The sequence below is a fragment of the Pteropus medius genome, unplaced genomic scaffold (genome assembly GCF_902729225.1).
Source record: "Pteropus medius unplaced genomic scaffold, Ma_sr-lr_union100, whole genome shotgun sequence".
Lineage (NCBI taxonomy): Eukaryota > Metazoa > Chordata > Mammalia > Chiroptera > Pteropodidae > Pteropus > Pteropus medius.
In genome coordinates, this window is record NW_024342467.1 from 19057885 (window position 1) to 19129973 (window position 72089).

Consider the following 72089-nt stretch of genomic DNA (forward strand, 5'->3'; position numbering starts at 1 on the left):
TCTTCTTCTTTTCATATTCATCAAGTACCTGCAATAGATCATGGGTATGTTCAGTTCTGACAATATGGTGAAGAGCCAGCTGGGCGTGGTTTGTGAAGTACTGTCTGCAAGCATTGGCGATGCTTTTTCAGAGGAAGGGAACTTTGGGCTGGCCCTCGAAAGAGAAGAATGGGCAGCAGAAAATTCTGGGTGAAAAGAACATGTAAAGTCATGGAAGTATGGTAGGGAGGTGATTGGTTATGGAACGCTTAGGAACTGTGGCAGCCAGCTTCTCAGAGGGCCCAGCGATGCTCACCTCTGACATCCATGCCCTTGCGTGGTCCCCTCCTGCACTGAAGCAAGGCTGGCCTGTGTGGCTAGTAGAATACTGTGGAAGTGATGGCATGTGATCAATAAGTCTGTGAGGTTCTTAGCACTGGGTGCTATATATGAACATTCATGACATAAGACTGTCATTGTCTGTTCACTTATCTATGTTTCCCCATTAAAACATAGACTCCGGAAGGCCACATTGGTCTTCTGGATTGCTCACTCTAGGGCAGGTCAGTCGCATACTGTGAGGACCCTGTGGAGGGGCCCAGGATGGGAGGAACTAAAGCCTCCCACCAATAGCCAACACCAACTTGTCAGCCACTGAGAACAGGCCACCAAGAGCAAGAAGATCCTCCAGTCAGTCAAGGTTTCAGATGACTACAGGCCCAGGTGACCTCTGACTGCAACTTTCTAAGGGACTTGAGCCAAGTTGCTTCTGAGTTCTTGATATACAGAAACCATATGATAATAATTATTATTGTTTTAAGCCATTAAGTTCTGGGGTGCTTTGTTGCACAAAGGTAGACAGCAATACAAAATACTTCAGTGTATTTCAACCCCACTGGTAGCTCGCACCCTTCTCCCCCTTTGGTTGACCCCATATGCTAACATCATAGACTAATAAATTGTGAGCCCTTGGGCCAGTCAAGTTCATGAAGTCTAGCCTGAGACCTGCCATGCCGGGGCAAGCTCTGGGCAGCTTGAAGCCACCGGTGTGTATCGCTCCCCTCCCTCTTTTCTCCCTGCCCTGTGCCAGTCTACTTCTCAGGACTGGGCTTAAGCCTCAGTTTCCCTGACAGGCACTCTTGACCACTGCTTTGACTAGAACTTTGTCCCATACCTTGGAAGTATGCAAGGGTGCCCTGTTGTCGCTTGCCTCTCGATAACCCCTCCGTGAGGATTAGATGCTGTAACTCATCATCTCTTTCACAAAACGCCGTCTTGTACGCAGAAAGAACGCTACCTGCAACAACAATCTGGCCAACTGCCTACCTTCTTTTTATACCATGTACCACCCACCACAGTGGATTCTTCTCAGAAACAGGAATTGTCTGGGAATTCATTCAAATTTTTAGACACTAGACAAGACCATCCTCATCCTACCACATTCTCTTGCTGGCCCACAAAAACACATATTTCTTCCCTTTGTTACAAGCTTCCCAGATGTCCCAGCATGCCCTGCCCTGGCACTCCACAGGTGATACAACATCTTGATTATTCACTTCCTTTGGAAAGAAGATGATTGGATTGAAGGTCTGGTTCTTACCTCTCTTACTTACCATCTAAGGAGGGATTTATTATCAAGATCAATGGGATGGAAGGTGAAGCAAGAACAGTGGTGAGGAACTTCAGAGACGCTGGACGCGGGTGAGGGGCAGTGGAACCAGGGTCCTGAGCAGAACGAGCTCTCACTGTACGTCCTGGGAAAGACGGTTCCAGAACTCTAAAAAAACGTTAGTTCCATGGTAAGCCAAGCCCTAGGAAGGGAGAAGGGTAGATTTTATTTCCCTGTCATCTTCATTTGTACTTCTGTGCAAGTCATTCCAAACAAACAGGAAAGCCATAAAGTCAACATAAAAGTAGTGTTATGGAAGCATAACTTTGAGACAAATTCCATGGTCTCCTTTGAAAGGTCAATTTCTAGTTCTTCCACAAATCTCTCCAAGCTTCTCCTGGAGAATTCGCTGTTCCAATCCCTTTTTTCCTTCTTCAGGAATATGAGTACAGCACGTCCTCGAATAAAAGTCATAATGGTATAACGTTAATGAAAAAGAGGAAGTCAGTTCCCAGCAGGCCACTGTCCGTATGCGGTCGCGATGTCCCCCTGCCATGTCTGTGTGGGTTTCCGCTGGCACTTCGGTTTCCTCCCACATCCCAGAGATGTGCGTGCTGGGTTCACTGGGTGTCTAAGCATCCCAGTCTGAGTGAGTGTGGGTGTGATGGTGAGTGCGCCCTGTGATGGAAAGGTGTCCTGTCCAAGACTGGGCCCCATCTGGCACCCTAAGCTGCCAGGATAGGCTTCTGCCACCCATGACTTTGAACTAGAATAAGGGGTTGGAAAATAATTTACTTTACTTGTTATTATCCATGTTTCTTAAATGCATGTATAGCTCACATTTATTTCAATGTTTAATATGACAAGTGTTTTGGGTTTGTCTTTGGAAGTTCGGTGATATTTTTGTGACCAGAAATATGCATGGAACTTAACTCTTGTTTCTGTCAATTAGCCTGTGGCAAAATTAGTTTCATTATATGTTGTTTCGCTGAAATTTATGGTTTCTAAGGAACTTTCAGCAATGTTAAGTGAGGGTTTACTGTTCTCCAGTTTCAATCTGCCCAGAATCCATGACTTCTTTCCCTAGGAAAGGCTTCATCTGCCAATACCTGGCTTAAAAGTCATCTCCTTTATAAAACTGTCACTAATCTAAGTTTTCACCTCTTCCTTAGGGCTTCCACAGACTTTTGTTCACATCTCTATAATAATGCTTTCAAATTTTACTTTAATTCATTTTGCTACTACAGAATTATATTTATAAGCATATTAATTCATGAAGGTTAAGCTTCATGCCTTATCCAATATTGTAACCCCAGCATTTTGTAAGTGCCTAAGTATATAGTAGGTGCTCAGTTTTTACAATGGTCATTGATACTGAGCAGGTTAAATTAAACCAGCACTCTCGTGCCTGTTGGGAGACCATGTGAATTATTTCTGTACCCACGTGCTGCCTCTCACCTCTGTCACATGGCTCGTTCAGTCCTTGAATTTGAAATGTATCACTCCCTCCTCCTTTGCCTGGCTAACTCCTGCTCATCCTTAAGACGTGGCTTAGGTGTCACCCACCAAATGTAGAAGTCTTCCTTGACCTAGCCAGGTTGTTTTAGACAATCTTACCTAAGAATTTCCACAGAGCCCTGTGAGCATACTGCTAACACTGCCACACGTTGTCCTAGGCCTCCTGTATGTGACTGCCTTCTTCGTGAGTCTGTGAGCCTTTGTGCAGCAATTTCTAAAACACTGTTAAGTCATAACAAAATGTTTATTAAATAAATAAACAAACAAACAAACAAACAAATAAATGAGTAAGAAGTTTTTGCTGACTACCAAATTTGACTCCTGCTTTAAAAATTCTGGGAAAATCTGCCCCCTGGGAGGACCACTGCCTAGCGGCAATATGCAAGGCTCCGCTCCCAGACTGCCCCCCACACCCCATTAGAAATCACAAAGGAAGCTGAAGATGGAGACAGAATTCCTTATAGAACTGTCATTCCTGCCATTTGGCTCCTGCTTTGACAATTCTAGTCTTGAATTTTGAATGAGGTGACTGGAATGAATTGTGTCACATGCTGCCTGCTCTCAAATGTAGTTCAATTATAATTTATAGATCGCTTTGGTCGTCAGTGGCCATTATCATAATCAAATGCTGTGGCCTTATTATGGCACCCGTGCTCATCCATCTTGTATAAATGGACAGTCAGACACTAAACGACTGTTGAGAAGGCCATTCCCAAGCTTTGCAAGTTAATGCTGATCTCTGATTAGTCCCAGATTATGTCTCTGGATTGACATTATAATTTGCTTTCCCCATTTAAGGGAAAAATGACAACACAATCTTTGACAATATTGACATAATTTCTTTAACCTCCTCAGTTTGTTTCCAAGTTTCATCCTCACTTTTCTCTAAATCTAGGACAATTTCTTTTTTTTACCACATTGGTTTCTCTTCTTTTAAAAAATCTGGCTATATTTGGGTATCGATCTCTATCGTGCCCTAAAATTTATTGTCATTAAAAATGGAACCATTTGAGGCACAAATGGCATATAAAATGCCATACATAGTTAATGCATAAAACTTGATGAATTTGGGGTGAGCATACACCCATGAAATCATCACTACCATCAAAGTCGTACGTATACCCAACACCTCTCAAAGTTTCCACCACAAAAATGAGATTTATGGATTATCTACCGCACATAGATGTTATATTTCTCTAAAATACCAGTTCCGTATTGACAGAGGGAAAAAATGTCACTTAATTAAGAAATACGGTCTGAGAATTGTTTGCTCTCTGTAAATGTTAACAGATGATCTGGAGTTTACATTTTGAAAGCCGATGTTCTGTACAAAGAAACGTTGCCATCGAAAAAGCATTTCTTGTTGTGATTTTGGTTAAGATGTTGCAGTCTGGGGCTCTGCCCACAATGAGTGCTTTCCACTCACATCCAACACATTCCAGGCAGCCTTGCTGGTTGTGCGGAGTGGGGGCTAACCTCAGAATCACTCCAGTGAAGGAAGCTTTGCTTTACTTGGCAGGGAGCTCAGCATCCTTGCACCTCATGAAAACAGGCCTGGAAGCGGCTCCACTGCGCAGCCTCCCTCTCGTGGCACCTGCTCTCCCTGCACCTCCGTAAACGCTTCTCTCTCTGCCAACTGCCATCTCCTTCCTCGACTCATCTTTCTTTTGTGTTATGCACAGACTTTTTAAATTGTCAGGTCGTCAACTCAATGTTATGAGTTTGATTTACCATTTACCCCTACTTCTCACTCAAGTTCGTAAGAGCTTATGTCCAATTCCCAAGAGTAGAACCTGGGCAACCCAGCCCATCATTCAGAGCCAGACCTCACAGTGATTGGTCACTGGCCAGCCTGTACAGGCCTCTCTCTGGGTAAGATGTCCAGCCTTGCTCCAATCAGCTATGACACTAGTAGGGGTCATAAAATATAAACAGGACCTATTTAGGCAGAAGGACTGAAGGTGACGAAGTGTATTACGACAAGATATGGCTGAAGTATAGATTTAACCCCAGCATTCATTTAAGCAAGAAAACAATGTTTGCTTGGGCCTCTATATTTTTCTACATGGAAACCAGGACAAGTGTAGTCATGACTCCTCTTGGCCTTCAGGAACGTAAGACTCTCCTACTCAGTGGTCTCAACAGACTCCCTCAATAAAACACAGAACTGGAACCCCAGTGCTAACATCCCACCAATCCCAACAACTTGCTTGAAAGTGACAGGACCTCATTTCAATTAGCTTAAGCCAGAAGGAGGGTTGATGACCACATAAACAGTTACAGAAAGAAAGGGGTTAGAGCGGACCTTGGAAGTTCCTGAAACAGGGCTGGGATAGTCTCTGCCTGCCAAGATTCTCTGTCTGCATCTCTGGCCTCTGCATCTCGGCATGCGGGCTTCATTGCTCTCAAACCAACGGACCCTATGTGGACATTTGCTCAGGGCTCTACCACGTCCTTGAAGATTCTCAATCAGAGACACGGGGGTACTTTTAAAACCTTGGAGAAGGATTCTGATTGACTCAGCTTAGTCACATACTGTATTAGTCAGAGTTCTTCAGAGAAACAGAACAGGTAGGATACATATATGTGTGCATATTAAGAGTTTTATTTTAGGGAATTGGCTCACCCAACTGTGAGGACTGGCAAGTCTGAAATTCATAGGAAAGGCTGCCAGGCTGGTAACTTAAGGAGGTGTTAATATTGCAGTCTTGGGCAAGATTTCTCAAAATCCCAGATTTTGCTCTTTAGGCTTTCAACTGATTGAATGAGGTCCACCCACATTATCAAGGGCAGTCTCCTTTATTAAAAATCTTCTGATTCTAAATGTTAGTCACATCCGGCATGTAAAGCGTTTGATTAAATAACTGGGTACCATAAGCTAGCTAAATTGGCAGATAAAACTCATCATCACGCATGCTCACCCACTGGTACAATTAATGGGGCAATAGGGGAATTAGGGACTATGATTGGAATAGTTTGGATCCTTTACCCACTCATATGGCCATAGGTAGGGACTCAGTTAAGAAATAACATTAGCATAGATATGAACACGTGTAACCTCGTAAGCCACCTCATTGGTCTATCTGTGGGTGCATGAATTGGCCTAGAAGCTGGGCCAGAAGATGGCCAGAACTCTTTCCTTGTCAGTTCCTTAACTCAGCCTCGACAGTGCCACGTAGATGGGATGTGAGCCCAGGGGCATGCCTGCTTTACTCAATGTGCAAGAGCAATGCAACCTCAACACGTGTTTTCTTTTTGCAATTTTGTCTTGCCTTTTGGACAATACTCTTCTTCTCATGGTCCCCAAGGATCAACGTACAGGAGAAAAAAACAAAAAAATTCATAATGTGGGGTATTTATTATTAATAGATAACACATTCATAATCAATGAAATTAAACACAGCTGTAATTTTCAGTATTTGTGATTCATGCTATCTTCTCTGTCCCACAGAGTTGTGCATTATTAATTCATTCAAAGAGTATATTTGAGGGCTGCTGTAGGACAGATTATTTTAGGACTGGAAATAGGCAGCTAAGATCCTGCTTTCATGGATTTTGTGTTTACTGGGTTGAAGCGAGAGAGGTGAAAGAATGAGCAAATGCATCAATGCCAAGTAAGTTCTCATGGTTGCCATATTAGTACCAGTCAGTGTTCTTCAAAAGAACAGAGCCAAGAGGAGATATAGAAACAGACATAGATACAGATATATAGATATGGATGTATAGATATATAGATATATGAGGAGATTTATTATAGAAATTGACTCACATGATCATAGAGGTCAAGAAGTCCCCAAGTCCACAAGCTGGAGGACCAAGAAAGCCAGTGGAATGATCTCGTCTGGGTCTTAAGGCCTGAGAACTAGAAGCGCTCAGGACCTAGAGCAGAAGATGGATGTCCCAGCTCAAACGGAGAGAGTGAACTTGTCCTTTCGCTACCTTTTCATTCTAGTCAGGCCCTCAAGGAATTGGAGGAGGCCCACCCACATTGGCGAGGGCCAGCTTCTCGACTCATTCTACCAATTCAAACTAATCTCTTCCAGAAACACTCTCACAGACACACCCCAAAATAATATTTCACCAGCTCTCTGGGCATCCCTTAGCCTAGTCAAGATGACAGATGAAATTAACTATCACAGTAGTGATCGGTCTCATGAAGAAAATAAAACAAGGAATATGACAAAGCATGGCCAGGAAGGGTGAGGATGCTTCAGCTGTAAGTGCTCAGGGACCACCTCCCCAGGGCGGTGCTCGAGCCATGCCAGGAAAGACAGGAAAAGCTTCCCAAGGGAAGATGTACTCCACTGACAACCATGTATCTCTACTTCTGTGTATACATACGTATCTAAGCTGATGACTCACAGTTTCTGCTTCTTCATATCTTTTTCTTAGGTGTTGCCTGGACTCCCTCGGTTTTCTCATGAACATTAGATTTAGCTCCCAATACTGATAGCTCTCACTGGGTTTATTTTTAAAGTTCATACTCCTAAAGGAGACAACCCAACTAGCCTTCCTCACAGTATTCTGGTCGTCTAATGGATTGGCTGTTCAGCTATGGCAGATATGGAGAAGGTCTTACATTCACGATGGACTGTGCCCTCAACAGGGGCCATAGGTGGGCTGTTTTAGCTGGAACGTGTTGTTAGATGCAGGCACCGTAACTGAAATATCTGAATTAAGCACCCATTCTGTCCCAAATACCATATTACAGGTGAATAAGACATGGAGTTCACATCTAGTGGGAGACCCCACACAGTGTTACTTACAACACAAAACTTTCTTGACCTTTGTTGTCTCAGTGCCTTCTTCGTCTATTTCTATCCTGGCCTTTCTTCCTTTATTACTTATTTATCTACATATCTGTACCATTCAACCTGAAATTGGAACCAATAGAGTTTAAGTGAAATTCCTAAAGTCAGGGACTTCTAACTTCTAGCCCGAGGCTGTCTAAAGGATGCTTTACACACCTGCAGCATCGCCTGATAGGATGCGCGAAAAGTAAATAATCAGACTTACTAAATCAGGTTCCTCAGGTCATCAGACTTACTGATTCAGGTTCATAGGAGTGGGATCCATGAACCTGTTTTAACAGTGCCTAAGTGACTCTTATGTGCCACCAAAGTTTGAAAAGCACTGTTTTAGGCTGCTCATCTTTGCTTACTCAACATAGGCTGGGTATTTGTCTTTACCGTTTCACCGTCCTAGACCTTCTCAGAAGAACTTCATTCTAAGACCTTGAACCCCTCTATTCTGTGTTGTAAGGTATCCCATCATGCCAGTCAATTTGCATCTGCATTGCTGTGAGGCAGTGGTTCTCAACTGGGGATGATTTTGTTCCACAGGGAACATTCGTCAATGTCCATTGACATTTTTGGTTGTCATGACTTGGGTTTGGGTGATACCACTGGCATCTAATGGACCAAGGCCAGAGATGCTGCTAAGCACCTGATAACACACAGGGCAGCTCAATATCAATACACGGTTTCAGGGCTGAAGTTGAGAAACCCTTCTCTAAAGAATCCTAAGCAATTGATGACCAACATACTTCGAGATGACACTTTGACCAATCTTCTCTTTCTCCACAGGCCAAATTATTAATAGCCTCTTAGAAATGGCAAAGTTTGCTTGCTAGGTAGAGAAGAATTCAGATTTTGAACTTGATTCAGCAAAAGAAACTGCCACTTGACAGCGGAATTACAGTATATCACTCCACAGTCATCTATCATCTTCTATATTTTTTTTACATATGGAATAAGTCAACATCACCACCATTATATTTAACAAATTGCATGTCCCTTAAAAGTCATAATGTCCCCACCAAGACTTGTATATGATACCGTGTAATTTTCCTTGAAACCAGGATCTGGCTTGGAGAATGACTTCAATTTGTTTTCCAGACATATATGACATAAATCATTATTTCACTGACTCTGATCTCCAGACCATTGCTGGCCTGCAATAAATGTTTCCCAGCCTGCAAACATTTTACCATGGAAAGTTATTTTTAAAAGTTATAAGCTAAAATGGTGACCCTTTGCAGGTAGTAAAATGTACAACATTATTTGTTAAAGTTCTAATTTTTACTATATTTTAGCAATAAAGTAAATAATTGAATATAGAAAATATAATTGAAATAGTGCCTGTTACATCCTGGTGTCCCCTAAAGCAGAATCTGAGGTGAAGGTTGATGACGAGTAGTTCATTTAAGAACACAATTGCAGAGAAAGAAGCTAGGAATGGCGGGGAAGAAACGGAAAGGAGAGAAATCCTACACAAGCTTGCACCACGAGTTGGCCATCCAATGAACAACTGGTCGCTTTATACCATGAGCCTTTGGGAAACCTATGAAATATACCTCAGACTCATCAGTCTGATGGGTAAGAAAGAGGGAAACTGTCGTCTGCTAGCTGCCAGTCTCACTGGTCAGGGTTGTTAGATAGAGTGTCTGCTTCTCCAAATTTCATTAGCGCGTGCTAACATTGCCAGAGATGCCCACGGAGAGGAAACGAGGGGAGCCCCAAACAAGAAAATGTGAGGTTGCACCTGCAAGATGCTTGTGGAAGACTGTGCAGAACTCACGTAGGTCTTCTCTGAGGAGGTAGATGCAGTGAAAGGTAAGGCCAAGAGGACTTGACGAGGTGAGCAAGAGGCGTTTGAAACAGAACCCTTTAATGACATATTTAAATTAGGTTGAGTTATACTACCCATTCATCTGTAGTATCTACGATGAATATATTGATGCCTGAGGTATGCCCTCTACGTCCACACATATCTATATGTTTATCAACATATACCCCTGTAAGTATAGGCACACACATACGTACACGAACACGTGTACATATACAAATGTAATTTATAAGTATATAATTCAAATAAATATTTATGCACACGTTAAATACTTATATAATATTTGATAATGATAATAGAGATTGTCAATATTTTTCTTACCTACAGCTTTTGTTGCCTAAGAAGTATGGTTATTTTCATTTTGGCTTCACTTAAAGGGAATTATCATTAGACATTGAAGCGAATGGCGAAACTTCTTAAAAGAGGTACATGACAAAGTGTGCCTTTCCAGTGGGTATTAGCTTCTTTAGTAGTCTTTGCACAAGTTAGATATTCAATATTGACTATTTCTGGTGTTGAGACTCACACTACGACGACTTCCATTTAAATCCTGTCTGTACAGCATACTAGTTGTGTGGTCTTGGGCAAGTCATTTAATCTTTCTATGCTTCTATTTTCTTTCCAGGAAAGTATAAAAAATAACAGCACCCCTTTTGTAAGATTCTTATGGGAAAAAATGAGTTGAATGTGAAAGACACTAGTTGAGGCCACTGCAAAGTAGGAACTCCGAGTATCTTAGCTATTCCTAGCTAATAAATGTTAGCAATTAGTATTATCTTTACACATGCCTACCAAAATTGTACGAAATAGGGTGGAAAAAGAGAGAGGATAGAATTAGTTGACTTAATTTTTGGTGCGTCATTTCCTACCAATAAGCAATCTGCAATGGACTTCTACGCTGAGCAAGCACTTTACAGTGCATATCTATCGTTTGCTTTTTAAGCACTTTGCTTATCCTAAGTTTACTTCAGAGATAAACTTTTAAATGTATTTTAGAGAACGTTTAGTATGTCATTTGAGAATTGCTGAGTCAGACTAGGGAGTTAGTGAACAGAACAGAGTTATTAAAGTAAAAATCCAAGAAATGTTAAAAGCAAAATGTGAGTTAAAGGACTCCAGATGAGTGGAGTTGGAAGACACTTTTGCAACTATGTAGCCAAAAGATAGGAAAACTCGCAGATAAGACAAATCAGAAATGTTCTCTGCACACCCATCTGTGCCAAATGCTATGCTAAGACTAGATATAAAAGCTAGGTAGGAGCATCTCTAATTTAAAGAACGCATAGCCTCGTAACCCTGCTACTTAGTCTCTACACCAAAACTAGACACGTTCCACCTGTCTGAGAGGAAAACAATCAGATTCATGAGCACCTCCTATATACCAGTATGCCAACCTCTTTACAAGAAATGCATCATTTCTATTTTACATTTCCACAGTAAGATCTCTAACATTGGAGAAGTTAGCAATCTTTAAAAGATCGTAAAGAAAATGAGAGGCCAAAGCAGAATTGTCACCCCTGTCTGTCCAAAATTCACATCATCGGTTTGCCTTTCCCTGTGTGTGTGGAAGAATGGACACCAGCTCGCTGAACGCACCGTCGGCTTATCAGATCTAGCTGGTCAATGACAATGTGAGGTCATCGACAATGACTTGGTGTTAGCCATTTTTGAATTCCGGCAGTGACAGAACAATGCTCTTGATCGTTCCATGAGAGCCGTGAGTTAGACAGGACAAAATAAACAGCTGATACCAATTAGAAACATAAATTAAAATGTTCTGGTCGACTTAAAAATAAACAAATCATATGCATAGCCATCCACAAGTTGGAGTGGGAGCCATCTATGAAATCAAGTAATTTAATTGTCTCTCAGTGTCTATAGCAAGTTAACTACCTCAGGTAAATGAGACAAGACACCTTCAAGAGAGCTGTGTCTGTTTATCCTGTTAAGTAGACTCTTAACTGTAGTGTGTCTCTCCACCTAACTTCTTTGACATTTAAAGGCTGGTAATCAGTTCTATACTCATGATTCATGTTGACAATAAACAGTACGAGATAAAGGATTGATATTCTATTAATGGTAAATTCCATTCTGAAAGACATATGGTGTGGACAGGCTCTCCATATTGTCTCTGTTCCTTGCTATGTAACATCAAGGTAAGGCTACGTGATGCCTACTTTCCAGAGGTATTGGAGATGGAACAGAGAGCTTGCCTCAGAATTCTGGATCTGTCTCTGCTCTGCAGCCTTGGGGAGATTCTTAAGTTCTATGTTCCAAGTATCTTCATTCAGATGCTACTAGAATTCATAGTGTACATATGAAAGCAGCAAACAATCGTAAGCAGCAGATAATTTCCTTACTTACTATGTTCATCCTCCCACCCATCCTGCTATGACAATTATATTGTCCCTACTTTTAATGTGAAGAAACTAAGGTTTAGACAAGAAAACTCACTTGCTCCAGGTTACCATGAAGAACTGAACTCAGCCAACCCACAGATTCCATGCACTGCCCACCTGAGTGTGTTGGTTATGGCCCTCTCACTCTGGTAAAATTAGATTTGTTTCTGATTTCCAAAGAAGGAGCAATCAATCTGCCCTGAAGACTACTCAAACTTGACCTTCTGCTCAGTGAAATTCAGTCCACCAGCAACAACCCACTACTTAGATTTAACTCCTACCCTCCCCATCATATCCGGCTTCCGTGAAGGCCTTTTGAGTTTCTGCTCTAAACTTTCTTGACTCCATTTCCTTCCATTCGCCATCCTGCCACCTTAGTTCCAAGACCGTCTCTCAAGCCCATGCAAAGCTTTTCCTGGGCCCCCTGCCTCTTACCCATCTCCCCCAAACCTCCTCTTTGCACTGTTCACTGCTTGGCTCTCGAGAGAATAATTCTCTCTGTAAGAAACCCTTGAATCCTTCCTCTCTACTCTCCCAAGGGTCAGCTCTCATCTGGCCCCCATCCCCTCTCATCTCGACCCCAGTGATGAGTCAGCTGCTTTCAGCTGCCCAGACTCCTCGTGCTGCTTCGTCCTCTGTGTGATTATCTCTGCCTGGAGCCGTCTTATCCTCCCTCTCCTTCTACGCAGTTCTACTACTCACCCACAATTCTCAGCTTACAGGGATTGCGGTGAAGAGTTCCCCGAAACTGGCAAAATTGGGAAGTAAAGTGATTCTCTGAGAATTAAACCCCAAAACCAATAAGGGGTCAAGGCAAGGAAGTGCAAAGTCATCTTAGAGACAGAGTAGCTTCCAAGCTTGAAAGCTTGGGTTGTAACAAGCCTGATGCCCTTGGTGCAGGATCAGCTTTGGAATTCAGATAGTTTTCGTAATACAATGTGTATATGTTATATAATGCTCTGAAATGAAATTATGACTTTCATACTAAGAAACATCATAGTTATGAAGAGCTTCATGTTATTTCCGGTCAGATTTGCCCTAAACTTAACGGCAACTTTTGGCGTTCAGAGCTTTGGGGATGTCAGAATTGTGGATAACAGGTTGAGGCCCTGACTATCTCTAAATAAAGTCTCAATCAGAAAGTGGAGAAATCAAGGAGCAAGTGTGAGCAGTGCCTTGTCAAGCGGTCCCCAGCAAGAGGGGGCTTTACTAGGTTCTGAGTCCATTGTCGAAGGCCACCACTACGGAAAAAAAAAAAAGTGTTAGGTCCTCTCAGCTGAGACCATCGAAGAGTTTACTCATTTGTGCGGCCTTATACTCCCCAAGCCACTGGATTATCAATCTTGGCATATACGAGATACCTGCAGAAGAGAATATTCTTTCTATAACTATGAGTTCCTACTTCTATGACATGTATGTATCATAAATATAAATATACATACAAACGTGTGTATATATATACAATATATACATATATAAATATAAATAGATTTACTCTGACACTGCGGTTTTATACAACAGCCCTGCCTCGAGAGACAATCCATTCCTCTCTTCAGTTATTCATTTGTTTGGCAAGTCCATAACGAGCACCTTGATGAGCAGGTGACTCAAAGCCCAGCCTGAACCACACACAGTTAATCTGCTGACATAATGGACGTGATCACCCTGGGAGGTTTCCTAGGAGCCAGGCCTCTGGATTCACTGTAATACTTAGGGCCAGCCTTACCGGGTGCAAGGCACCTGTGCGTTTCTGAATCCTACTTACCTTTCTAAATTAATTATACTTTCTTTAATTATAACAAATATTAATCGTTGTATATAAATCAAGGTGCAAGAAATATAACTTTTTTAAAAAATGTCCTTAATTTAACTAAGAATTGGCTCGATCACCACCTGTAGCTTCCCTGGTTATCAAACAACAACAGAAAAATTACAAAACAAACACAAAAACCCAAAAGCCTTATTCCGTCCAAGGTGTCTGTTGAGGAGGTTGAGGAGATGAAGGGAGGGGTTTCGTGCTCTGACTTACACAACCAAGAGGTGAAGGTCCCTAACTGCTGTTGCCGTCATTACCAGACAATGCCACAGTTCCAAGCTGCGCCATCTCTAGTGACATCTTGGCTACCAAGGCTGTGACATCCCATAAAGGAGGTTGGGGTTCATGAGGGAGATTCTCTTTCCTCTTGTCTATGTTCCTAAGCCTGGGATACTAAGTGGCCAGTCCTTGAAGAACCCACCCACCTGCTAGCCATTTAGTCTGAAGTCAGTTATCTCGGATGTGCCACACTCAAGTGCTTCAGGATGTTCTTGGAAAAAAAACATTGCACCCTCCATTCCTCATCTTAAAGCTAAGGAGAACTTTTCTTTTTAAATCCTTAAAAACACAAATCTTCCCACCTACCACCTTCTTTCAAGGCACCTAGGATCCTCAAAGGCCCTGGGAAATTTCTATATTCGATCATGATCTATTCTTTTTATGTCTTAGGGGAAATGAACCCAAGGAGAGTATCGATGTTACTTATATGCCCAGAAGTATTGTTTTATTGATGATCTCCAGCAATGAACAGCTGGCGTAGTCAAACTAGAATAATTTGAAGAAGACAAAGAGAGGAGTATTACAAATGTATAGCCAGTATGTTGGAAAATACAAGGTATATTAGTTTTCCATTGCTGCCTAACAGATCGTCCTAATAGAAGCTTAAAATAACAATCATTTATTACATTTCTTTGGGTCAGGAATTCAGGTACAGCTTGGGAATTTGTCTCTGGCACAGTCTCTCATGAGATTGCAGTCAAGCTACCAGCCAGGACTGCGGTCTCATCCGAAGACTTGGCTGGGGACAAAAGAGCTGCTTCCGGGCTCATTCACACAGTTATGCTCAGGGCCTGATCCCATGACATGAGGGTCTCTCGTGACAGGCAGTTACTGAGACATGGCAGCTGGCTTCCCCAGGGCAAGTGACCCAAGAGAGTAGCCAAGGGAAAAGTCATTGCCTTTTTATAACCTTGTCTCAAAGATGATACCCTGTGTCTTCTGCCATATTCTATTGGTAGAAGTGAACCATTCAGTCCAGCACATGTTCAAGAGGAGGAAATTATATAAGCTCCTGGCAGAGAGAGGTGAGATGTGTGGAACTTGCTTATAAATACATCTAAACATACACTTCTCCATTTTTTCTTAAAATCCACCCCAGTTCCTTCAAAATCCTACATGTGCAAGTGTTGGATCAAAGAATTTGCATATTTTTAGGACTTTTGATACATAGTGCAAGTTCCATCTTAAAAGTGGATTCAAATATTCTTGGGTACGCTACGTGGGCACAAGAATTTTCATGGCAGCCACCACATGGGTTGTCCTGCACAAATATCTCTCTAACAATGCCTGAAAAGATTCTTTAAGTGAAACTTCTTCCTACTCCCATTCTGGTTTCGATAAGGAATCACATTTAGGCATTTTCTCTTAAATCTTCAGAATGAATTCTGCTTTTCCCTTTACTTTTTTTTTTGTAGGTTTCATTATGCGCTCCTGTACATGAGGCTTATCCCATCTTGGAGCTTATTGCAGAGAGGGTAATTGTTCTTAGCCCCAACATCTGTTCACTTAGGCGTTAGTTGCAGACTTCCCTCAATTCTACAGCTGGATTGAAGACTGACGGCAGTTTCTCGTCTATTCAGTTATTTTTGTATTTTTTGGTATTTCTAAACTGAGATGGAAAATTCTTCTAGGCCACAGGTTATAAACAGACCACAGGCTATAAAGGTGTGCTATTTGACTAGCGCAGGATTTTTGGTTTGTTCTATTTTTAAATATTTGGTATATTTTAAGTTTTATAGTGGTATATTATTCACTAAGGGCGCATATCTTAAGGGCACAGTTTTTGGATTTTAACATTTATGTGTACCTATTTCACCACTATGCACTTTGTACCCCTCCCCAATCAGTACCTCTCTCCCTAGTGGTAACTTTTGTTCTGACTTTTTTCATTGTCAGTTAATTTGCCTGTTTTTGAACTTCATGAAATTGGACTAATACAATATGTGCACTTTTGTGTCTGGTTCCTTTAATTTATCATTACATGTTTTTTAATCGCGTTATAATATTTTATATGAATATATCACAATTTATTTATCTCTTCTTCTGTTGATAGGCATTTGGGTTGTTTCCAAATGGTGCTCTTATGAAAAAAGATGGTATCAACATTCTTGTACACGTCTCATCTTGCATTTTGCCTCTTGTTTCTCTTGAGTGTATGCCTGGGAGCAGAATTGCTGGGTTGAGAGTGGGTAAACAGAGTAAATTGTTTTTTAGTAAAACATTTTTGTTTTTAGATAATTCTAGATATACATGCAGCTGTAAGAAATAATAGTGAGAAATCTCAAGTCCCCCTTCCCCAGATTTCCTATAGTACCGTGTCACAACCAGAATATGTCATTTGGAGAATGTTATACTAATGGGTATGTAACTTCTTATGGTTGGCGTTTTTTGGTTGTTGTTTTTTGTTTTTAGTTTTTTGTTTACCTCAGCATAATCCTTTAGAGATTAACCCAAGTTGCTGTGCTTATGAATAATTTGTTCCTTTTTATTACTGAGATGTACTCATTGGTTTGGAAGGACCATAGTTTGTTAACCATTCACTCATTGAAGAACTTTCGGGTTGTTTCTAGTTTTTGCCTATTAAGAATAAAGCAGTGATGAACGTTTCTGTACAGGTTTTTGTGTGAATATAAGAATTTATTTTTCTGGGAAAATTCTCGTTAGTGTAATCACTGGGTCATATGGTCGTTTTATGTTTAGTTTATTAAAACTGACAAACTATTTTCCAGAGTAACTGTGTCATCATTAACATCTCATCAGCAACCGAGGCTCTAATGAGCGGTCTGACTTCTGCACATTCTTACCAGCATTTGGTGTTGTCATTATTTTTTATTTGATCCATTCTGATAGATGTTTAGTGATATCTCGTTATGGTTTTAATTTGAATTTCCCTAATAGTTAATGATGTTAAACGTCTTTTTGCGTGCTTATCTTCCATCTGTGTATCCTCTTTGTGTTTGCTCATTTTCTAATAGGACTGTTTTTTGTAGGATATTTTTACTTTTTATTTTTTATTTTTTTGAGAATTCTAGACAGTAGTCCTTTCTCATATATATAGTTTGCAAATATTTACTGCCACTCGGGGACTTATCTTTGAATCCTCCTAACAGGGTCTCTCACAGAGCAAAAGTTGTTCATGTCAATGAAGTCCAATTTATCAATTTCCCCCCTTATAGATCATGCTCTTTGTGTCACATCTGAGGGCTCTTTGCCTAGCATTAGATCCTAAAAAATTTTATACTGTTTTTTAATAAAAGTTTTATGGTTTCACATTTTACATTTAAATCAGTGATCTATTTTGAGTTAATTTTTGTATTAGGTGTGAGACGTAGACAGAAGTTCAATTTGTCACCAATGAATGTCCAGTTGCCCCAGCACATTTGTATAGGAAATTGCCTTTCCTTCATTCAATTGCTTTTGCAACTTTGTCAAGAACCTGCTGGAAATATTTGTCTGGGTCTACTTCTGAGTTCTCACTTCCGTTTTATTGATCGATGTGTCTATTCTCTTGTCAATACCACGCAGTCCTGCTTACTCTAGCTGTACAGCAAGTCTGAAATTGGATAACTGATCCTTCCTCCATTAGTCTTCTTTTTCAAAATTATCTTTTGTATCTATTCCTTCTGTATTTCTCTGTAAATTTTAGAATAATTCTACCTATATCCACAAAAAACTTTGTTGGAATTTGGTTGGAATTGCATTAAACCTGTATATCGCCTTGAGAATAATTAACATCTTTACTATGCTGAGTCTTCCAATCCACAGATATTTCTATCTCTCCATTTAGATTTTTAAAATTTCTTTCATCAATATTTTATAGTTTTTAGTATATACATTCTGTACATACTCTGTTAGATTTACACCTAAGTATTTCTTTTTTTCGAGCTAATATAATGGCATATTGTATTGCATTTTTCATTTCAGTGTCTAGCACATTTGTTTGTTTTTCTCTTTTTTGTGTGTTTATTGAGATATAATTGAAATGCCATTGTATTAGTTTAAGATGTACAATGTAATCATTTGATATATGTATATACCTTAAAATTTTTACCACAATAGGATAGTTAACATCCATAGCCTCACAATTTTTTGTGTGTATGATGAGAACTTTTAAGATCTACTCTTTTAGCAACTATCAAATATACAGTACAGTATTGTTAACTACAGTCACTATGCCGTACATTGTGCTCCCAGAATTCATTTATCTTATAACAGGAAGTTTGTACTTTTTGACCACTTTCACCCATTTCCTCCATTTCCCACCCCCACCTCTGGAAACCACCAGTCCCATCTTTGTTTCTATGAGCTCTTTTTATTTTTTATTTTTTAGATTCCACATATAAGCGATATTATGTGGAATTTTTCTTTCGCTGTCTGACTTATTTTACTTAACATAATGCTCTCAACCTCCATCCCTGTTGTCACAAGTGGCAGATTTTTCTTTCTTATGAATGAATACTATTTTGTCGTCTGGAGCCACATCTTCCTTACCTATTCACCTACTGAAGGACATGTTGGTTGCTCCTAAGTTTTGGCAATTACGAATACAGCTGCTGTAAATATCCATGTGCATGTTTTAGTGTGGTCATGTTTTCAACACGTTTGGGTAAATGCCAAGGTGCACAATTACTAAATTGTAAGGTAAGAGTATGTTGAATTTTGTAAGGAATGGCCAAACTGTCTTCCAAAGTGGCTGTACCATTTTGCATCCCCACCAGCAATGAATGAGAGTTCCACTGCTTCACAATCTCATCAGTATTTGGTGTCGTCAGTGTTCTCGATTTTGGCCATTCGAATAGGTGTGTAGTGGTATCTCATTATTGTTTTGCCTTTTCTAATGACATATGATGTGGAACTTTTTGTCGTGCTTATTTGCCATCTGTATATCTTCTTTGATGAGGTTTCTGTTAAGGTCTTTGGCCCATTTTTTCATTAGGTTGTTTGTTTTCTTGTTGCTGAGTTTTAAGAGAGTGTTTGTGTATTTTGGATAACAGTCCCTTATCAGATATGTCTTCTGCAAATATTTTCTCTTAGTCTGTGGCTTGTTTTTTGCATTCTCTTGGCAGTGTCTTTCACAGAGAAGAAATTTTATTTTGAAAGTCAGTTGCTAGTTTTCAGGTAAATCTTTTGTTTTTCAAAGAATTAATGCTTAATTGATTGAACTTGAGTTCCTAGTGTGAATGCAGAATTTAAAACACTTAAATGCACTAGCCCTTCTATGCTTTATAAACAACTATCCAGCACTTTATACCCCTCATTTTTCCTTCCAAATGCCTTGATAATTTGACTTCTCCACAAAATAGCCAGAGTCAATAAAATAATTTTGATAGATTTTCTAAATGCACTCTGCACTGATCAAAGTAAAAATAAAGTGCTCTGACACCTTAGAAGGGTGATACATATCATACACTATCCATCACTTACAGGAAATAATGATTATGACTTTAGTCCCGCCTAATTACTGTCTAAGGATACTTGTATGGATAGGTGAAAATTGCACACTGGAATTTAAGTGGCATTATTTGACATTTCAGGAAACTGACAATGTTTTAAAAATTGTCACGGCAAGGCAATACATGTGACTGCTTTCCCAACTACTCACTTCCCCTCTGTGCCTCATTTCAATATAATGGTCTCTCTAAAGATCATATGTCTGAATACAGTCACCTCCCAAGGTACGGAAGTCTCCTGTATCTGCAGGTTCACTTTCTGAGGTTTTGGTTACCCCGGAGTCAAACACAGTCCAAAAATATTAAATGGAAAATTCCAGGAATAAAAAATTGATAAGTTTTAAATTGCATGCTGTTTTTGAGTAGCGCGATATAATCTCATGCTGTCCTGCTCCGTCCTGCCCACGATGTGACTCGTTACTTTGTCCAGCATATCCATACCCTATACACCACCCATTAGTCACTTAGTAGCCATATTGGTTATGACATCAACTGTGGCAAAATCACAGTACTTGCGTTCAAGTAGCCCTTATTTTACTTAATAATGGCCCCAAAGCCATCCATACAACTTTTATTACAATATATTTGTAATGTAGGAGCTCCAGGCCAGGAACCTACACCTGGGCCTTCGATATTCCGAAAAAACCAGCAGAAGGGCCAGCAGAGTGAGACACGCCGTTTATTATTCACGACACAAGGAGGTGGTTGGAGCTACAGGAAAAGGCAGCGGCCATTGTTTCACATGCAAGCAGAGGGGAGGGGGATTGCCCCATCCCAGGGAACAAGGGTCTTCCCCCACGACTGAGAGCCAGATGTGCTGCCTAGCCACTGTTGGGGAAGACTGGACCAGCCATGTCCTCGAGCACAGCGGGGAGATAATGTCCATGGGGACGGCCAAACAGGCAGGTAGTGTCCGTGGAGCAGTGGGAAATGTCCTTGGGGTCAGGCACAACCGGGGGACACTTTGTTCATTGTCCTCCTTGGGACTGACCCAGCGGTCCTCTTTGCCTCCCGTGTCCGTGGAGGGGCTATGTTCAAATTAACCCCACAATATTGTTACAATTTTTTAAATTTTATTATTATGTTAGTCTCTTACCATGCCTAATTTATAAATTAAACTTTATCATAGTATGTATGTATAGAAAAAAACAACAACATGGTATATAGACGGTTTGGTACCATTTGCAGTTTTAGGCATCTACTGGGGTCTTGAAATGTCTATTCTGCAGATAAGGGGGGACTACTGTCCTGGGTGTTAGGAACTTCAAAGTACGATTGAGTGGGGACACAACTCAGCTCAAAGAAACTGGAAATGGAGAGACTGTGCCACTCAATAATAAGTTTGATGAGTTCAGTGAGTCTCTAAAAGTGGGAGGGCTGGATTCAGGGTAAACAAAAGAAGTTTTGCTCAAATGAAGTAGGATTCTGAAGAGCATCATTCAAGTCGGTCAAGGAGACTCTGAGTCTCCTTTGGGATGGCTTTGCACTGCTGTGGCTCACACCATAACGTCACAGGGACAGGTCTCAAAGAGAGACACCCAAGGCTCTACAGGTTCTCAGGGCCATGGCTCTGGCACTTCCATGCATTTGTCTGAGACTCGGCAGATTTTTCTCTTCAACATGTTCATAGAAAGTTTTACAATTTTCTAATGCTTGCAAATCTCTTGCCAAAACAAATTATCAAGATAACTTGGGCAAAAAAAAAAAAAAAAAAAATCTTACTGTCTCACAGTGAAATCATATATGAGGACGGGAGAATAAGTTTAAAGATCCATCTCAGTTTCCCATATCAACTTCTCTGGGCCATAATTAATTATCTTTCTTTTATTAGGATGGCTTAGCTTCAGAACCAAAGCTCTGTGTACACGGTGGTCTTTCCAGCTTACACTGACCAAAGCTGGGGTAGAAACTGATAGACAATTTCGATTGAAAAAATAAAAAGATGTTTTGTTCTCATTGACTATGTCAGAATCTTCTGTTGTTTGCTCCGGAGGATTTTAAGAATAATTGAAGGCTTAAAATGTCATAGGACATTCATTTTGCAAGATGGAAAACAGGAAGAGAAGCGAGGGGCATATGCTGTCGGCGTATCAGCTGAGCAGAGGCAATGCGGTCTTCAGCCTTGGATCTCACCTGATCTCTTCCCATTTCCTAAACTCGGGGCCCAATGTTGCAATGATGAAGAAGAGAGTAGCTGTTGTGTAATTTTTGCAGAATCTTTTAGTCAAAAATATGACACTTTAGGAAATTTTAGATTGTATGAAAGATCCTTTGTGGAGAAGCAAACTTTATCTTATTACTTCTCATCTTCAACTGCTTTGGTAAGGTCAGTCTATGCACAGCAAATCATCAGCAGATTTTGACTTAGTAATTAAATTCTGGACTTATTGTTGATACCCGCCCTGTAGTCCCCAATGTCAACGAAGTTTTCTTCTCAAACGCAAAGGGATGAAGATACAGAAATATAAGTGTATGATATTGAGAGCAAAAAGGGTTACTATGCAGTGGATGACTGTATCTGCTAATTAACCATTCAGTTAGCAAGCAAAACTAGAGGAAAAGCCCTACCATTATTGGTGTTTTAAATTCATAAGTGCTTTATTTTTCATAAAATATTTTTTAAAATCACCTAAGTTAGTATAGTCACCACCTATACTTCCCAATTGGAAATGTTTTATTATACATACAGCTTAAAAGTTCATACTTCTGAATCAAATACTCTGCCTTTCTTTTTTTCTTTATATGAGTAGAAACAGGTATTCGAAGGGTCATAAAGAAGCCAGAGAGTCAATCTGGTTCCAAATTTCAACGTGAGCCACTTGTTTGCTAAGGGCATCAGGTGTTTACAACTAAGCATCTGAGAACTATGTGTCTCCAGAGTAAAGTTTAATAGACAGGAATCAGGACCGATTTTCTTAGCTTATCAGTCTTGGTGCTGTTGAAGGAAATCTTGGGACAGGGTAAAACAGTAAGGATAAAATCAAGATGGAAATTCACTCAGACGTAGATCAGATTTCATTTGTTCCCCCAAGGCTGGTGTCTCTGGAACCACCCTGTTCTTGGGGACAGATTTTATTCCTTGTTTGGCATGTTTTAGCCTTCTGGTCACCACTTCAGATTCCTCCAAATCTGGTTGTCATGACAACTTATTGAATTTTCGTTTTATTTTGTTTTATTTATTTATTTATTTATTTATTTATTTATTTATTTATTTATTTATTTGGATTTTATTGGTTTGCTTGAGAGGTGAGAAGAGGGATCCAGCACACAGCCTGCTGTAGTCCACTTCATCTCAGATCTGAGGGCCCTTGGGCCACTTCTCCAGCCACTTCTGATACATAGGAAATGTGTCACGTGAGCAAATGCACAGTAATCAGAACACTCACTCCCCAGCACTCCAGCCATACCCCTTAAATTTTTCACTGAAACGTAGCTTCTAAATAATTGGAAGCCAGTCAGTAACATATCCACTGCTCTTAATTTGGGCCAATGCAGTCTTTAAATATTCAAATATTTCCAGTGTTCATTTCCACCTGGTTACGATGGATCTCAGCGTGGCTGCAGTTCAAGTCAGGCTACGAGAGATGGGAGACTACCTACTCCTATCCCCTCAGGAGGCACAAGTGAGAAAAGCTAAATATTTGACTTTATTTTTTCCTTTTCTTGCCGGTGGCTTTGTGTTTGCTGCGAGGCCACTTTGCAGTCAGCTTATTGCAGGAAGCCCCGAGGTACACGTGTGGTCTTGAGAGCTCGGTGTTCATATTTGTGCTCACGACATCAACTCGTAGGAACATATTAGTGGGAAACACTCATTTCCTTTTCTTCATGTTTTTTTTTATTTTATTTTACAAAATGGATATTTTTGTAGCTTCTCAATATGGGAAATGTTAAAGGTGATGTTTCTAAAATTTTGAGCAACCCCTTATTTACTCTTCTCTAGGGTGAGACTCTTCTGATGTATGAAATTAGTGAGATGCTGACATCCATTTGGCCATGCTTGCATGAGATTGAAATGACAACAGAGAGCCATCTTTCTCCGGTCCTCTCCATTCTGATGGTGCCTAGATTTTAGGACAGTTCGTGATGCTCAGCGTACTTACTGAATAAGCGACTCTGAGTCTGTTCAGAACCGTCTCTCTGCGAGTTTGTGCCAAGTTCTATATTTGGTCTAAACTTGAGAGAAGTTGGAAGAACTGTCCTTTATGTTCCTGGATATTTTCCCTTTGAAAGTTACCCAAGGTTTGGTGATACTTTGATCTGCACTTTGCCTCTCTCCTTTATTGGTTCTCTAGTGGGTAGACTCTGGCTGGAAGGAGGTCCCAATCTTCCACTAGAATATGACGAGTCTTTAGAAATAGTGCCTTAGCGCCCAAAAGACAAAATACTTCTGAGGATATCTTCAATGGAATGACAGGTTTGGCTGCAATTCTCTGCTTATCGAAATTGCAAAAATCTGGAAAAAATAAAATTTGAAAAGACAGTGTGTGGAAGCTACCATAAACTTTGCTACTTTCTGAGAACCAGTCATATGTTTTATTAATAAAACTGGACAGAGATTCTGGAGGTACTATTTATTATTTATAAGGCATATTCAAACACAGCTGAATTGTCAGAGCTCCTGATATGACTGGTACTAAAAATCTATGAAATGGAGATGATTACTAGAAAAACACACACACACACACACACACACACAGTGAATGAATGCTTCTGTGCAGAGCCCTTGCATCAGCAGAAATGTCTATTTTCTGACTTTTTTGCAGTAGTTTGGGGTGCTTCAGTCTGATTTTTTCCCCTATTCCTAGTTATATTTTTTATACTGTTTAGTATTTGGGATCATTCTATTCTGTCCATTATGCTCTCTTCTGTGCAGTTTCTTGGATGATGAGGAAAAGGTTGGCAGAAGAATGATTGGCGTGTCTTGTTTCTCTTTCATTTCATTTCTTTCTTTACTTTCACTGCATTGTCTGCAAGGCACATCCACTTCCTCTACATATCTGGTTCTTCAGAAACAATGCTTCTCCAAGTCTTTCACTTCCAGCCTCATGACAGGGGGCTCAAGGAATGGAATGCAAGGGAAAGAATCATCCCTAGTCCATGGCTAGAATCAGCATGGTAAAAAGTTTCCTGTGGACAATGCTATGCCCATTGTGTTGGTGGAAGACACATTATAACAGAGACTTCTCATGGCGGTCACAGGAGCTGACAAAAAGGAACTTATTGGAAATTAATATCAGAATCTTGCATCATGCCGGATGTGATTTTGCTACACAGGAGAACCATTACCTAAGACATTCATGTGCTGCACCATATTTGTCTGAGATTTGAGATAAAGTTTTGTGATTATTTTTTCCCCCTGAACAGCTTGCATCCTAAAAAGTTTGTTTGGTTGCCTCTGCTGGCTAAGCATATAATATGGGCTAAATATAGTCTAAGAAATAGAATTCTGAATGGTCTCAGCATCGTCAGATATGCACGATTGAGTAACTCAGGAAGACGACCTAGATGTGACAGAGGTTCCCTAAATGTACTATTATTTCTGTATCACTGTTTGGAATAATTCACCATTCTCTCTTTCTTAGAATGGGAAAAAGAGCCACATTATAGGAAGAGACAGAATGAAATCTGTTTTATTATTTCTTTCATTCACTTGGAGAGTAGTGTACACACATGTCCCTCCTAAGGCATGGTCTTCATTCAAACAAAAGACGACTGGAAAAAATTCGGTAACAAGACAGACAAGAGACTTTAATATATGTTTAATCATACAGGTAAAACTAAAACAAGATAGGAACAAGGATTTAGGAATAATATGTAATGTAAGTATTATTAATTATGACAAAGTAGAGAGACTATGACTTTTAAAAATGTGAGGAGAAGGGACAGAAAATGAGGAAAACAGAATAACATTACTGACTGATGTATGGGTCATGCATAGATCCAAGAGGTACGATTTAAAACAGTATCAGAGAGTAGAAGGATAAAAAAGAAGAAAGAAGACTAAAGGTAGTATAAACAGTATTTGTACAATGAGAACTTTTACAATAAAAATACATATTTTCCTAAGTGCCAAAAGCAATTGAGATAAAGCAAAGGGGGCAACCAAGATACAGAATTGCGACCCAATTGGTTTTAAATTTAAAGTAATCCTAATAAAATTTCTAAGTTTTCATTTTTATAGCATATCAAGTCGATGATAAATTTCACCCAGAAAAATAAACTCATGAATACATAAGGCTCTGAGTGAAGACTAGCTCTACAAGATATTAAAACCTACTACAAAATCTCTGTAATTAGCTCAGCATGGTACTGGCTCATGACAGACAAATTGATGGACTAGAACAGACCAGGGGTCAGCAAACTCCAGGTCACAGGCCAAAAACAAGCTGCCACCTGTTTTTGTAAGAAACATTTTGTTAGAATACAGTCTGAGATGAACAAAGGCCAAAAGTATCCTCAAACAATTTGGTAGAGAAAGGGACAATAAGAAAATAGGGAAAATATAAGGTCGTGTAAGACAAAAAAGAACCACACAATCAAAAGACTCACAATCCCTCTTTCCCCAGCAAAACAAGCAAAAACAAAGCCGTCCACTTCAGCGCCATGGCCTGGCGAGGCAGGGAGAAATGGAAGCCAGGAAACTAAGAATCTTGTAAGACAACACGTATATAAAAAATTAGCGAAAGAGAAGAAAAGCACATAGAGAACTATTGTAGAAAATAAGGAAATGAAATTTCATATATATCGAGTAAGGAAGACACCTCCAAAACGACAACCATGGAACAGAATATGACTTTAAATTTTAGTCCAAAGAAAGTTAAATACACTCAAGCATTTGAGGAAATGAAAAATCGCTTTGAATCAGAAATTCTAAACCTAAACCAGAATGGGCCAAAAATAGGAAACAATATGAAAGAGGTAATTGAACTCAGGAAAGAAGTGGAAGAAAAAGGCCAAATTTTTTTTAGAAATGAAGAAATAAATTGCAAGTGCCCAAGGGAGAATAGACTCAAATGAAAATTTAATAAGGGACATTGAAGAAAGGTAGGAAAACAACCAAGGAAATAAAAGTGACATAAAGAATGAAGCAAAAAATAAAAGTCAAAAAGAAAGTAATAGAAATGAAAGACTGGCAGAGAAGCAATACTATTATATTATTGGAACACATAAAGAAGCAAAGTAATGGAAGAGAGTTAATAATTAAAAGTATAATTCACAAAAACTTTCCAGAAATTAAAAAAAAAAAAAAATCCAAATCTACACATTGAAATGGCTCCCTGAGTACGCGGGAAGATTAAACCAGAATGATTAACTCTGACACATGGCCTAATAAAATGATTTCAAAGGTAAAGATAAATTAAGTCCCCACGCAAAAAGATAAAAGACTTAACATAAGCAAAAAAATTAGACTAATTCTTTTCAAAACCAGCATGCAAAGCAAGGCAACAGTGGAATAGCACTTTTAGAAAATTCAGTGAAAGTAACTGAAGATTTTTATGTCCAATCTAGCTGTTCTTCAGACATCAACAGATAGGTAAACAGCTTATATCTTACAAGAACTTGGGGACTACTGAGCCCATTGGGTCTTCCTGAGGACTCTTCTAGGAACTGAGTCCCTCATCCAACAGAGTGATGACTGTAGAAAATTCAGCAGACAAAAAGTGTAACCATATTTCAAACCGAGTGAAAAGAAATTTTAAGAAATGACTGGCGCTTTAAGAATGGCACAGATCAGAACTAGATGAGCTTAGAAATGATATGATTAGGCAATAAAAAGATATGAAATGAGAACTGCCATACCAGAGGAAGAGACTGTAAAAGAAATATTCTGAAATAACGACCAAAGGGGAAGGTCCTCAAGAAAGAATAGACGCTATGGAAAATATAATATGGGAAATATGGGAAGTAAAGAGAAAGATGAAAAAAATCTAAGAGAAATTGTTTCAAAGAAATAAAATGCATTTGAGGGAAAGTGACACCTATAAAAGTCAAGGGAAGGAGACTAAATATTCAGATAACTCGAGACACTGAAGAAGCAATAGACCAGAATAAATGTTTTAAAAACCATATTTCAAGAAAACTTTCCTAAGATAAGACTGGAATTTTCATATTCAAAGGGCACTTTTTCATGTACCTTGAAAACACACCCAGGACATTCAACAGAGAGACATCCTATTAAACTCAAAGGACTTTAAGAAAAAAATTGGGGAATCTAAGCAAATAGCTGCGTTATTTATGAGGAAAAGAAAATCAGATTTGGATAATATCCTGATGGCCTTTCTTTTTTTTTAATTTAGAAAACAATGATGCAACATGTTTAAGGTATTCAGGGAAAGCAACGTAGGAACTAGAATTTTTATATTCAGCAAAATTCCCTTTTAATTATAAAAGCCACGTACAAACAATTATGAACACCGAAGATCTCTGTAAATGTTAATTTTATCAGCCAACTTCACTATTGTCAGTTTTTATGCATTTTAACTATTCTAATAGATATATAATGGTATCTTCTTAATATTTCTTTTATTTTTTTAAGTGCACTGAGAATATTTCTTCACAATTTAGTTTTTTCTATTAATTCATTTCGTGGAATGCAGCATTTTTTTCTTTAACATCTGCATGCTCAGTTATGTTTTCAATGCAAGGTAAGTGCTCTTCAGTTATATCTTCTGATCATTGCTCTTATTCTAATTGTTACGATTAACTTCTCTAAAAATTCATAATTCTTAAATTGGATTTCCATTCATTATCTTCTCATTACTATGATCATAATATATATTTTCATTGCTTTTGTCATTTTTCCTTCCATTGTTAGACAGCTTCTTAAAAATTTGACCTTCATATCCCTTGTTCAAGATTCTGAATTTCTAATTCTGTCTTCTAATTGAGGTTTTTAATTCAGGTGTCGGATTTGTTTGTCTAGTTTCCTTATAGCGTCCGTTTCTCTTTGAATTTCTGTTTGCATTTCGTCTCTACTCTTGTAATGGCTTCATGGACCTGCTTTTTAAAGCTTGGTTTATTCATAAAATCATTTTCAGTGATAAGATTTCCTCCAAGTCTTCAAAATGAGGAGAAGAAGAATATTTGGATCCAATGTTTGCCAATAGCCAGGTTTTGTGGTATGGCTTTCCTTTCACCTAATTTAAAAAAGTATCTCTATTACTTCTTTCTTAGAAAAGATAAACTATTAATAGGATATACAAACATCCTTAATGCCCAGATGCATTGTGGTGGTTTCCTCCAGAGCACAGTACAGCAAAGCATCACCGTGCCCACCTGTTATTGTCTGACTCACTGTTTTCTGAGGGTTGCAATCTTTGAAGCTTCTTGACTAAAAGAAATTTTTGAGTATGGTGGGGAACAGTGTCTCACTAATTCAAAACGATAACTTACCCTAGCAGAGAAATAAATGTCTTGTTTTTGGCTGATAGTATTTGAATTTCTGATCCGCAGGCTAAGATTTTAGGTGAGAAATTTTATATTTTTTATACTTCAAGCAAGACTGTTTTTCTTCCTTTAGGTGAAAACCATATGCCAATGTCTCTTTCATATTCTAATTCTTGTTTCTGCTTCATATGTTTTTAATTAACAAAAATGCTCCCTATGGTCTGGCAATATGTTGACTGTCAGCCTTAGTTTTGGATGTAGTTACAAATTATAATCATTTCCTGAGTTCCCATAAATATTCCATTGGGATTTGGACAAAACTGAATTTTAAAAAGCTAGTCAAATGCTACAAAATAATGATAAAAATATCTGATGACAGGAATATAGGATTTTCTTTACACATATATCATATAGGGTGAAGAATGCTTACAAAACACGAGAAAAAAGTTTAAGAAATCGTAGCAGATCATAAGCGGATTACATCAGCAACACTTTTTTTCTTAATAAATTAAATTTGTAATATATAATATTAATAAAATAAAATATCTGGGATGCAGTTATTAATCCAGTGCTCCATGTGCATTGTTATAGTTTGCCCAGAGACTGAAACAAGATTTTGAGATGGATGAGAATCTGAAAAGAACTGATATAGAATAGTATTATAGAAATTGTAAAGAGGGACTTAAAACCAAAAATTAAATGCCTCTAGACACCTGCCTTCATTTACAGAAATTATTAGGAAATAAGAAAAAGATTTTCAACCATGTTGTTATAGCTTTATAGAGGTATAATTTTCATGTAATAAAAGTCATCCATTTTAAGTGCCCAGTTTCAAGACTTTGGTAAATATATATGGTCTACCAATGCAGCTACCAGTATTATCAAGCTTAATTAGATTTCCATCACCTCCAAAAGTCTCTGATACTCCTTGGGAGCCAATCGAGATCTCCAGTACCAAGCTCTGAAAAACACGGATTGGCTTCCAGTCACTATAGTTTTGCCTTTTCTAGTATATCATATAAGTGAAATCGTATAGAATGAAGGCTTCTGTGACTGCCTTCTTTCACTTACCATGGTATATCTTAGATTTATCTATATTATTATTGTTTCAGTAGTTTGCTCTTTATTGCTCAGCACCAGTTCATTGTATGGATATCTCATATTCTGTTTATCCATTCAGCAGTTTACGGACACGTGTATTCTTTATAGTTTGAGGTTATTATGGATAATCCTGCTATAAATATTTGCATAAAGCTGATCAGCAGACACAGGTTGTCATTTTTCTTAGGTAGTGGAATTGTTGGATCATATGGTAAACTTACATTTGTCTCTTTAAGAAATTGCCAAATTGTTTTCCAATGTGGCTGCACTGTTTTATATTCCAACTAGCAATGCAGGAGGGTTCCAGTTGCTCTACAACTGGCCAACACTTGATATCATCGGTCTTTTTAGTTCTGGCTATCCCAAATGTGAGAAACACATTTAAAGGCAAAGAAAGTTTGCATGTCTCTCTAAGCTTGCTGGGTTCCCTGGGGTGTCACATACACATATGTAGTTTATCAGTTGGCCAGCCATATATGCCACATTTTTATCTGTTTTTCTACAGGTCTTGTGGCTCTTGTTACTGAAATCCTCCTGTTATAATCTTAGCTGCTCTGCAGCCTACTCTAAACTAAGCCTACCTCTGTCTGGTAAAGCGATAAGCTTTGGCTACCTTCGTGTGGAAATAAGCTTTGTGGGAGGGGTGAAACTGGCTATATCATAAGAAGGCAATGAACTTACCATTAATTACCAGTGAAGCATCAGTTATTGCTGAGTAAACCTTTTCAAGTTGTTTGCTTTTGGTTAATCTCCTGTGACCTGAAATTTGTGTTTTTAATAATTTTATCTAGTTTATTTTTGATTTCTTGGTAGGGGGGGTGAGAATGTTCCCCCACTCCGTCTTCCTCCTCCCATGCTACCAGTACCAGAAGTCTCATTATTAGTCCATTTTTGTGAGGCGGGAAAGAGTTGTACACCCCCACCCCCCAAAATAATGCTAAGTGCTGTATTACATCTATCTCAGCCAGGCTGTGTGGGCTTTGAAAGGGAGTGTGGCTGAGGCTCGGTAAGTGATGGCATTTGGGTGTTTTCAGTGAATAATCACAGGTTTTATGCACACCTGGTCAGGGAAGAGCGCAGAGAAGGGTAATTCATGGCAAGAGTGAGTTTTATCCTGAACTTGAGAAAACAGTCAAGAAGAATATAAAGACAAAAACTGAACAATTAGTTATCTGTGGAGGCATATGTTATTATATGTTATTTTAAAGACAATAATAGTCCATTCATTACTCTTTGTCTTTAGTCATGATTCTAATAAAAAATAATTGTCAAAAGTAAAATTAGGAATTAAGAGAAAGTTTTTTTATTAAATATTTGAACAGGCCAGAAGAAGAAGTTATAATAGTCTCTTTTCCTTAAGCACATTAAAAGCAGAAAAAAAACCCTTTCTTGCTCAGGGGATTAAAATCAAATTAAGATAAACCTGACAAATATTTTATACAATTCCACATGTAAAAGACTATAAGTTATATTAGGCTATAAATTGTGATAATATTTTGAATAGTAGTACTGAGCAATTACTTATAATTGTTACTAAGTATACAAAGTACTACTATGATAACTGTTATAATTATTTCCCTCTCTTAATTGGTCAATATAAAAAACACATAATGTATTAGAATTATTTAGTTACTTGGGATCAAAAGAAAATATTATGTAGCCAGAATATGGGTTTTAAGAGAGAAAATTCTGTATAGGCAAAGTTTTATTAGTGTCACTGGTGATATTATTATCTGTCTCCCTTTTTTGGGCCTTAGCTGCTGAATCCTATGCCTTTCATAAAAGTCACTGTACTTATGAGATACATGAGCCTTCATGGAGAGCTTAAAAATGGGCAAATCACTATGTCCCCTGAGTATTCTCAGAATGGTAAACGTTGTATGTAGCGCTGACAAAGAAAATTAATATGTGGAACACAAAATCGTCCCTGATGATAGATGCAAGGAAATCTAAAGAAAGCTTTTCAAAATGGGGCAGAATGGTGACTTTCCCACCCACACTTTCTCAGGTCTCTGCTATTAAGACTGGAATTTTATTTTCTCATTTGTGTTTATAGACTTTTCATTTAGTTACATGAATGATACACCTAATTCTCAGTACTTTATACATTTTGAAACATTCTCACTTGATTTGTTCGATCACAATAACTCTGCTATTATCCTCATCACACAGATGGCTTTCCGAGGAGTGATGTAAGAAAATTCGCGAGCGGCTATATTAGTCATGATTCTATCTAGTGGCAAACCCAGAAATTGCACTCAGGTATTTGTTTAAGCCAAGTCAAATACTTTTTCTATCATGTATGCTCATGTAATCTCTGGAAAAGACGTTTATTTTATAGTCAGAAACATGGAGGCAGTCAGATTCATCACTAAGAGGGTACCTCTTTTCTTGGTTGCTTTGTTAGTTGCAGACACCCTAGCAAGAAATGAGTCAACTGAAAATTAAATTTAAAAATCCACAGTGAGAGAAGTCATTTAGAAAATTCATCAACTTTTAATTTGCTTCTCTAGCACATTACCTGTATCTATCTAACACCATTACCAGTCTAATTTAGTCATAATTTTCTTTCCACATATGCTTACTCTTCTAGTGAACTATAAAATTACTGAAGGCAGTTTATGTCATAAATGTCACGCAGTGCTCACCATATGCCTTGCACACTATAATAAACATAATCGTTTGTTAAATAAATTAATTACACAATCTCATTCTTGTTGTTTTTGTATTATAAGTACATTTCTTTGGTCTATTGACAAGAGCTACCAGTTTGGATGAGCTAAGAAGGAGCCATATTATAGAGGAACAGATAATAATGAACCAATGTGGGTGATATGTAGGGAAAAAATAGTGGTATTGAAGAAAAGAGCTAAAGAAAGTTGGGAAGAACAGTGAGTTAGCAAGAAGAAAGATGGAGTTCGTCTAGAAAAGGCTGGAAAAGGCACTGATCAGACTTGAGCTTGTCTAAATATCCAAGAAAGGAATCAGGAAGGATGGGACACCCCCTGTACCTCCTATGGTGTATAGTCTGGGAGAGTCTTTATCTAGAGAAAATTCAGAAAGAATATGACTTCCTCATTGACCAGGAAAGTATGAGGCATCATTCAACTAGACTATGCATAGAACCAGAATGGGGTGGAGATAAACACCGTCTCTCTTCTGTGGAAACAGATAGAGATCAACTCAGTAAAACAGATAGCAAGAACCACAAGAAAAATCAATCAATCAATCAATCTCCTTAAAAATAAGTAAGTAAATAAAGCAGCATAAAAAATAAGAAATATTTTATAGATGTTTGAAGGAAAAAAGATGGTTCTTTTAAGAACCAATTACAGAATTCTTATCAGGGATGACCTGGCTTTTGTGGAGAAAAACATTGGGGCTGGGTCATAAAGATGAGGCCCCAGAATATGGGGTTAAAGGTGAGTGAGCTCAAAAAAGGAAGACGAAGATTCCAGGTGAGAGAAGGGCCCCGAATAATGGCAGGAGGCCTGAACACTGAGAGAAAAGAGGGCCAGAGGCTATTCCCTGGTGACAAAAATGAATAAGGCTCTTTCAAGCACGGGGACGTCTAACACACAATTTCAACGCATTGGCTGTGTCCTTTGCGGGGTGTAGCCCATCTCCATTACTACGAACCATGAATCAAATTTGCTAAACATAAGCTTAAGTCAAAGGTACTTCGAAGAGTTAAATAGTAAGAGGCTCTCCCATTTCATGATTAGGGAGGTTGGGCAGAGGGTATCGAAAAATGTTATGTGAGAACAGAAAAGCAAGTCAGAGAACTCTCAGTGGAAGTGGGAAGTTGGAATCAGAGGGGACCAGAGAAACGTGTGTCCTCCACCCCTAGCTTTGCTGCTCCGAGGAGGTGGAAGAGTACTGTGTTTCCCAATATATTACTGTGGTAGTTTAAGACAATTTTATTTAAATCTCCATGAGCAAAGTGATTCCAGAAAGTAAGGAACTTGAGATGTCCAGAGGCTGTCTTCTGGGGTAACCAAAAATCTCGAGAAAATATTCACTCATTGAATGCATGTTTACTGCAGGAAACACAATTGAGACATGGGGTGCCACAGTAAACAAAACAGTCCACCATTCCTGCCCTTGGGGGGACCCTCCTGGACCAACCATGCTAATAGAACAATTATGAAGGAGAGGAATGGAAGGAGCAAAGGAGGTTTCCAAGGAGGGTGTCTGGAAACTTAACTTTCCTGTGCATATAATTGCCTGAAAAAAAAACCTGGTTGAAGAGTCAATGGGATAATAAATTTCTTCCAGCTAGGTCCCGGGGACACGAAGCTACTGGAACACTTCTCGATTAGATGGGTCTTTGCCTCCCCAGTGTTATTCATTCTTTTGTCAAATATCCATAGATAAAGAAAAGGGATAAACAGAAAAGTGTGAGTGAGTTTTCTGGATGTGGTTAAAGAGAGAGAGATTTTGAGATGTAAAGGACATTAATTGGAAATTAGGTCATTCCAGATCAGGCCACACCTTGCAACCTTTTGCTTGTCTAAGCCCCAGCAGGCTGGCCTCTCAATGTGCTCACCTGGCCAGGTGAGTGCAAAGGTGTGTAATTGAGTGCTCACATGGACTGATGGCATTTGAGATGGTACAATAGGATGCCAGGCATCACGTTAAGCCCCGTGCAAATATCAGTTGACTGAATTTGTTGTCTGTCTGTGACTCACATAAAACTCTTCATTATAAGATTTTGCATTTATAAAATCAAAAGGGTATTTAGTATTACCATGTATAGCAGGTCCTAACATAAAGTCATGTCGTTCGATGTCATTTCGTTATAATGTTGATGAGATGCCATAGAAACTTGATGTTCGTTTGTATCAATTAGCCTACAGTAAAACTGGTTTGCTTATATGTCATTTTGCTTAAAGCTGCAGAAATGATCGATGACATTATGTGAGGACTTACCATACCTACAATTAGGTCACAGTTTCTACCTTTGAACTTTTATTCTCAAATAACAATGATAGCTAGTATTTATTAGATGTGTACTATATGCCAGGTGCCTGTGAACTCTGCATCTCACCTAACTTTCACCAACGACTCTACAAGGTCAGTATTATTATCCTGTTATACAGATGAGGAAATTGCAGGTTGGAGAGTCTAAGTTATTTGTCAAGGTTACATGGCAAATAAGTGACATCGCATTTGCCCCCATATCACTGACTAAGGACATGATATCTGATGACAAGAACTAAGGGGCAAAATGGTATTAACAGAGCAGAAACTGAAACAGAGCACTCATCACTTCTTGGGTGTTAAGAAGGTACGGGGTCACCTTCACAGTGTTCTATCATAGAATAAAACAAGTCACCAGTGTCAAAAATCTAAGGTTATCTTTAGGGTGATGAAGACACTTAGCATGTGAAAAAGCATTTGAATTTATTTCCTAAACCAATTTGCCTTTTCCAGAGGTTCCAGAGTCATGGTTGCCAAACCACATCCTGACATAAACAGCTCTGTACTGGAGACAGAAGCTCAGTGCATAAGCAAACTTCGACTGGATTAGCCTTGATGCAGAACCTCATCAGGTGCATCTCTGGTTTAAAACATAGTCACACAACAAATTAGTCTGGGATTGTACATGTCCTTTTAACTAAACTCAGTAGTTCGGAATTCTCCATTCCAAAATGGCCCACTATTTATTGATTGCTCACCTGTGTACAAAAAAAAAAAAAACCCTCTTATGTGAGCCATCTCTAAAGAGCAGGGTGCCGAGATTAAGACGATCTGGCCCAGGGATGTCATTAGGTGATTCCCTGAGATTTTAATTCCATATATTTAAAGTACGAGTCATCTAATTATAAGTGGTTTCCATGGAGGACTTTTTTTAAGCCTCTAATTCAAGTCAAGTTCAACAGTGAATAATATTTAATCAAAGGGCCTCCTGGTCCAGGGAATGAGTCAACACAGAATTTGCTGTCCCTCTTTTCATGGATATTTTTATTCCCTTGGGATAAACACATTAGCAGGGGAAAAAAAAAAACAACTAAGAACTGAGCATAAAGGGCTGTTCAGATTCTGATCCCTGTAATGGTACTTGCAGTTCTGGTGATGGAAAAATTAGATAGTGGCCACAGGAAAGCCTGCTTGTGAGGAGTTAAAAGAGGATATTATGACTCAAAGCCTCAGATTCAACCTCAGAACCTCAGCTCCTCTCTTTGAACAAAACTCACAAATTGAGAGCTATTAAACACAACAGGGAATCAGAAATTTTAACCAACTGTGTTTTGTAATGACTTTCCCCAGAGCTTAACAGAGTAAGATAAGATTCAAAGCAAGAAAAATTAGGCATATGGCAGAACAGAGGACTTGTGAAAGGTAAATAGACACTCTGGGGCCTATCTTACGTGCATGATTGACTTCCTCTTAACTGACCGCCTTTATTCCCTCTGTAGAACATCGGCCGATGTCCCCAGCACCCTGAAGCTGAGCCATGCTCTGGGCCCTGGCACGTCGAGATTCAGTTGTGTTCATTTCCAAACCTGTTAATGGCGGTTGTCGTTGTTACTGCCATTTTATAATATCATTAAATATCATGAAACTAATGAAGCAGCAGTAAAGAAAGACATGTGTTTCTCTGAACACTTACGGTGAATGCTTTGGAAAGAGGGAGGAGATAGGCTTAAAACGCTGTCAAAGTCGACATGGGTGAAACAAATGTTAAAAAAAAAAAAAATCCAAGAAAAAAAATTAAAGACTGGAAGGAGGCGGCATTCTATTGCTGCAGAATGTGTCCTTGTGTTCTCACTCTATTTTAAGGACGTCAGCACTGGATGTGGTAGGCAAGTCGTGGTGGATGCAATCTTCCATGAACGGTGAGGTGGAAAACCAATTAGTTATCTATACTCAAAGAAAAGGCCTTGGTTTGGCTTAAAAGCTCACTGGTGAATACACAAAGGTACATTTATTTCAAGTGAAATGTTAACCATTTTTTAAAAAATTTACTAAATTTAGCCAACGATTTGATTAAGCAAGCAACTACCACATGAGTCCCAATTGGGATGAATGTGACAGTTTTTTTTTCAAATTATCAGGCCACAAAAGCTTCCCCAAACAAGAGAAAAGTGGTTTGGTGGAGGCAGCAATTCAAAACCATTAAACGCACACAGTCTAGAGCCAGACTTGTCTGTCTTCGTGTGCTGGCCCTTTCTCCTTCTGGGTGACTGTCATTGCTTGGTGTTTACACACATTATCAGATTCAGCCCTCCATCACTACCTTACTAGCAAAAGACCACATCACAGTGACTCTGAGGCTCAGGTGGACCGATTAACTTGTCTTAGCTCACACAGCTAGTTGGATTTTGTTACTGTGGCTTTTATTCCTCCTATTATCTTGGTCAGTGATAAATATACAACCCGAGAAAGAATAGAGTTCAGGCGGCAAGCCATTGAATCGTGTTTGGCTTTCTTGCAGTTTAAGAGAAATTTCTTCCTGAAACTACTCCAGGCTCCCACCTTCCTGTCCAGTAAGCTTTTGAATAATTCACCTTTATGTGGAGACATAGAATTATAATGGACAAAGCAGCAGACTTTTGGACAAAAACAGGTGAATTTGTAACGATGTCATATCTCTCTGCAAATGTAATGGGCACCAAAGCTACTGGTTTTGTTGGCCACACTCATTTTTGCCATCCCCTTTTGCTTGGTAACGGAGCTCTCTTTTCCTTTGGCAAGCCTCTTCCTTACTCTCCATTGCACAATATCTTCCTGGACAAGTTCAAGGATTAGACACATGGCCCACACCAGGTGCCTCAGAGCTTTTCCCTGGAAATTTCCCAGGTGGGGGTGGGGGTACTGGCAGCTGTGTTCCTTATCATATAGGAGAGCTTATCTACAAAAGAGAGACCAAAAGGGACAAGCAGGGATGAATGGGGAACAGGGGGTGTGAGACAGTGCCCCTGGTGACACACGGAGAGCCCCTAGTTCCCGTCCCTGAAGGCCTGTTTCCTACAGGATTTCCTTCCTTGTGAACAGCTTTAGGGTTTTTCACAAGCTGACCCCACCATCCAAGTTTCCCTTTTCCTAAGCATTCCTGTACTGAGTTCCTGTCTCTTGCAACTGAAAGAATCTTAACCAGTATGTGCCTCTGGGGGATTGTTTAAGCTGTCATAGCTTTGTCTTCATTTTCTGTGAGGGCGAAATACGCACCTCATAGGATTATTGAGGATTAAATGAGATGATCCATGAGAAATGCCTTGTACATAGCGAGTGTTCAATAAGTAACAACTCTTTTCATTATTGTTAGTATTAATGCTGACAAGAAAGAACCTTGAAAAGAAAAACAAAGATCCCTATTATAATGTAATGAATAGACGTAATTCAATTTATACTTCGGTTTCACATGTATCTGGTCAAAATACATCCATCGCAGGAGGTTATCTTCTCTTAGTGAGCTAATGCACCAGGTTTGGGACTAAAATCTGAGGATCGTACCTGAGAACTGGAACCTCGACTGACATGATGTTCACAGGTGAGCTATCATTGGGGATCTTATTAGCAAACTTCGAACAGAGATCATAGAAAATCATCCTGGGGTGATGCTTTGGGCCAGGCTTCAGTTTCTATGGGAGGGGGGTTTGTTTCACTTTTTAACCAGGGACATGCTTTGGTGCCTTGGGATTAATTTAGTTTAATGAATAAGCAGAACTGACCTGGTTACACAATAAAACGTTAGTGACAAATCTTTGCCTTACACCTCCAAGAACCCAGAGGCTCACAGTGATGTGTGATCGCACATGTGTCACATTTTGACAAATTCTTGGTGTTAGATCTCTGAGGAACTTGCAAGAAATGAGTCCCCTGAGTTCCCAAGCCAGTTCCCATGTTTAGGGAGCCCCGCCTCATCCTGAGAAGTAAGTCTCACTGGAAGTAATACGAACACTCTGTGCGCTGGGCACTGCTCTAAGTGCTTTTCAACTATTCGCTCATTTAATCCTCAAAATTCTATGGTATAGTTATGCATCATTCCTATTCTTCAGATAAGGAAACAGAGGCACTGGGAAGTAGAGTAACTTTGGGGAATCCATATGACTAGGAAGATCCAGAGCTAGGATTCAAACCCAAGCAATCTGATCGAGTCCGTGTCATTAGCTCCTACACAGACTCACCCACAACAACAGCCACTGCTACTTCTGACAATGGTAATGCTTCATAACAACTACGGCTCATTCATTTAGGGCTTACCATGCCGGTCACTTTTTAAGTGCTTCACAAGTGTTGTCTTAATTGACTCATAACAGACGAGCTTCATTATTATTTCCACTTTACTGATGAAGAACAGAAGGCCGAGAGAGGATGTGGAGAAGCAAAGGGTAACACGAATCACCTACTGGGGTCCTGACAGAGGGCTGGGGAAATCTAGCTTGAGGAATTCATACTTGACCTTCATTCTAGAGAATGAGAAGGAATTAACTAGGCAAAGGAAAGGGTGGGGAAGAATGTTTCAAGCATGTACAAAGGCCCTACGTGGCATATTCATGAAACCCAGAGAAGGCACTGTGACCAGAGAGAGAGAGGTAGTGAGATGGAAGAGCTTAGTTTACATCTCGGAAGTCATTGGAAGCCATTGGAAGTCATTGAAAGCAGAAAACCACATGATGTAAAAGGGTAGACAGAGTGGTGAAGGACCAATGTGGGGACCATGCAGTAGTCCAAATGAAAGATGCTCACATTCAAAGCTGGTGCAGAGAGAGGCAGGAAAACGCAGGGAAGTAAGTGGCTTTGAGAGCTATTTGGCTGCATACAAGCGATTGGGATAGGAGGTGTCAAAGAATGAACTCTGATTTTCCAGTTTGTACAACTGGTTGGAGAAAGCCACCATTCACCGAGATGGAGAATGCCCTTGTCTCCCCAGATAATGCTCATCCAGAGATTCAGGCCTCTGTGAAAATGGGAGTGTGATTGGAGTTGTATAAGGGAAGTAAGGAGCCTGGGAGAATGCTCTGGACTTGAGGTATTTGTCTATCCAAGTTCTTTGAGATGAATTCTACCAGTTGGATGTCCTGCTTCCACTTTGAAAGTGAGACCCATCAGATTAATGAGACGTTCCCAGTTTCCCAAGCTATGGTGGTCTTAGCACTTTGTGTTGGTGACTCTAGAGTCAGGCTATTGAGCAAGATTTATTTCCAGAAACTCCTACCCCCCACATGCATTTTAGTCCTCTGGTGGTCTATGTAACAATGTCATAGATCTAAGAATCCAAAGGCAATGTTTTCCATTTATCTGAAATTATTTCTGTACTTTTCCTATATGCAGCAAAAGTTTATTTTAAGAAACATTTTGAGGTTTAAATTGATCTTAATTTTCCCTTCTGGTTGGTCTCCACATGTTCAGAAAACATTTTTGTTTTACAAATGTAGGCTATTAATATGCAATGACTAGTTAGTTTGTGAGATTTGCCTTATTATCTGGAAAAGCCTAATTATTTACACAAATATGATCTTTTTAGAGGAATTCAGATCTTTTATGATTCAATCTCAAGGTGCAGATGGAGAACTTAACACAATAAACTCTGGAACCGTGTGTTTAGAGAAAGTTTTTTTGGAATTCGTCCACAATTTATTCCATAAACATTCATGGAGTACCTGCTCTGTGACTAGCATCAAGGATACAAAGTTAAGTTCTATCCACAAATGCCGAGAAGAAAAATGCAGTCTCAATTTGTTGTGACCCTTCCAGATCCTCTCAGTGATAACCTGGAGGGCACTGAGTTCTTGCTTGGGAGCTGGATGAGAATATAAGACAAAAAACTCTCCCAGAATCAAAGAGATGTCGAGACTGCCATGCGGGAGCCCCTCTATTTAAGGTTCCTTCTTAAAAATTGTTCGAATCTTGAGTCCCAAATAGAATGAAATTTTGGCTGGGTTCAGGTTTAGTTCAAAAGATTTTTTGAATGCTGATTCGATAGCTACAAAAATAGATTTGTTCCAGCTCAAATCGGTTTACTATTTTTGTTTAAAAAATTTAAGTCATTAAGGGGAGGAAATAAACACGTGGGTTTGTTATGAGGCTTTCAGACGGGGCAGAGAGCATGAGTGGGCTGGTGTTTACAGACAGATTGCACCAAGCGCTGGATGGGAAAGCAGGCATCTAGAAAAGAGACAACACAAATGGCAGCAAAGGCATTGTTTCTCGGGCTTGTTCTCCCAGCAGATTTGAGAGGGAAGAGAGAAAGCCAGCCAAATTAGCTGGCATGGAATGTCAAAACTGGGTGAGGAATTTTCAAAGGCAGAAAAGACTTTTAATCAGGAGGCAGTACCCTGAGGGAGATCAAAAGCCTGTTAGCTACAATTGTTATGGATGAAATTTAGAGCTAAAAGGGCCATTTGGATAATTAAAGCCTCATACTGTGGCTTTTTATTGCCTCTATCCTTAGATGCCTCTGGAGAGAACAAAGGACCCTGTCTGGAGGATGGAGATGTGAGCAGGAATCCTGTTGTGAAGCCTTCACCCGCTGAGAGCAACGTGGTTTGAGGGGGAGGAAGTGTTAGCTACCAATGACAGCCTGGCAACCCACAGGCCATATTCCACCTGAAGACAGGTGCCTTTTGGTCTGTACAGAGTTTAAGATTTACCTGATGTAGTGGGGCCGGGGAAGGGGGGGTGGGTGGGGGAGAATCAACTTCTATGTCTTCCCTTGAAAAGCAACAAACCATGAAAACTCTGGTCTTGAATTCTATCATAGCAGCAGTTGGCCGGTTCGATGCAGCGTCTGCCCCATTTAGACAGGATGTGGTCTCACTTCACCACAAGCCTAGTGCTTGCATTATTGCTTATTTTTTAAATAATAGTCTCTCTATTGTTGTCTATATAAATAAACAATTAAAAATTACAGAGGACCACACAATTTTTCTTACATATGCTTCATTTCACCTACTTGCATTATCCAGTCTCTGCTAGAACATTGGATCTGCCAATGTTTTTGACTCTGCCAGTATTTCTGATATAGAAAGTGCTTAGCCATGAACTTGGGGTTGTACTGAAGATACAGTTTTAGAAAAAGAAACCTGATTTTATTTTTTAAATGGGTTTATTAATGTGAGATGACAGTGTGACCGGGAAGAGAAAGCAGGTGTTGGAGTCAGGCAGCCTGGGTTCAAATTCCAGCTCTGCCAACAATTACAGGTAAACTTGAGGAAAGTCCCGTTGTAGCCACAGTATCCTCATGCCTAAAAATAGCTACAATGAAAATGATCACACTGAGTGATTCTGAGGATTAAATAAGAGCTTTCCATAAAGCACCTAGCATATAATTTCTGCTCAATAAATGACACCTTATCAATTACGACCAAATTTTATAGTCTAGTTCCAGATTTAATCAAGATTTTATGGCAACAAAATTAGATAACCTGAAGTAAGTTGGGCAGAAATGATTGCAAGAGAAATAAGATCACTCTTTTAGAGGTTAACAAATAAAATCAAAATAATAGATTAGAGCAGAGGTAAGCAATTTTTTTCTCTACAGCACCAGATGGTAAAGATTTTAGGCTTTGCAGGCCACCCGACCAGTGTCACAGCTCCTTAGATCTGCCATTATAGCTTGTAAGTAGCCACAGACAATAGATACATGAATGAGCTTGGCTGTGTTTCAATTAAACTTTGTGTATGGACACTGAAATTTTAATTTCATATAGTTTTCACATGCCACAAAGTATTATTATTCTTTTGACTTTTTCTTCCAATCGCTTAAAAACTTAGAAAAGATTCTTAGTTCTTGGGCAGTCCAAAGTCAGATGGCAGGCTGAAGTTGACCTGTGGGCCACAGTGGACCAAAGCCTGTATTAGAACAGTAGCAGGATATGTCATTATAAAAACATTCTAGTTTCCAAGAGATAGAGTTAACTTAAGGCTTTATGTCTAAATAATTAGGAGCAAATAGAAAGGCACAGAAGCAAATTTGGGCAGAATAAATCCTATCAATGTCTGCCCGACATCAAGCCCATCTGGAAACTGCTATGTCATCATGTGACCTGATGACAAACTCCACTGGCTCACCAACAGTCCTAATTACCATTTGGCTTTTTTTTTTCCCTGTAGAATTGCCTACAAGGAGGGAATGTCCTGGTCAGACTGACACAAATATCTATTTTGTTTGACAGCTCTTTCTTATTGCAAATGGATAAATTGTGATTCTGATTTACTCATCAGTCTTGGAAGTCCTTTTTTTCCTCTAAGCCTGAGTCAGCATTTCAAAATCCAATTAACCGAGGGATATATATGAGTGTTTTTGCGAGCCTATGTGGCTGAAGGCCAGGTCCTCAGGTCCGATTACTTTAGGAATTTCAAAGGCCTTTTCTGTGTGGCCAGCCAGCCTTCCACATTAAGCCCCAAACTCAGGCCATGCCACACATTCCCCATCAAAGCTTCAAACCCTTCTCAGGAAGTAAGTGTGGGGATTCATTGAGTTATTACAAGTAATCAGGGCACAGAGAAAGTGCTCAATTAATGTTTGCTATTCCGATGAGGATCATGACTACAATTATTGGCAGGCGCTGTCATTTTACCCTTGTATTTTAATTATACCTGTTAATAGGCCTCATTCCTTTTCCATGTTCCTAATATTAAAAGAGAATTCATTTCATATGGTGGCTGGAATAGAGGGAATTACAATAGACAGTCTCGGATTCTTTAATTTAAAACTACTCTGAAATAGTTCATCTTTCCAATAGGGTATCACAAGAAACGCTCTCTATTTATAGTCAAGGTCACCTTTAGAAGAAAAGGAAAAAAAAGGGGACTCACTCCAATGCATTGAGCAGTTGCTTCCAGCATCAGTAGGCATCGCCACATACATTTAGTGTTCTTTAGAGCCCTGTAGGCTGGTAACACTATTCTCTCTGAACCGACAAGAAAAATGGTTTCTCGGAAAAGTGAAATCATATTTCAAAGGCCACACAGCTGAAAAGTTGTGGCTCCAGGATTTGAATCTGAATCAATCAATCTCTCTCTGTCTCTGTCTCTGTCTCTCCGTCTCTCCTCAGTATGGTTACATCTATGCCCACATTCTTTGGGTGACAGCCGTCGTATAGATTACATCTAAACACCTTAATAACTTTACCATACAATGCTATTATTTTACTCTAAACTGCTTTATGTCTTTTAAAGAAATTAAGATAGGAAAAAAGATAATGTCAGTGCTTATATTTATATAGCTACAGTTTCTGATCTAAATCTGAATCTCTTTGCCTGCAAGCCTGAAGACTGTGGGCTGCATGATGACAGATAACTCCATCGAGTCCCCAAACTCTGATTTTCTGCCCTGGTATTCCTTAGAAATAGGACCACTCTACCACAATATGAATGATAGCTTGAAGAAAGGGACAAAAAAAAAAAAAAAAAAAGTAACAAGCTGCCCCATAACTTTAAAATAATTTTAGTAATCGCTAATATTTACTTACTATGTGCCAAGATTCTACTTAGAGCTGACATGTACTTTCTCATTTAATTGTATTACCATTAGTAATATGTAGGCACTTTTATTAGCTCCATTCTTTAGATAAGTAAACTGAGGGTTAGAGAGGTAATTTGCTTAATTTAAAGAAACTAGAAATAGATTGAGCGGAGACTAAAATACATGTCTGTCTAACTCCAGAACCTGTATTTTCACTAATCTACCTCCTGTTATTTTGTGTTTTCTAGCTGCAGTTACAATCGATACATTGCCATGTACTTATTCTAATCAATGGAAACAGGTTTCATCTTTTAATACTCTAAATAATACTTTAAAACTATCATAGAGTCACAAACGTAAGGTGACTTCTAATTTTTTCTGATAGTCCCTCAAAGAGGTTTTTGTTTTTTTGCTTTTTAATATACATGCACTTTTAGAATGTAGATTCAATAGTTAATGTCTCTTTATTTTTAGCCTATCAACTGTTATGCATGTGTATGCACGTATTTTTAAGTTACTATACACATATTAATGATTTTCTTTGATAACTTAAATATATATGCGTACATATACATAAAAAGAAAAGTATTTTTTGCTTTTGCACTTCATGAGATGATTCGTTCAAACTTTACACACGCCTGTTCTGTACCCACATTAGAAGCACTTTTTCAGTCATCTGTTTTCCAGAATACATTATTTTCATCTCCGTGCAAGTTAGTTCAGATGTCTCATTTTGACCTCTAGTTTGAGTATAGTGGTTCCACCATAATATTTTTCTCAAGCCACAAGAACTTGTATTTTTAAAACTTAGGAAATTGTTTTTAATTTGCCATGTGATCTCTTTGACAGGGCAATTAAATGTATTGTGTTTATGTACCTAAAAAAACTTTACAATAATATCCATTACTGGCAGCAGTGAAGTCAAACCACAGGGCAATTTATTAAATCTGTCTAAATTATTTATATATTTACATTTTTTGTTAAAGTTTGAAATAATAATACACTTAGAGAAAAGTGAGAAGTACGCTAAAAGTAACTTACATGCTACAAAATGACAATAAAAACGAGGAAATCAACACGGATACACTACTCTAATCTAAACTTTAGGCCTATCTATGTTTTGCCAATTATTCCAATATCGTTTTTATAGTGGAAGGATTGAGAATCACGTACGTCTCTTTTGTCTCCTTGAATCTGAAAAAGTTCCTCAGTCTTTCTTTGAATTTTTTTGACATTGACACCTGAAGTTTACAGGCCAGTCATTCTGTAGGTTCCTTCGATGTCAGCCTTGCTGGTTTTTCTTGTGATTACATTTCGGCTTCGTAACACTGGGCGGATCACCGCAGGAGTTCTCAATGTGTTCGACCAGGTGGCAAATGATCTCTATTTGTCCCATGACTAATATGTTCACTTTAGTTGCTTGTTTAAGGTTCTATCTGCCAGACTTCTCCATGGTAATTAGTCTTTTTCCCCCCTTTTGTATTTAATAAGTATTTCTGGGGGAAGATACTTTGAAACTATATAAATAACCCATCCTTCATCGTAATTTTATTTTTTTGCATATTTATATCTATATGAATTCATAATTTTCTATTTATTATGATTATTAAATGGGTTATAATTCTTCATTATCATTTTTTTGTTTTGATATTCAAATTCGCCCCCAATTTGACCTGTGAGAATTCATCCAAAATGACTTCTATGCCCTTTTGACATGACCTCATCATCTTTTGAATGCTTCTTTGTTTTTATCACGACATGTTCTGGGTTTAAATTGTAGTTTCCCTACCCAGCCCTGCCATCAGCCATTTCTTCAAAGAGCCTTTTCTGCTTTTAATGAAAATGGTACTTAGAAGCCAAGATCTGGTGTTAGGTGTGTTCAGTGCTATTAGGACATTGCTAATCCTAGCTAGCCCCTCTCAGTGGACAAAGTTAGAGACTGTATGTATACACACATATACAAATAACTTTCCATGTATACATATTTAGATAGATGATAGGTAGATGATAGGTAAATAGATGATAGATAGATAGATAGATGATAGATAGATAGATAGATAGATAGATAGATAGATAGATAGATAGACAGACAGACAGATAGATAGATAGATAGATAGATAGATAGATAGATAGAAAATCAGTGTACAATGATGTTTCCAATTCTGATCCAACAACATCTCTCTGACCTTGACTTCTACAAGTTTAGAACTTTAAAGACCATGGAGGGTGAAGAAACAAGTTTCTATATTTTCAGGGTTACTCCCCTGGCCCATTACTTTCCAGGGACTTGTCCAAGTTTAGATTGTAAATCATACAAACTCACTAGGGTCTAAGGTACTGAGATGGATGTGTTGAATCAAAAACAGAGAAGCGACAAGATCAGATGCCAAGGAGAATCTTGGAAGCAACACAAACTACCTTGGAAAGAAAAAAATGGATCAGTAGGCAAAAAAGAATTTAGATGAGACTAAAAACAGAAATGAGATCAGCAGCAAATCTGAGATTCAGACCAGTGGGTTATCATTGTCAAATTTGCTGGCCCTGTTAACAGTTGGCCAGGAGACTTAGGAAAGATTTAGGACAAAAGTCCAAGGACCCTCCCTAAAACAGCAGAAAATCCCAGCAACGGTGTTCTCAAGAGAGCTAAAGCAATGCTTTAAGAATTCTCTAAGGTCCAGTACGAAGGACAGCAGGCAGCAGAAACAATCCCAGGGGACCAAAGCAAGGATCCAGGAGTGGATCATGGAGCCAAGAGATCAGACACAGGGATGGTAAGGGCAGGCAACTACCAAGATAGGAAGCCAGGGAGTGAGGAACAGATAGAGGAAAGGAGGACAGGCTGCCACTTGGCGGGGGCGTTGATTCAAGGGCTGGCTAGTGTTTTTGACTGACTTGGAACTGGCAAACGGGACTGATTTACAGTGTCACGAGCAGAGAGGTAAGCCTCAAGAACCATGCAGATACATAATTATGCTCCTTAAATTCTTTACAAAGCCAAAGCCCGCATTGTGACTTGGGGCATTCGGGGCTCCCATTTCCATGTCTACAAACGAGACGAATCCTCACATGATTCTTTTGAGGCTTTGATGGGTTATTTACTTTACAATCAGAAATCTAAGAGTCCATGCACTCAGCCTGCTTAGAAGGCTGCTGCCTACTGTTTCATCTGCTTGCAATCCAGTTACTACAAATTTTCTTCCAAAAAAAGGCCTTAAGCTTCTCCTCTTGATGTATTTTCCAGTTGCCCTCAATAATAATAATTGTAATGATAATAATAATTTTCTTCTGATTTGGGTAGAGATATAATCTGCAAGGCCCTTTACAAGTGTGATAGTATTTAAATCTAACAATGAGCCTGTGGCAAAGGTGTTATTATCTCTCATTTCCAAGATGAGAAAATTGAGGTGCAGAGAGGTTAAGTGAGAGGTTAAGTAAGTTCCTCAAGTTCTCAAAGCCAGTATCCAACAGCTGTCATACAACCCCTTTCCGTTCAAAATCGGGTCAGGCTGGGCAAAACCCATACTGACAGTTATATATGCACCATGTAACACACAGGCACAGTCCAAATTAGATGGAATAAAAACACACACACACACACACACATTGTAATAAAAATTATATGAAATGAATTAAGACAATCTTACATAATTCTCTACACAGAAACAAGCTATTTCGTTGCCAAAACACGATGGTCCCTGAATCATAGGCAAGGGAAGTCCCCCAGACAAGGCCTTTCTGTCTGCGCCTCTGACATTTGAGCATATTTTTTCCCTGTCAGAATACCCTTCCCTCTGCCCATGCACTTTCTCTCCTTAGCAATCTTATGCATGATATTGAAGAACCAAACTCAAATGTTGCATCTGCTGTCAAATCGACCTCGATACTCCCAGAGATAAGGAGACGCCCCTTCTCTGTGCTGCAGTGGTCTGCGTCATCCTTGGGAGCTGGGGCAAGGCTTTCTGTATTATTTCTGCTGTGCTTGACAATGGTGGAATGTCTACATGCTAGATATTTGCCTTTGGATGAGTTTCCTTTAGAAAACTGCCTTTCCTTGGGGTCAGCCATATGGTCTGGGGAAAACTTATCCATCTCAGCTCCAGGGATGGCCAGATTGTTTTAAAAAATAACCATGTTCCATATCCAGGCACCATTTTTAGTCCAAAAGGGCAGATGGTCCAATTCAGGTCAACAAGACATGGGAAGATATTTGCTAGAAGCTTCTAGAAAAGATAGAAACTACCTTGCTCTTCTAGGACAGTCAATTGAAAAAACGAGCTTTCTTCCCCTGGACCCCTACCTCCTAGGGTGACCTCCAGACTCTTCAAACTCAGTATTTCTCAAGCAGAAGCCACCACGCTCTGACCTTGCTCCTCATTTGTTTTTCTTGTTTTTGTGAACAGCACCCAGATCATCCGGGCACCCTGGAACCTGCTAGTCATCATAGGCTCCGCCCTCTTCCTGACCCCATATTCTTCAAACACCGTCTTACCATTTTTTCCTCCTAAATATTCCTATAATTTCTCACCTTATTTTTTCAGTCTATACTTTACGTTCCCTCCTTTGAGCCTCCATCAGGTCTTGCTGGAACTATTTCAGAGCTTCCTAACTGATCTTCTTTCTTCTAGCCTAACTCCGTTCAGTCAGGCCTCAATGTTGCCTCCAGGTTCAAATTTGTCTATGATCTACTGCAGCTCAGAATATCTCTATGGGCGTCCATCATAACTAGGATAAATCTCAGCTTTCTTAAAATGATACGCGATTTTCCTCTTGATCTGGCCTCTCCTTGATTTTTCAGTCTCCTCACTCCCCACTCCCCCACTCCATAGTGATCTCCACGCAAGCAGTACTGAGTCGACAGCATAGTCCCTCTTGCCTCGAGGTCTACCCATGCTGCATATTCCATCTCTCATGTCAATCGCTGAAATCTTCTTTCTTACAAAATCCAGAATTAAGTGTTAGCCTCTTTGTGAATCCTTCCTTAACGCTGCGGGCAAATGTGGGGTCTCCCCTCACTTAGGCATCTTCTCATTACAACCTTGGGTATGCCCAAGTTTCTGCCCACTAAAGTCACTTTTCTTTATAGTCAACATTGCAACCGTCCATCATCTGACATCCTAAAATTCCCTGCAGGATGAACTATCATTTGTGATGGTTCAACAGCTGGGTCTGCATCCATTGTGAACAATTCTTCTACCATGTCATCATTGATTTCCTCGTTATCCTCTTTCAATTATAAAGATATAAGTGATAGGGTGCCATCTCATCTTCCATCCCAACTCCTGCTTTCATCCTCAGGGTCTGTGTGGATGACCCAGCTAATCCTCTGTCTTCTTAATTTCTTTACCTACGTATCACAGAGAACTCCATCATTTCATTGTAACTGCATGGTTTCAAGGGCACCCCTTCGACCTGTCATCATGATAAACTAAGACACCCCTGAAATCACAAACACCTAACCTTACTGTCTAACCACAACCTGTAGCCTTCTGGTTCAGTCGTTTAAATTGTAAACACACAGTCTGCAACACATCCTTGGTACTGGGCTCCATAGTGCATGTGGTTCAGGAGATAAATAAGAAAATTTACTGAACTGTGGGAAGAAAATAGTAGAACTTCTATTTTCAACCCATTTTTTGTATATGTTTTATCATATACCTAATATACTAATAGAATAGTTTTACATACATAAACAAGAACATGAACTCTGCAGCAAGACTGGGAATTCAAACTCTGTGGTCTTGAGAAAGTCACCTAACTACTCTATGCCTACTTTTCTTATTTGCAAAATTGTACGGTCATAATCTCTACTTCACGGAGTTACTATGAAGGTTCTGAAGCTTGAGTGAGTTAACATTTGTAAAACACTTAGCTTGGTACTAGAACATAGTTAAGTACATGTAAGTATTAAATAAGCAAATACTCAGGCATGATAAGAATATATGCCCCCAAATGCTTATAGGAACGACCTTCTTTTCAAAATGTCAAGAACTCTTATCCATTCCAAACGATGCTGTCTTCAACCCAACATTCTGTCCTTGCTTCATTTTTCTCCATATCCAGTTTAGATTACGTTACCTTGAGCTCCCTGCTCATTCTCCCCCATCACATTTGCTTTTTATAAATTTGAGAATCTAGGTGAACTTAAGAAACCACCACTGTTGAGCTTGTCCCCAAGAGGCTACTTTTACTGGAGGAAACTCACAAACCTGAGCAGGCTGGGTCTCTGCACATCGATGATTTCCAGCTCCAGATGGACTTTCTACCCCGAGTCTCCTACTCAGCTCTTGGTGACCTGCCTCTTCCTCGTTCCTCTGTAGCTATTTCACATCTTTCTCTTCAAACCTCCCAACCGTCTTCTTCTCGTATTCTCAACTTGCAAAATATTTCACTAAAACCACTTGTACTCTTCAAGAGATCTTCTTCATTGTAAAACGAGATATGGCATACCTGCACGCAGTTTCTTCCTCTTCACAGTTTCTAGGGAGAAAGAGTCCTCTTCCCTCTGACACATTTGGGGTCTGGAGCACCTGTCCTGCTACCCTACTATGTCCTTTGTTCCTCTGGTGCCTCCCTCTTTCTCCTTTTATTGTAATCTCTCTACCGGCCCATGCTCTACACTATCCAAGTAGGCTTTTGTATTTCCCATCCTTGCAACATAAAAAGAAAGACGAGAAAAAAGAAAATGTCTCCCATTTCCACAGCACGCTTCAACTATTGCTCCATTCCTTTTATCCCTTTTATAGCTCAAATTCTTAGAACCTCATCTCTCTGCCCCCTTCTATTCATTCTCTCAACAGCTCTATTCTGAATTTCGCTCATAACTCTACTGAAACTGCTATTTTAAAGATCAATGGCTCTCCAAGTTAAATGCTCATTGTCCTGTTCCCATCACCCGTCACCTCTCAGCAGTATTCCACATTAACCACCACTCCCCATGGCTTCTACTGGCTTCTGGGGCATGACCTCATTTTCCTTGGAGCCCTATGGCAGAGTGAGAGGCCACCACTGTGAGTTTGGTCCTCTTGACAAGCATTCACTTTCATGGCCACAGCCTGGACTGTCACACTGGCCTGCATGTGGCCAAGGCTGAGATTGTGGCTACGTCACCACAAACCCATCGTCAGGGTCTGGACAATACCACAGTATTGCCACCACGATCAAGAACGGCATTTTGAATTTTTCTCTTAAATGTAGAGGTAAGTCTAAAATCAACTTCCAGGAGAACATGGAAGAAATCACTCTCTTTAGATTGGATAAGAAAACAAAGTGATAAACAAATGAATTTCCAACTGATTCTTTACATTACTTTGTTAGGGACCCCAGGAGCCAGGGGAAAGCTTAGGAGACGTGATTCAGAAGAGACAGGCAACAAAAAGCCAGAGAGAAATGTTTACAGAAAGCCCCACATTCAACTAAATAGAAGGGCAGATGTTACCACAAACTGATTTCCATGTTTGAAAATCCCTCCTACAGAGCTCTGGCCAGGAAAAAGAATCAATATCTTCTTGAAAACATGGGTAGCTTTTAGTGCTGGCAATTAGGTACCTCCGTTTCTTTCAGTTATCATATGTAGACTTAGCGCTTCTCTCCAGCCAAATCATAATAGGTCTGGCCATGTTTCAGTACAAATTGAAAATGTTCGAAGAACATTTGGATTACAATTCCTACTGAAGCTCCCAGTCCTTCTCCCTGCTTCTATGACCTAACTTATGCCCTTCTCCTTGCTTCTATGACTTAACTTTATAAAAAGAAAAGAATGTTGTTATCCTTAACCATATGTAAATTCAGAGACCATCCCAGGCGGATCAGTGAAAATTTGCCCCGGAAACATAAGGTTCCCACACAACCGGTTATTAAATCCTTTGTGGGGAAGAGTCAGGCCAGACATGAAAGGAGGAACTCTGGCGAGGATTTGGGATCAGTCTCTGTGAGGGACAAAGAGAGAGATATTCGGACTCACTCCTGCACCCCATAAGGTAGAGAAGCCCATTGAAAAGGCCCAGGGCTGGAGCGGGCGGAACTCCCAGGTGCTAGTCATCCAAGTAGGCTGGTCTATATTTAAGCAATAAATACCTCCAAATCTCAGTGGCTTTAAAAGAACCAAAGCTCTACTTCTTCATGTTCCATGGCCAAAGAAGGCTGGCTGTGGGGCTCAGCCCAGAGACTCAAGCTGATGGAGCCTCCATCTTAAAACCTATTTTCCTTATCAACTAAGTAGAGGAAGATAATCCGCCACATCCTGGCTCAGCTATTAAATTCTTCTGTCCTGAAGCAATTCATGTTATTGCCAACACATTTGGGAAGACTAGTCACAGGGCTATGTGTGGGTTCAAGTGCACAGGAAACCTCCACACACCTGGAGGTAGAGGAGAACTGGAGACTAGAGAAATCAGTGATGGACCACACACCAAGAAGCACAGTCTCCTAGACGGAAGCTGGGAAAACTAGGATTTGAAACCCCGTGCAGCCTGATTCCAGAGCACACTCTATGCTGCCACTGCCGTTTCCTGATGAAGGCTATCATCCTTTTTTTATTGCCAATAAATGGAAAAAGGAGCTAAAGAAAGCAGGTGTGTATGACTGCTAAGTCAGACGGGGAGCCATACACTAAACGAAGTGCCTAATTGTCCTGTATGGAATAGCACGGAAATCCTGAAGGCTTCGGGGTGTCTACTACCTCCGTTCATTGCAGGGATGGGAATCCAAGTTCCCAAAGTAGTGAGTTCAAGAGTCTGCCCATTCCAGAAGAATATGGATTGGGAAAAATGCTCAAACCACCAAGCCGATGCAAAGGGCACTGCAGAGAATTGGCACCCCAATGGCATACATTTGGATTCCAGCCCAAATACCAGTGCCTGTGACCTTGGGCAGATTGCTTACCCATTTAAGTCGTAGGTTCTTTATCCATAACATGAGCATCATAATATTTTCCACATACTCTTACTGAGAGATTAAAAATAATAATGCATGTAAGTAGAGTCCTAGAACATAGAATATCCTCAATAAATTATTATCCATAGTGTCATATGAGCCTAATATTTTATTTTACATAAGATTAAAGGCACCTTAGCAGGCCATAGTTCAAGAAATTCAAGACTGAGGATTATGTGTGAGACAGGAGGGTGTTTAGAGGGTTGCGTCAATACAAACCGCCCAGCCCCCTTCTCCTTTGCCCAGATGACAAGTACTTATATCATATTTCTCTCCAAAGTCTGCTTTGTCAGGCTTCTAGAATTCACTTTTGTTCGAATCACATTTTGTCTAACTAACATCAAATTCTAATCCATAATCACTATGGGGAGGAAATATCTACAGGCAAGACTTCTCTTAACCCCTGGTGGTGTGTAATCAAGGGGGGTATTTGCTGAGCCTGGGACAAGTCCTGCTAGTCTGAGATATAATCAAGGCAACATAGAATCTCATATACCTATAAGCAACTGAGCTCCCACGATATAATTTTCCTTCAAAGGCTATTGGTGCCCTGAAGAAAACATATCAAGCACTAACATAGAAAGAATTTAGGACATTTTGCTCTCAAGGGCCTCAATTATTTCTAAATATATTTTCTTAAACCATTTATCACCATGGTAACTAAGCTGGCAGAGTTGGTGGGAGTTTTAGCATTTATCGACTGTGAAATATGCTTGTTGCTTGCAATTCTTTAGGAAAAAAAGAGCTACGCTGAATAAGTAAAGCAATAAATTCATGAAGTCTCACAAGAAATTAATGAATAAAGGGAATATGAGAGCATTTGCAAATCTATACTCTTACCACTAGACAGGAGCTCGTTATGTCCTAACTTGGTTATCTCTTAAATAATTCTCTAAAAGACAAATATTTTTCTCGAATCATACATCCCAGCATATGTGGTGCCTAAGAGGTTGTAGTCTGGAGATCAAGACACAGGGGTTCTAGTCTCAGTGCCCATGTTAACTAGCATGGTGTATTATGACTTTCAATCTCACATGGACTATTTCATTTTCTATATTATGAAAGGATATTGGATATAATTACTTACTTTGAATAAGTGAGGTAAATGCTAGTTTTCAAAACTTTGTTATGGCCTTTAAAAATGTCTTTCTCTCCTTGCACATTTTTCTTTAAGAGCTCCGATATGAATCATGGACTCAGGGCCATGGACTACATGCACATGTAAGACCCTAACTCCCCTCTTGTCTTTGTAGAGTTCCATGCCAAAGAGAGGAGAAGGCTGACCACCACGAGGCATTTTTGAAGAAGGGTGGGGTGGATATTTACATTTATTAGGTAACTTTGTATTTATAGTCACTTTTACATATTCTCTCCTTTCATGCTCGTGACCTTGGACGTTAGGGATTATAATTCCCAGTTTAGATTGGAGGAAAGAGAACCTTTAACCACTTGGTCGCTGTCCTGCCACCAGCAAGTGATGGAGCTGGGCTTTATTCCACACCTGCTGGACTCCAGGAGTCACCAGACTGGCTATCCTTTGAAACCATCTGGTTCGAGGCACAATGTTGTGGAAAGAGGCTTAATAGGGGAGTTGAGACTCGAGCTTAAGTTCCAGCTCTGTCACCTACTAGCTCTCTGACCTCAAGCAAGTCAGTACTGTCCTTGGGCTTTAAGAGACCAGTTCTTATGGAGTGACCACTTCTTGAGACAATGGGGAGCCTCAGACAAAAAAAAAAAAAGATAAGAAAGTCATCCCCAGGAAGAGTAGGAGGGTGAGAGCTTTGGACTCACTGGAGCCATGGATGTTTGCTACAGGGAGGCGGGGAAGCGACCACGTGTGGGAAAACAGGCTTTCAGCCTTTGAAAGCAAGGATGAGCTTGGGTAGCACAGGTTTTGAAAGGGGTTCATTCTGCATTCACAACTGAAAACAGAAGTCAGACACTGAAATAAAATAAGCTAAAAAAGAGCTTTCTGGCAGCTGAAGCGAGGGTTGAGGGTTAGGTTGAAGGCAGCAGGCTGCATTCAGCTGTCTCTCTGTTTCTCGGCAGGTGAGTTCCTTTCAACTAAACCCAGCGCCCAGACACAAAAGGAGCAGAATCTACTGGAAGAGTAGACCTTGCTTCAAGACTTTAATACTCTCTTTCATTGAATTTTCTTCACAAATTTTCTTATAATGCATTAATAGTATGTTATCATCGGAAACACACCACTCTTTTCTATTTCTATATGTTCCAAAGAGATAGTCAGTTGCAGTGAAGAGATGAAAACATATCCCACCCCCACCCAATTCCTGGCACCTTTTCACCTTGGCTTAGCAACTCTATTAAGCACAACCCCAGCTCCGGCCCCTAATTCATGAATTAGAAGAGAAGCCATTTGATACATTTCTTGGATATTAACTCCCCTTGCCCCCCGCCCCGCCCAATCCAAATGGGAGACAGAATTTCTGCTTTGAGAAGGATAATGTTGTGCCAAGGTCTCAGAACTGGTGTCAGCCAGGGGTGGTTTAATCCTGACTTCTTCATCTACTACTTGTGTGGCCTTAATAAATTACTGAATCACTCTGTACTTCCCTTTTCTCCTCTGAAAATAACTAGGGAGATCCTAACAACTGTCAGTGTCCAGGGAGTAAAGTGTGGAGCTGAAAGCAAGAGACAAATGAAGAGTCGAGAACAAGAACTCCGGAAGGAAGTTGGGAATAAGATTCAAAGCAGGATGAAGTTTCAAGGCCAGAACAGTCATGGCCCCGGGTGGCCGGAACCCAACCACAGGCGCGGACAGATTGGCAAGGGTGAAGGGCTCAATTACCAGCTAGCCACAGCGGTGTTGGCGAGCCTTGTGCTGTGACTGTCCACACTGTGACCAGATCACCAAGACAAAGGAGAAGAGGAGGCAAGAAGTCCTCAGACCCTGAGAGGCAAGGGCATGAAAAACAAGCGCCTCCGAAAGCACTGTAGGGCGGAGCTCAGGTGCGAGTGGCTTTATTAATAATACTATTTACATTTACATTTCAAGAGGCTACGAGGGTGAAAGAAACCATGCAAAGCCCTCCCATTCTGCATATTGTTTTCATGTCAAAGATCTCAACTGTGACACATTGCTCTGTGCATGGTGTCCATCCAGGCACCCCCAGGCCTGAGCCCGGGGAAAGAGGGAGGTTTTGTGAGTGCTGCTCTTCTGAAAGCAGCAGGATTAGAATGAACAAGAGCAATCCTTCCTCCTGCTTTTTCTGTCTGTGCTGGGCGAGAGGGTATCACTTAGTGTCCCTCCATGTTCTTGTCACTTTGTCTTCTGCAGCTACACTCCCAGGCCTGGTTGGTGCAGGCAAGGATGTGCAGAGTCCTCTGCACGATCCAGCACTAGTGGTCAGCCAGAAGCGTACCCCTGAACAGTGCTTCAGCAGCATCTGTGCGGTCATGGATCACCCCCCTTTCTCACGCTAGGCTTTACACTTGCACCACTCGTAACCATTCACCTAAACCAGTTCCAAATGCGAGTTCTTTTTAAAAATTTTACTTTGCATCATTTTAACTTTTATTTTTGAAATTCCAAACCTACCCAAAATTACAGAAATAATCAATGTACTTTAAAACACACTTCACCCAGATTTAGTTTCCAAAAGCAACACTACATAAAGAATTCTCGCATATCCTTCAATACCCTTCACCCCAGTTCACCATTTGTTAAAACATTGCCACCTCTTCTGCACTATTCTCTGTCTCTTGTGGAATCTCTCTTTCATGTATAAATACACACACACACACATATACACACACATTGCCCACACATACACACACACATACACACACATACACACACATATACACACACAAACACACACATACACACATACACACACACATACACACACATACACACATATGGCTCACGCATTATACACATATACATTATTATACATCGTATGTGTGTACACATACACACACATACATTATATACACACATACACACACATACACACACACATATTATCACATATATACATAAGCACACATATACACACACACACACACACATAGCACACACATATACACACATACACACATATACACACATACACACAATATTGGCTAATAATATTGCCACACATACACACACACACATACACACACATACACACATACACACACACACATACACACACATATATACACACATATTTTTCCCTAAGCATCTGAGAGTCAGTGGCAAGCATTATGCCCTTTTTCTTCTAACTTGTAGAGCATATATTTCCTAAACACGGAAAATGTCCTCATATAACTACAGTAATCAATATCAAGAAGTTTACCTTTGACTCAATGCTACCATCTAACCACAGCCCATACTCGAATTTCGCCACGGTTCCCAGTCACGTCCTCTCCAACCCTGTTTCTGGCCAAGAACCCTGTGTCGCCTTTAGTTGCCATGTCTCCGTAGTCTCCTGAAATCTCCATCTGTCCTTTATCTTTCCTTGTCTTTCATGAAGGACATTGACATTTCAGAGAGCACAGTGCATTATGCATTTTCTTAATGTTTCTTTGTGTAAATTGACATTGGCTCCTCAGGATGAAATTAGGTTATGCCTTTTTTGGCAAGAATATCACCGACATGACTGTGTGTCCTTCCCCGCGCATTGCAGCAGGCTCTTGGTTTGCCTCGTTATCAGGATGTTGACTTTGATCACCGCGTCATTTCTCCTGATCCTGACGGTACCACGTGAGTGCACGGTCAGTGGTCCCCAGTCCTTGCTGCACACTGGAATCGTCTTGGGAACGAACCAGCAACGACAAGAAGACTGAATGTCCTTCCTTCGCCCTGGATTAGTGATGAACTAATCCCAGCATTGGCTGTACATCGAAATCACGTGGAATGATATTTTCAATGCTTTGATGCCTGACTTTTACATTTAGAGATTCTGACATATTTAGTTTGGGTCTCGCTTGAGCATTAGGATTTTTCAAAACTCAATGTCAAGCCATGGTGTATAGCCAGGGTTGAGAACCGGAGGTGTGCACCTGGGAGATTAGTATCCACCTTTAATCTAAGAGGAAAATCGGAGCTGCATTGACTTTCTAAGACCACACAGCTGATAAGTGGTGAGGCCATGTGACCAACCCAGGCCTTCTTTCCTGCTAACCATACGTCTTCCCTGAATGAAGCAGAAGTCAGCTACCTGACACCTGTTTTACCTGGGAGCAGACAAGAGGAGGGATTTTTCTGCTCCCATTCTAGGAAATCTGAAAAAAGCAGATAGTTATGTTCAGATTCTGTTCTGTTCTATTCTGTTCAGGTTTTTTTTGTGTGTGTGTGTGTGTGTGTGTGTGTGTGTGTGTGTGTGTGTGTTTGTTTTTTGTTTGTTTTGTTTTTGTTTTTTACTGACTATGTCTTTTCTAATCAAAGTGTGTGGCCCATGAAGCAGCGACATTAACGTCCGGGTCTCAGGATCCATCCAGACTTCTTGAACCGAAATCTGAATTGTAAGAATATCTCCAAGAGTTTTAAATGCAAACTGAAGTTTGGGACACATTGGACCATGCCACAGAACAGTAAAGCAGAAGTTGGCAAACTCAGAATTTATGGGTCATACCATCTCTGTCACACCTACTCATTCTGACTTTGTAAGCACAAAAGCAGCTATAGACAATAGGTGAACAAATGAGTGTAGATGTGGTTATAGCAGCAGGTAGTAGGACAATTTGTTCTGTGGGCCACAGTTTCCTGACCTGTTTGCTAATACAATGAAACAGGATTGAGAGAAAATAATATAAGCTCCCAAAATTTAGAAATTAAAATTCAGATCCTGGCTCTGGCACTTACTAGCTTTCGTGACCTTGTACAAATTACTCAACCCCTCTGGGCCTCATCTGTAAATTGTGTAAAGAAAACCCTACCACATAGGGTCGAAAATGATTAAGTAAGAAGACACTCAATAAATGTCGGTTCCCTTTCTTCCTCCCAATTCTCTTTGTACAAACTCGACGAATCTGGCGGTGGTTTCGCCAGAGCACCACAACACAGAGAAGCCAAACACAGTTTTGTTTTTTGTTTGTTTTTTGTTTTTCGTTTTTTGCTTTTTTTGTCCAAAATAGCATTTTAATTTGGCTTTGGAAGGTTATCTTATTTGTAGTTGATTGCGGAGAAGTCTAATCATCTAAAAACCTCCAGTGTGTCTAATCAAATAACGATGCCAAACTACAAAAACCCAGCTCTCAGTGAGCAAAAAATCCATCAGCTTTATCCCTCCCCGTCTCATCTCGTCCCTTCCCCTTTCTCTGCAGCTCATTCTCTCCAGAAAATGAAAGGCACCTGCTCCATCCAACCTCTTTCTCTAAGTTCAGGTCTGTCTAACTCATAACTTCCCAAAGGGAGAGGAGAAAATAGAAAGTGAAACGATTTTGCCTAAAAGACCTGAGTTAGGGCTGGGGAAAGAAGGCATTTATTTCAGTTTAAAGGTGAGATTTTCAAATACTTTTATCAGGATGATTCAACAGCAGAGAAGAATGTCAAATGGGACTAACATTATCCCTAGAATGGTCTACCAGAGAAAAGTGACAGTTAAGGAGGAGGCAGTTAGGAGGCAGTGACATCTACAGTGGTACGTAACCCTGGACTAATTATAAAACAAGGACCCAAGCAGTGAACTGGCATCTTTTCCAAGAAGCTTGAAAATCAGCAATCAAATACGATTTTTATTTTAGTTGGGAGCAGCAATCTGATGGACATATGGAGGGGAACAAAAATAAAACTTGAATGATGCCAAGAGAGTGGTAAAATGAGATGGGATCACATCATCTTAGAGTTTTATTCAGTGCACTGCAGATAAGCTCCACGTAGAATCCCAGAAAGACGATATTTGGTTACAGGGAGCTCAAAATTTTATGGGACATCTGATTTATTATAGGGCCACTCTAGTATAAGGGGCCCTGGGGATTTCCACTTAGGGTAGTAAGTATATTACCGTTATTGTATTCTTCTAACTCAGGTCCTTCAAAGTGGCCGAGAAAATGTAATCGAGATCCTTGGATCCCGGAAAGGGTACTATTCACATTTTGGAAATTCTGGAGAGTATGCAAATGAGTAAGGGAATAGCAAGTCCTTAGATTTACCATACACAAATATACCAGAAATGAGTGGATGTCAACACATAGCAGAATGCTAAGCTAGGCAGCGTGGGCTATAAGGGAGAAAGGAATTGACCTTGATTCAAGAAGTACAGCAGGGTTGAAGGCTGTGGATCTCACTCTGAAGTTATTCTTGGCCTGGATGCCTTCCTGAGGATCAAGGAGAAGAAATGTGGGCGACGAAGTCTGCATTGGCTTTTAAGTTACTTTTAAGTTACCTATAACATGAAGAAGATTTTTTGACATGGTTGTGACGTTGCCTTTCTGCTCTTATATGTAAGAATCAACTAATAAAAACCACCAGATGAACAGACTTAGTAGTTTAAAAGAAAGGGAATAGAGGTAAGGAATTGGAATAAGCATGAACTTTGTAATTAATATTTCCCATGAGATTCCAGATGATGTTGTAGGAAGAAGAGGTTAGAAAAAAATATGCAATATCAATAAAACATTGTTTTGGATAATAAGCCAAATTACCACGTTTTTAAAACCACTACTATGGAGGCAGTCACTGGCAAGTTGGATCATGAAAGAAACTGAGAAGCTGATAAAATCTGAGCACAAAACATTGTCCCAGAACTCAGAGGAAAACAATAAAGATATTATGATGAAGAACAAAATGACAAGAGACTATAAAAAATGATCTAGGTGATCCAACACACATGGTATACATAGTACAGGAGGATGAAATTGGCACAAAGACAAGCAGAATCAAAGAAATAGTTGAATAAAAGTTGCTTAAGTTGCCTAAGTTGAAGAAAATTTTGAATCTTTACCAGGAAATGGATTGTCAAATATCAGATGACATTAATAATAAATAGAGAAAAAAGTCTTGCTTTCAACAGAAAAAAATAAACCAGGGGAACTTATAGAGGAAAAAAAAAGTCAGGATAAAACCAAATTTATTCTTTACCGCACTAAATATTAAATGAAAGTGGAACTTTTCTATGAGATTTTGAAGGAAAGATTTGCATATCCTTTGAGGGGAAAGAATTCTATACTCAGCCAAGCTATAATTTATGAATGAAATCATTAAGCTATTCTCAGAGATGCAAAGACTCTTACACTTTCTGAAAATGTTACCCAGGAAATAATTGAACCACTTAAAAAAATAATTAACTCAGGATAAACGAAGATTGGTATAAAAGCATGGGCAAAGTAAGTAGCAAACATTTTGAAGAGTAGGAGATATTTCCTTATTCAAAAATGTGTCCACAAAAAACTTGCTCACAGATGTTTATGGCTTTATTCATTAATTGCCAAACTTGAAAGAAACCAAAATGTCCTCCAGTAGGTGAATGGATAAAGAAACTATGCTATGTCCAAACAATGGTATATTACTTAATACTAGAAAGAAATGAGCTATCAAGCCATGAGTAGACATGGAGGAAACTTAAATGCATGTTACTATGTAAAAGGAGATAATTAGAAAAGGCTACATACTGTATTGTTCTGACTAAGTGACATTCTGGAAAGACAAAGCTATGGAGACAGGACAAAGATCATGGTTGCCACAGGTTGGGAGGAAGGAAGAGATGAATAGGCAGAGCACAGAGAAGATAGGACAGTAAAACGACTCTGTATGTTATAATGGGGAGGACATGGTGTCACATTTGTCCAAATCTGTAAGCTGTATGCCACCACGAGTGAACTCTAATGTCAACTACAGACTTTGGGTGATCATCGTGTGTCACTGTAGGTTCATCAGTTGTAACAAATGTGCCCTCTGGTGGGGCATGGTGATAGTGGAAGAGGCTGAGTATGTGGGGATAACAGGTGTGTGGGAACCTCTTACTGCTCTGAAAAATAAAGTCAATTTTTAAAAATTTCAAGCATCAGCGAGTGAGCAGAACAAGTCTTTTGAAGAGCAGGAGGTATTTCCAAGAGCTTCTGCATTTACCTCACTGGCAGCTACTTCACCAAGGCCCCCAGCTCAGAGCACAATCGCCGGGGTCAACACGGGACATTTTGCTTTATCTGTTTATTAATGTCAGCTCTACAACCTTGAACACATCCTTTAGCTCGTTTCTTCTTTCCTTCATGGGATTGTTTTAATGATAAAAGAGTGCATATCTTAATAGAATAGTTCAATAAAGAGTAGCTACTACAATTTTTGTTATTATTTAATACATCCCAGGGAAATTTTATGGGTAGTAGAAGGGAAATTTTAAAAAGAAGGGAAGAGTCAATGTTTTCTTATATATACCATATACATCTATATGTCCTACAGCTGGCTCACTAAAAATCCAGTGCATTTATGGAAACGCCTTCCCACAGAAAAACATCATCATTCATCGGGTCTGATGGGATAGTTGACTGTTCAAAATGACAGCCATAGCATTTTAGTCCTGTTCTCCTGAGATGTTAATCTATTCATCAGTTTGTGTAAAAAAGAAAAAACAAAGGAAATAAATGAGAAAAGAGCCAAAAAAAGGAAGAAAGGAAACATGTTATGAATTTTTGTACCCATATAAGAAAAGTGGTTTGTATAAACAGGGAAAAATGATGTACAGGCCAAAAACACTTGCTACCTACAAAAATGGATTGTTTTTCCTTCCTATGTTATGAAAATGTTTGTGTTGAAATGGTGAGAAATGGTTAGGTAAGGGATATATTTCAGAATATTATGGCATAGGCACCATGCTGAGGGACCAATGAGTAATTTATATTATTATCATCTTCATTATAATTATTCAAAAAATAATGTTGAATTTTATGGAATACCTTTTCAGGATTAATGGGGATAATATTATGATTTTTTTTCTCTTTTGATTAATAATAATATTTGATATTAATCAATTCTTATATTTCTAGAATGATGTCTACTTTGTCTTCTATTAATTCCTAAAGTGTTCCTGCATTTTCTTGGCTAATAATTTACTTACTGACTTTTTAATCGACATATAAAATTTTGATTGACTTGTAATTTTTATCTTCATAGGATTTTTGAAACGGTAATAAAAATTTGGAAACAATTTTTTTTAATGCTCTGAATTAGATTGTTTTATATGGCTTTACATGATCATTTCTTTAATGGTTTGGTAGAAGTTTCTTATGAAACTCTTTGAACCTGGTGCTTTTTGTGTATATGTGGCTCAGTGAAAGCTTTTTAAATTACTTCTGTGGAAATTAATCTGTTTAGGATTATTTCTATAGCTTCTTGCGTTGATTTTACTAATTTATATTTTCTTCAAAATATATCCTTTTTAGGTAGGTTCTCAAATTTATTGCATAAAGTTTAGCAGAGTTATTTCTTATCAGTATTTTAATTTCCTCTATATTTTTAGATATCTTTTCTATTATTTTCTCTTATACTTTACATTTTTCCTTTTTTCTTTTATTGTTTTTAATTTTTTTATAATTAGCTCTAAGATTTATTTATTTGTTCTATCATTTTATGTTTTCTAATGTATTAGTTCTTAAATTGAGTATTTAGCTTTCCCTATATTTTTCTATTTTCTTTAATTCTGGGAAAATTCAATTATTTTCATTATTTTTTAAATTATTGATATAAGTATTTAGCACTCCCAAATTCTCTCTGAGCATAGTTTTAGTTATATTTGTAACTTCCAATGTAGGCTGTTTTTATTAACATGTCTCCAAATACTTTGATTTTTTTAAATTGAGCTTTAACACAAATTTTTTAAAAAGCTATTTTTAGTATCCAGATATGATTTTAATTTCCAAATGTTATTTTAATTTTCTAGGTAATCTTGTTTTGACTTTTTTCTATTTCAATAATCAATTTCTAGTTTCATTAAATTGCGACCAGAGAATATTGTCTGTACCTTTTTATTTGGAGAACTTAATGTTTTATCTGTGGTCAAATACATAGTCAATTTTTATGACAGTTTCACAGACTTCTTTCTGGCTTAGAGTTCAATGTAATGTAGGTTTTTATACCCTTAAACTATTGTGGACTGAGAAAGGTGAATTAGAGTCTCCATCTAATTATGTATTTCTGCCCATTACAGCTTGTATTTCTTATATATTTTGCTTTATGATGGTTGATGCTTTGTTCTTTGATTCTGAATATGAATATTCAGAAATATTAAATTCATATTATAGAATACAAATTTAACCATTATAAACTACTCTTATTTTTCTCATTTGATGCTTTTAGTTTGAATTTAAACCTAGGAGACATTAAGATTTGTATCTTTTTCTTATCTGCATTTGCCTCTATGACTTTTCCTATTTTTCATTTTTATCCTTTCAAGTCATTTTAGTAGACTTGCCTTCATGTACACCTTCATGTGTCTCTTCACGATTCAATCTGAGAGACTTCTTATTTTAATGTGTCCAATTTCACATTTTTGCTTTTATCTTTTCTTTCATTATTTTTACCTCTCACTAAGTGGTGGGTGTCTTTCTGTTTTGTTATGTTTCTTTCTGATTATATGAGATATTTGTAGAAACCATATTTAAATTTTGTATTATCACTTATGTTTCTATTTCTGTCTGTAGTAACTACTGATTCTCTACTAAATAAGCAATGGCAGAATTAGTGTATCTTTGCTTCCCCTCCCATTTCTAAAATAAAATAAATGAGCTGGCAATATCCCAATTAAAAATTTCTTCTGAAGAGAAAATTTGATCTATTTTTAGATTTAGATCTATTTTTCAGTCAAATAAACCTGAAGTTTAGTGTCATCAAAGGAAAGTACAAGGCCAAGGGTTAAAATAAAGAACAGAGAAGCGACTTGCCTTAGCGCACTGTCTGGGGACACCCGGGCTAGGTGGGAACAAGTCCAGATTTTTCACCTCTTGTGTCAGTTACACCCTTTCCAAAGTATCCCTGGGCTGAAAATTCAATGAAGCGCGATACTTTCTGGGTAGTAAGCTGGCTTGTGATGATTTCTGAATGAATGTAATAGGCAAGAATGAGAAGACCTCGTGGTAACAGAAGAGGGTAAAGAAATAAAGACGGAAACTCCACGGAAAATTCCACTTGCATATTTCTTTCCCCATTTCTCCAGGGAACACACGGCGATTTCTGCTTTAGAAATTTCTCTGAATGTTGTTGAATAACAAATAAGTTCAAAACTGAATAATAAATATTCCTACATATATAATAATATGTATAATATTGATATAACATAATAATCAACTTTTATTGAACATTTCCATGGGTGGTCGTTTTTAATCTGCAAATCAACCTGTGAGCAAGGTCCTGTTAGCATCCTTACTGATGACAATGAAAGTGAGAAAAATCGCATGGCTTTACTAAATACTGTATGTTTACAAGTAGAGCCATCGAATTTTCCATTTTGTAATCCTCTATTTGGTTTCTTACAATGCGTATGTTTCATTATGACAACAAAAACTGAAACAAAAGAAGTCTTTTGAGACATTTGCAAAAGCATTAATTTTCTTACCAAATACATATTCACTTAATAATTCTTTCCATTTCTGCTCCCTTCCAAAATTTCACTGCCTAACAATAAAAGAGATGGTAGGAATCTGGCCAGAATGTTCTGCGTTTGAGAGTTCAGCTTTGCAGCTAGAACTGTCCATTGTCCCAGGCCTGATCGTTTTCTTCTTTGACAGAGATTTGAATGAATCATTGGGATTCGTCCAGGAATGGCTTTGAGCGGTGCATACATGCCAGCTGTGTTTTCTATCACAAAGTTGCCTTAGAGCCGCTTGCATTTCCTGCTGAGCAGAAGTCCCTCTGTTTCCTAAGCTCATAATAAGGGTGTTTTACAGGCTCCCTGCAGCATGCCTTGGAAATATTTCTATGGGAGTTTATTTCTAGCTCACTGGACACACTTTGACTCTTTCTTTGGCAGTCACATGCGGTGTGGTTTAAAACAGACATTTCTTCCTTATATGTGAATCTGCCATATTTGGTTCCTTCCTTTATGGAAAATCTATAAGCACTGTGCTCTTAAAAACATATCTCCAGTTCTCCTAGCCACACTTCTGGGCACATCCTCACTCTGTAAAGAAGAGGGTCTGAGGTACGGATACAGCTGCCAGGCCTCTAGGGACACCCATTTGCTTGTTCCATGGGTAAAAGGTGGGGCACATAGTGGATGTGTTTGTCTAGGTCTCCAAGTATGTGTGCCATGTTCAGATTTACATGATCAGACCATGTGACCATCCTGATAACTGACCCTCACCCAGCCACAGAGCTGTCTGAGGTCTGTGTGCCTCCTGTGTGTTTCTGACACCAGAGAGAAAGCACTAGTTTAGACAACAGTATTGAGTGTCTACCCTTATTTTTCATCCACGTTTCTCCTAAAACTTTGAGAAAAGGGTTAAGATTTCCAAATGTAATTGTGGACGTGTTTACTCCTCTTTTAGCATTTCATAATGTATTTTGAAGCTCAGTACAAAAGTGAAAGCTAACTTTACATCACACTGTCAGAAGTATCTTCATGTATAACTGTTAGGTTTTTGAGTATGTGTCACATGTATGCATGTGTGGTTGCATATATTGTGTACAGGTGCCTGAACCTTTTATGAGTACTTGACAACATTTGATATTATTTTTGTAATTTTTGATCCCTATCGATTTTCTACTTCTAAAATAAATTTCAGTAATTTATGTTTTCAAAAAAATATTATCACTTTAATCCAGATTTTCAAACTTTTTTATAGATTTATTTGCAATAGCCTCCTATTAACTTTTTAAAGGCTTATGTGTGATGATATATTTCCTTTTATATCTCCAAGATGGTATACTACTGGTTTAAGCTCTTTTAGCTTAGTAATCACTGTTTCCTTAAAGTGTGTTTTACAGTTACCAATTCTACTTTATTTTTTAATTCATTAATATCTACTATACTTTTATTATCTCTTTTCTTTTTTTTAAATGTAATTGGTTAGTTTTGAATTTCTTGAATTAAGACAGTTAATTTGTATATATTTTTTCAATTATAGTTTTATCATTATTAAAAGATATGAATTATTTTTGATGACTTTTTATGTTGTATCCTCATTCACTTGAGTAGAACTTTAAATCTTCTACATAGTTAAAATAATTGTTTAATTGCATTGTAGTCAAATGAGACCTTTATACTTTTTACTTTGAGGAAGCTATCAAGGTTTTATTTGTAGCTCACAATGTAATTAACAGGATTCATTCTCTGTTTATAGGATAAGATCTTTGATGTAAAGATATATTAAATGAAGCCTTACAATTATGAAACTTTAAAAATAATCTAGCTTAATATTTTCTATTTGATCTTTCATAGCTTGGAAAATATTTGTTGTTAATTTTGGAACCATAATTATTATTTTATTAATTTATTTGTGAGGCAAATGGAAGTTTCCATGTTAGATAAAGCATTAGATGAAAGCACTTGCTGTCTCAGGAATTTGAGAACAAGCAGAACCTTAACATGGAGGCAGACTACGTCATGTCTCAAGGATAGAGAACTTGCTTTGATATTGATTGTATTTTCTCCTATGCATTACTTATTTTTGACCAGATTTTGTTACCATCCAACTATATAGCTACCAAAAAAAGATTTCTATGTTATAACATATAATTAACTTATTTCAAATAATGTTCGATAATATATAATTCCAAGACAATGAGCACCCTAAAATTGAAGGTTCCAAGAATTTATACTTGACTTTAGAATATCTGTATAAATGACCAATCTTTCTTAACAAAGATTTGAAGAATGCACATTTAGAAGGCAGAATCATGAACTGAAATACACTACTGCAAATAGCACTTGGCATTTCAAAGCAACCAAAGCTTCATTTCGTGTATGGATCTCAGAGAAAAGACAGATGGCACCCACCACTCCTTCCAGCCACTCCACCACTTATGGGGCATTATCTTTGACAATGACAGCCACTAATACAGTCAATTTAACCTTTGCCTATTATGTGAATGTTCTCTTTGTTAAGAAACTAAAATTCAATTGAAGCAATGTAGGAAAAGTCAATTTTAGATCCTTTTAAAAAGTCAAGTGAGTGGAGAAAATGGATGGACATTAATGTATTTACAGGCTGTGTAGGCAGGCATAGGCAGGCATATTTTAAAAAAAGATATTTTATATATCCCGTCAGTGGTATTGCAACTCTTGCTGAATGGTGTCCACAGTGATAAGGAGCCAAGCCTGGTAAAAGACTCATTTTCATGGAATTGCAAAGGGTTAGCTATAGTAGGAATACTAGAGATCATCCAAAATGTATCAGTTAAGTTAACCCCAAGAAGCAGATGGCATGTCTATAATAGGATAATTCCAGCAGTTTTTAAAGGCTTGAGAAATATATAGGGAAATGACGCAGGACGATGCAGTACCCTGGGATCGGTAATAGTGAGAAACACTTACTACTACTAGCCTAAAGGAAGAAGGGGGAGGAAGCAGTTACTTGCATGGAAAGGGAGACTTATACAGAGGTATCAACTTGAAAAGAATTGTGAACTCAATTGAGAGACATGGCCACCTTAATAGCAGTTCTAGAGAGGGAGGTGAGCTGGATGTGCGAAGGAAAGCAAGCAGGAAGCAAGGAAAAGATGCTCGACATCCTTAGTCACTAGGGAAATACAAATTAAAACCGTAATGATATACCACTACACACTTCCTAGAGTGACTAAAATTAAAAAGCCCAACTATATCAAGCATTGCCAAGAATGTGAAGGAACCGGAACTCTCATTTCACTCCTAGAAGTTTTTCTTAAGATAAATGAAACTATATATATATATATACAAAAACTTGTATAAATGTACACAACAGCTTTATGTGTAATAGCCCAAATTGAAAACAACCCAAATGCCCATTACAAGTGAACACCAAGCAAAATGGGGTATATCCGTACAAAGGACTACTGCTTAGCAGTGAAACACAATGAACTATTGATACATGCAAGAACATAGATGAATCCTGAAATAATCTGAGTGAAACAGAACAGACTAAATTTTACATGGTTTATGATTCTATTCATATAAAAACCTAGGAAATGCAAACTAATCTATGATGGTATAGAAAGTAGATCACTGATTTTCTGATGAATGGATTGCCAAGATATGGCCAGAAAGGATGAATTCTAAGAAACTTTGTATGTTGCGGTGGGGGCGGCGGCAATAAGTGTATTACCTGTATTCTAGTGATGGTTTTATGAGTGCATAGACTAATATGTTGAAACTTATAAAAGTATACACTTCAAACATGCGAAGTTTATTGTGTGACAAATACACTTCAATAAATTCATTTTAAAAAACACTATTAGGAACTGAATAGACAATGAAACACAAGGGAAAAAATGCTTTAAATACATACATCTGTCAAAGGATTTGTAACCAGAATATATTTAGCTTAAAAATCTCCTATATCTAAAAAATAATAAAAGTTAAAAGACATCTTTAAATTAGCAAAAATTTAAACTATTTCACAAAAGAAAATATATAAATAGCCAATGCTAAGCACATGAAAAAATGCTCAAAATTATTATCACCACAGAAATGAAAATTTAAACCACAATAGATATAACAATATACCCACGACAATAAAAACAATAACAATAAAATGTTAGCCAAGATATGGAGGTACCAGAATTCCCAAACATTGCTTGTAGAAGTGTCAATGGTAATAATTTTGAAAAAGTGTTTGGAAGTTTCTATAAAGCTAATTTTACATCTATTTTATGACTGTGCAATTCACTCATAGAAACTTGCACAAAAGTCTTACAAGAATGTTCATAGTAGGATTTTTGCTGTTCTTCTTTTACATCAAAAATGTTAAAGTTTATTTTCTTAATATGAACATGTACTTAGTTGTTATATTTGAGAAAATTTGGAAATTTTTTTCATTTTTTTTTTAAATTGAGATATGATTGACATAATATGTTAGTCTCAGATGCACAACATAATGGTTTCACAATGAGTCTAGTTAACATCTATCAGCGCAATTACAATGTTTTTCTCATGATGAGAACTTTTAAGGTCTATTTTCTCAGCTATTTTCAACAATACAATACAGTCTGACTATGGTCATTATGATGAACATTACATTCTGATGACATTTATTTTACAGCTGGAAGTTCATACCTTCACCCATTCTGCCCACCCTCATCCCTTGCTTGCCCTCTGTGTGTGTAAGTTTTGTTTCATTTTGTGTGTTTTTGTTTGTTTGTTTTTTAGATTTCAACTATAAGTGAGATCATATGGTATTTGTCTTTCTCTGTCTGATTTATTTCACTTAAGGTAATGCCCTCAAGGTCCATCCTTGTTGTCACAAATGGCAAGATTTCTTTCTTTTTTTTTTTTTGTGGCTGAGTAATATTCCATGTAAAACAGTTTTATTCACAATATTCCAGAACTAGAAACAACCCAAATATCTCTCTGTAGGTGCCTGAATAAACAAATTGTAATGTATTCATACGATGAAATATTACTCAGGATAAACAGGAGTGTATCACTGAAATATGCAATGACATGAATGAATCTCAAAAACATGCTGAGCAAAAGAAATTAGACATGAATACATTCTATGTGATTCCATTTAAGTGGAGTACTAAATAAAGCAAAGCTCACCTATGGTGTTAGAAATCAAAAAGTGACTTCTTCTGGTGAGCATGGGCAGGAGTTGACCCTAGGAATTTTGAAGACAATGAACAAACTCACTCTATATCTTGTTTGAGGTAGTGTTACATGAGTGTATACAATTGTTAAAAATTACCAATTGTATATAAATTAGAACTCAGATAAAGAAGAAAAAGCAATGAGTTAATTTCTAAATAATAATACAAAAGAATATCCCTAGAGGAAATGTGTCTTTAGATTAAATGCCCTCCTGGGAACCCATAACATTGGATTCTAATGCCAGCCAAACTAGTGTTCAAACAAATAAAGGCTCTTTAACATTTGAAATGACTCAGAAATATTTTTCTTCCCCGCAGTCATTATTAGGGAGTTAATTGGAAATATTCTCTAGCAAAATAAGAAAATAAGAAAGGGAAAGACATGGTATAATAAATAACAGAGAATCAAAATGGGAGCATAATAAAAGAAAGCTCCCAGATTAAGTTTTACAGGAATGTAGAGAGCAATTTGAACAGACTGGAGGATGAGGAGAGAGAATTCCAAAAGAGAGGTGTCTGGGAAAGAGGTGAATTCTAGAGACATATAATTTAGAACAGCTTAAGGAGGTGATAAATGTTAATTGTATACAAAAAAAAAAAAATTAAGGCAACCAATCTTATAAGACTTTAAAGAATATAGCCCCTCTGTACCCAAATAAAGAAATCTAGAATGGAGACATCCAGAATGGAAGAAAGCATAGATTTCTTTAAATATAGATTGAACAGTAAATAACTGTGGCATTTCTTAATGTCTTTTAAAATAATTTTCCCTTAATTGTAAAGGATCGTCTACAATCTAATATTTCTTTTGTTAAAAATATACTGAAATTCAGCTAATACTTCCATTTCGAATCAACCTCTTAAATTCTGTTTAGTTCAGGTAAAAATAAATTTCATACCTCTTACCCAAAA